The following is a 72089-nucleotide window of genomic DNA, read 5'->3' as shown; positions in this document are numbered from 1 at the left end:
CGAAACCCGGTGTTATATTTTATAATTAGACAAATTTGATTTCCGTCCAAAAGCGATATATTCTTCTTGATGCATCTGCAACAACTCGTGGAAAAAAAAAAACACAACGCTTTAATCTCCCGCAAATCGGCGATAACAGAGGCAAACGTCATTGTAACCGTCGATGGATCACGGGTGAACAAGCTTATATTCTAATCGTTCCAACACGGAGTCGCGCACATTCGCAAACGAACTGCACACTGTCCAGTATAGCAACGGCGACTCATTAGCAACAGCAGCAGCAACAGCAGTAGCAGCAGCAACACGCGAGTTAGCGATGAATAATGAATGGACAGGAAAGTGCAGTATTGCGCAACGGGGCCCCGTGCGTTGCAGTGTGTCCAATACGTGCATAAGTGTGTAGTCATGGGTATGCAGGCGCATACATGTGTGTGTGTGTGTGTATATATATATGTATATTGGAGAACAGTGGGCGCCTATATAGTCGAACCTGCGCTATACTCGAACACCACCACCGTCAAGTACGTATATAAGGCGCAACAAAACTCTACACAATGGTGCTCACATGGCGAGTCCTGCTTTTGGATATGGGCTTATGAGGGATGCGTGTGCTGCGCACGGTGCACGGCATCGGCGAAGCCGCCTCGCAACACGGTCAGATGATTCGTAATAAAGCTGTGTATTATGTACGACGTGGGTGTATACGTGGGATGTAGTTTAGTTGTCGTGGTGTGGTGACCCTGCGCCCAGCGAATAAGTTCGTATATGGAGCATTCCATGCCAACCCTCACCGTCTCCGATTATGCTGAAACTTGATATGGTATTCCGGGGGTCGAAGAAGTAAGCGTTGAATTGTTTCACTTTTTTTTTTACCACTGGTTAAAAAGATATCTCATTTTCGCAATAATTTATATTCCAACATCCGCCAGTTGTGCGAAATTTTTTTCGCCATTACGTGAAATGTAAGGAAATATTTTTTGCCGATTTTGTGCAATTTTTTTTCACCCTAAGAACAGGTCAAAATCGAGATTCTCATGGTGTTGGTCAACTTCGATTTTACATGAAATTTTCACCATAAATTCTTTGTGAAAATACGAAGCTTTTGCGTCAAAGCGTCGAAAAATATTTTCTTCCTTTTTACATCAACGATTTTTTCGTACGACTGACGTATGTCGGGATATAAATTAGTGTGAAAAGAAAACAACTTTTTAACCAATGGCAAAATAGATCTGAAATAATTCAAGGGTTGCCTTTTCGACCCCCGAAATACTACAGTAAAGTTCAAGCAAAATCGGAGACGGTGAGGGTTGGCATGGAATGCCCCATATGTATATATAATACGCGAATTCGCCACGTGTGTGATGTGGCAGTGGATTTTTAGCCCTGGTGCATATGGCGCCGCGATGGCTGCGTTATTTTTACCGTATCCACGACATGTTCTCGCATCCTCGCGCTCTCTGCCAGCATCGTACTGATCAAAGTATTCTCAAGATTGAATTTAACCCTTTTCACTTTGGATAATTGTACCTGCTCACTGGGATTGACGAAGTTAGATAGAGTCACGTTCATTAATGGCACTTGAAATTTTTCTACCCTCATAAAAATTATTCGCTGTATTAGCATTTTTTTCTATTACTATTCTTTTCAAATCCAGTCGAGATATCGTTTCGATCGTTGGTTGTTTCGACTGTCATACACAACTAATCGCACAAAAACAATTTAGGCAGAACACGTCAATTATCAGATATGAAGAATTAAATTGTTGCGATATCGTTAATTTTATCGGAAATTATACATCGTTACACAAAGTCATTATCTTGCCAAATTTCGAAGGTCTTCGACGAACCTGTTACGATATTCCACTTTTACTTTTAACTGCGGGTAATCAAAGACCAAAGGCCACGTTTCGCGGACTCTGACTTTTACCTGATTATACTTCAAACGACTGACTAACTACCGCAATGAAACTGCGTGATGAAAAAACTCTCCTTAAAGATTTATGTCTACACACAAATTCTTTGAAAGTTCCTCGACCCTTCTATAAAGATGTGCAATAAATATGTAATTTTTGAGGCTTGAGGCTACGCACTGTTTTCACTTCTTTCTGTTTCCTCTACATCTTGAATTCAGAGTACACGAATAAGTTCGATTGTAAATGACTTTCCTAATTCATTAGTATCACTGATTTTATTCGCACATAATTCTGTGAAATGCGAATTATGTTTATCCACAAAAAAAAAAAAAATACATTGTCATCTTTGCTAGATCGAAATTTTCACAGTTTTAATTCCAGCTATGTATTATTATATATACATATCTAATGTACGTAAGATATTATAAGTGTGAAATTCTCACCTTTCGTTTATACAGTTAAAAACGAAAGCTTGTCAAGTATTTACGGAATATAATAAAAAAATTTAAACCTTAAGCAAAGTGAGGCGGTGCTTCTACTGGTTTTGAATTTCTTCACAAAGCAAGCGAATCTAATTTCAAAGAATAACTGATAGCACAAGAGAATCAAGGCCAAAAAGTAGCCGGTAAATATATCATCGTGTTCGCCGCAAGTAAAGGCAGTGCCTAATTGCGTTCTTACTTTTACCCGATAATAAAAGTCATAATGAGAATTGTTAGGCGAATTGACGTCGGTCATTCCTGGATCCCGGAATACCTAAGTGTTTTCTTTTAGTATAACGGGCCCAAAGGTTGCCCGCAGAAATGGCTCAAAGTGATTAACTAATTACATACGGAATAGCCGATCATCATATCGAATAACCGAACTGTCAAACTAAGCCGTTATAAGCACACCTTGGAGTAGAAGAAAACACGAAGAACGGAAGAAATATTTTCCCTTGAATGAAAATATGAATATTAAAACCGTTGATCGATAGACTGAGAAAACAAATTATTTGTAAATAATTAGTGCTGTAATAGAGACAAGTTTTATGGTTTTCTTTATCATTCTGAAGACTTGGAGAGATTAGTTGGTACGAAAAATTCTTTCCTTTTTTTCTTACTTTCTAAAATTATTATATTCGTAAGCTACGAAGATCTACAGAAAATTTCAACACAATACAAAATACGCTTCAACATGGTCAAACAATCTATTAGATCGAAGAAAAAAAAGTTATCTTTTTCAGTAGTCAATTTAATATTGCAATTTTTTGATCATAATCAACATCGGTTGATGGCAACACGATTAAAATCAAAGAAAAACCGTTTCACTGAATGTGTATAATACATAATATTCGTTTGAAAAAAATCTGTCGCCGTAGAATAAAGTCTAACGAATCCACTAAATGTTCATAATTTCTTAAGCGAATCGAAATGAAGCAGCATCGATAATTCTAACAACAAGAACTTCTGTTCAAAATTCCAGTATTCTGTATTTTTGTATATCTGAAGAGATCTTCGCAGTTTAAAAATCTATCCTCAACATTCAAAAAATATTCAACGCACGACCATGTCGTAACAAATTTCTCCAATAATTAACAAGTTTCGTCAAATCAACCTCCTCAATTACGATTATAACGATCGAAAGAGTCTGTTTTCCGCCGATGCAGACGGAGAAAAAATTAAGAGTCTGGTGGTAGTGGTAATTTTAGGATTTGATACACAGCTGAGCCGCACATGGCCGGCTCTCTGAAACGCGTCAGATACAGCCTGCGATGGAGATAGGCGGCTGTCCCCCCCCCCTCCTCCCCCACCCCCAGCCCCTTCCTCCGCCTTCTCACCCTGCTTTACCCTGCACGCACACTAATTCTCCATCCCCCGCCGCCCTGCATCAGCTCTCGTATTGCATCCTATATGCACTCGTTCATTACGCGTTCGTGTGTGTCTGTGTACATACATATACATATACATATATAGATGTGTATATAATAAGAGTACTCCTCGACGCGTAGGCTAGAGATACGTACGTGCATTTCAGCAGCGGTGCAGACGTGCGTTGCGCCGCATGGCAGGGGGTGTAGGACCCCCGGGGCGATGCCCCCAGCTTGGCTCTCCCCCTCCGCCCTTTGAAAAACCCCGGGGGAGAGTATTAATAATTTAATACCACGGGCAGCTTTAATTCTTTAAAGTACGAAGCACCGCGCGCGCATGTTTTATTATACATATACACCACACCTACACCGATCGCTACGGCGAGGGTGGTTCTCTGTGTGCGAAAACAGGGCACCACCCCCACCTCCACCCCCACCCCGGTCGCCACTCATCAACGACCGGCTGGGGCCATTGCCAAATCCAGATTTCATTATATATCCGCACGATCGGTCCGAAAGGGGTTTCAGCTTGAGTTGTATTCTCCACTAATTTGGGGCATTGGTCTGTGTGTAGGTATGTATATATATGTTTATATATATGTAGGATGAATATCCGAATTATCTCTTTCAGGACGTCAATAAACAACTGGGAATTCAGAATTTCCATTCCCAGAAAATTCTTTTCGCAAAGCTAATGTATCGAATGGTTGAAACAAAATTTACTATTTTACACTTTTAGCTGAAGGAGCTGAATAGGTTGAATTTACAAACTCCGTTTATTAAATTCCAAGTAATCCTAAAGTTTCAAAATAACGATATTTTCGAAAGATGTATCGTTACATTAACGTTACAAACATCAGCCTGATAAAATTCTCCAGGTTTTTTAGAGCCTGTCTGGAATATTTTTACAAGTTAAGAAAATCAGTATTATGTAAATTCATTAACTGCAGAAGAAAATCTAACATATAGATCGTATGATTGAAAAAAGGAATTGAAATTGTCACGAGAGATATTCGAACCTTCCGCACCGGTTGAATCAGACAACAAATTCGTGTACGATGCTGGAAAACATATTTCCAACGTACCGTAGCAAGACCGAAATTCAAGTCAATAATACAGATATCTGTAAGAAATGGAGAGAAAAATCTGGGAATTTTAGAAATCACACTGCAGCATCCCCAGAATTTTACAGAGAAATGAAATTCCTGTAAATTCCTCGAGTTCTCTGGACAACCTGCTCACCGCAGATTCGAAGCGTTCTGTGTACTCCGGCTTTTTGATGCTCGTATTTAGGGTTGTTGCAAACTTTTTAGTTACCAAATTTTCTGGTTCATGGTTTTTGCGGCTTCTGGCAGCCGCTGGTGTTGTCCAAATTCACGAAGGGTCATGGCGTATAAAATATGTTACAACCAATCGGGGTTGTTGTAAAAAAATTAAAATACATGTACAAGTTGATTCTACCCTTCTTCGAAACGTCAGACAAGAGAAATATTTTGAAAATAATTCCGCTAAGTTTCTTTACATTTAACTATCTAAAATTATCGACGTTGTACCCGAATGGATTTGAAGCGTCAAGCCTGAACACTTACTAGTCATTAGCGCTGAATTTAAAAAAAATACAGGATTTTGCAATAATTTTCAGATATATTCCAGACAGTGCAAAAAAAATTCAATAATAATTGCACAAAACTCTCCAAAATCCTTCACAATAAATACAAGTGTAATATGCTTCTCTGTAATATTCGGTAAGATTTTTTTTCAATTTCAACATTTTTTCTTCACTAAACCCAAAACGCGAGCGAGGCATTGCCGACGGTTCGTCAAACCAGGTCGATAAGTTTCGACCAAAGCACGGTCATGTCAATCCACCGTTCCAAGAGAAAATCGTCGTGTTCAGGACGCACAGCGCCACCTAGGGGTGGGCTTCGGAGTCGCCTTGAATTCGTCGGTGCTCGGTCGGTAAGATAGAACTAGGTCAAAAACCCGGAACAGTTAAGGAAGTCGAGGAACCGTCGACTCTGAGAGGATGTGGAAGGCAATCGAGCCTGGCTGGCCGGTGAATGTGACTGCAAGACCACCTACTCGCAAAATGCGTTCACGTTGCCTTATGTAATGTAATTTGAATTTTACAAGAGCATTGTGCAAATTTTTTCTCACTCACGGCGTTACTGCACGCAATGCCGTTTAGATATATAATTAATAATAAAAATAATATCAAAAATAAATTTTGCGTGGAATGAAAAGGTGTCTTGCAATTTTTCATGATTTGTTTCTTTTTTTTAATTACATTTACTTTGGAATCAAAACGAGCAAATAGCAGACTTGCGAAAACGATTACTGATCGAAATACGCGAAAAGAAAAAAAATTCCTCTTCATTATGTGGATACTTATGGTGAGTCAACATTGCGGATAAATACATCAACACCGCTTGGGAATATGGGGATGCGGCCTAACTAAACATCGGGTGGATACGAGGGTGCCGATTTATTACGTGGCATTATTTGATTGCTAGAATGAATCCATGCCCCGTATAAGTGGACAATAATGTAACAAATACCACGGATTATGCGAATACAGTGTTTTTCGCAGGGAGATACCGAGTGAAAAAGAATTATTGTAATTTTCCGAAAAACTTGGAGAACTTTGATACGTGCATAAAACGATTTTGGTTATTCAGGGTTCAAAACGGTCTCCCAATGGCTCGTCGTTTCAACGAATGGATCGATACAACAGACGGATATTTCACAGTGAAAATATGAACTCGCAAAATTGAAATAAAACTGACGGGATGGAAATGCTTTTCACTAATTTTCATCAAAACACCATCCATGGTTGTAACAAATTTCTCGACACAAAATTTGCTTTGATTGATACGTTGAAGTGCAATGCGAAGTTAAGAATAAAATGAAACGTTGCATTTTGTAACTGTAACCGCTTTGCGCTCCGAGGAAATACATAACTTGACAAGTGACACTCGACGAAGACGATTTTCTCCGTTACCTATGACGTCCGAACAAATTTACAAATCCAATAAGAACGCGTCCAGACATTTCCAGGATACTGTGGCTTCCCCCGGGCGCGTATGTACAGTAATCCTGCAGTAATAGACGACGCAGTTGTGCAATAAACCGCAAACTTATTCAGTATACTACATACAGTATATATAAATACCCACGTACAATACGAACACTTATCATTCTCGTGTCGCAAGACGCTTTTCAACGTTTTTCAAGACACCTAATAAACAATGACGCCGACTGTTCATATGCAATTGAATCGTGTATTTTGATTACTTCCCGAGCGTCCGATTAACACGAGTCGTTAAGTATACCTGGCAATAATGAGTTCAAACGGTTCGAGTCGAAGCTCCAAGAAACAGCAGCGTCGTTTCGTTCAGCTCTGAGTTGGTAAAAGATAATCACATATTCATCCGCCTTCTTGAAGTTGTCGTTACAGCGATGTTTCGAACTTACCTGTAACAATGGAAAACCGTAATTAGTAAGTGCATGCGCAGCATAAAATTAGTACAAGGGGTAAACGTGAGGGGCAGTGGATTCGAGGTACGCAGAAACGTGGTCCTTCGATGAACGGAGACAATTATCGAATTGGGGATGAACCGAATGACTGCACAGCAGGGTTAACCTGCACGTGATATTGTTGCCAGGTTACGGTGAGCAGGTATAAATTGAAAACGGATTCGACGATCCATTAAACCGGGTGATATACCCCCACTGTAACTAGGTAACGTTGAAACCCGAAACGAAACATGAAACGTGCAGAAATAATACCGTTGACTGTACGACTCTTAGGTTATAACATAAGGCGTGTACCTATAATTCGGAAACGTAGTCGAGAGCTTTTATAATTGCACAGTTGCAACGCGTTCGTTGAGAACCATTGTCACGTGACATAGGTGGGTATATATATGCAGAAGTATGTGTAACAATTAATCAGCCAAATTGACTTCTTGATTTTCTTTCGGTTCTTGAGAGTTCTCGGAAAAGGTCGTTTGTTTGGTATGACGAGAAGTCGATTAATACGTAATCGAGTCATTACAACGATTGATAACTCTGAACTGTGAGAGATAATACTTAGAAATTTGGACTGCGTGTGCCAATGTATGGTGAAAATTTTCCAAAGCGGTATCGATCAGTCTAGTTTGTAATGGAATCGGCCGAACCACGAAAAGGCGATCAGGAGCCATCGATCGACTAACGGGCAGTACTTTTAATTTCTGAAAGTCAATAATCCTCAACGATTTTCTCACAATAAATGGCGAGTTTTACTTCCGTTTCCCGAAGTTACAGCCGAGCGTAAACGCGGGGCAAACTTTCAGCCTCGAGAGTCTATCTCATCAGCCGCGATTCTGCAGCGTTATTCGTCGTCCTCGAGGGTCCCTTACATAATAAGGGACGAAGAAACAACGGAGATGCGACGGTGAAACCAGGAGAGATAAGGGAATAAAGAACAGGTCCAACAGCCCGAGGGAAGGGTATAGCTATACAGTGAATGTGGTGGAATGAAGTTAGCTTCTTAAGATGAAGCGATAGTCTTGATATTATGACGCTCCGCGCTATTTCTCTTTATGGCTTATGCATATACATATATACATGAATATATGTATATACCTGTTCCTTATCTTATCCTCAGCGCTATTTTTATAATCGCACGGAGGTAGCGTTTGTCTCTTGTCCTATTCGTAAGAAGCTCTGGCTCTTTAATATTTTCCACATGACATACATGGAAGACCTCGATTATTATTGTTATTGTTATTATTATTATTATGGCAAAATCCGTGACCGTAGTCAGCCGGAGAGTTAAGCCGCCTTTACGAAAGAGTTGACTTTGCACTCAATTAACTTTGAGTTAAAGTATGTATGCATACACATTACTGACGATCATGGTATACCTACGTATTTTAAATGACGCTATAAAATTAATCAAAGCTAAGTGTTCTTAGTTATAACGGAAAATAGAGACTACCTTACATACCTACAATGTAAAGTGAACCTGTATCAATATGGAAAGATTTTTAACCGCATTGTCAGTTTATCTGTTAAAATTTTTACCAAATATAATAACATATTTAATCGAATTCAAAAGAATAAAATAAAATGAGGACGAGTCATTCATTCTTCCGGCTACGTTATACATATATATATACATATCCTATACGTCATCTGATGAGTATACGTCGATTGTAAAAATACAATGAGACAATTGTATACCGACAGCGTAATTTGTATGTACAATTAAAAATGACGAAAGAAAGAAAAAAAAATCGATAAGTCTCCTGTCGCAGTTTTCTTTTCTCAAAAATTTGTAGCTGAAAAACAAAACGCGATTAGTTTTCATTTAATTCTCAGGAAAAAATAATCAGTGCTCATACTATACAACGAGCGAATATCGATAGAAGTAAATATATCTAACAACTAAGAATCAGAGTAAGAGATTTGAAGTTCGGAACATAATACGCCACAAGTCTACGTTCATCTTGTACTATTTGGTACGTATATAATACATATACATTATAAAACTTCTAGGTGTACGTATATGTGTATAATAAAAATAATCTTTGGAATCAAGCCATCGAACTTTTATGTCTAACAGATCTTCCGAAACGGGATTGTATAAGAAATTCCAGCACCTGTGGAATACTGTCTTGCACATAGTATACACACACACGTGCTTCCCAAAGCACAAACATCTGATTTTTATTTATTATCTTTGAATTTGTTTGGAATCTTGTAGACTGAAGAAGCGTGGAGAAGGATTGGACGAGATCGCGAGATATAGTTATAGGGAAGAATTTGTAGCCCGGTGTTTAAATCATGCATGGGTTTACACAAAATGACAGAAGGTGATCATTGCAAAACATCATTTAAAAATGGTCTGCCGTATATGTGTAACAAAGATCGATTTGTATACCAGGTCGGGTTACACAACGATTTATTCACTTCCACTCGTTGAACTCGATTTGTAACGTAACTCAACGAAATACAACTAACGAAGGTGTATTTCACAATCAGAGCTCTAAAAGATTTTCGAAAAGACATGAAGATGCAGGGTGCAGCAGAAATGATTTTCTTTTCGAGCTTCTCTAATGGAATATACATGGACAAAGAGGCAAGCAACGTCAATTTGAGACAGCATTTGTCGTAGATACCGTATAAACAAATTGACTCATTCGATAATAAACAATAGATTAGTCTGCCATGCAGGATAAACTCGAGTTGATTTCATCAGCTGACTTGACTAAAGCCGTGAATAAGTTTCAGAAATGAAAAACTACCCAATATGCGGCGTTTTTTAGTGACAACAGAATTACCTGTTTATTTGTTAACAAGTAAGAATGTGAAGTACTGACATTTGGTTTTGTTCGATAAAGATTAAATGACGAGCGAAGTAGACACTTTTACAGCTTGACATGTTTTTCTCCTCTTTCTTAACACGTAGCGTTATTCATGACGATACGAGAACGTATATGGCGGAATGTAACCAGTAGCTGGCTCCATGCACTCGTTAATTCACGGTAACAAGGCTGAAGCAGTGATTCCGACATCGTTATAAAAACTTCAATTACTCACACGCGTTATGGAAACGTGATGGTTATACCTTGCACGTGGCGTATTGAAGCACAATGTGCCCCACATTTCGTACAACAAACAATTCCTGTACAACCGACTGAACTGCGAACGTCATTTCGATTGTACCCTTAACTCCTCTAAAGCTAATAGAATTCAGAGCCTCGCAAATCCAGGTATTTTATCTGAATCATTGACGCGTTTCCGACGTCATCGTCAGAACAATTAGTGCCGATTTCGACGTACAACCAGCAGCAGTAATTATCTCAACACCGGACAACGTTTCGTAATGAGCGAAACGACAAAGAACCAAGACGCATCTGCAGACTGTAAACTCTTGCTGTAACTCAATGGTTCTGATACGTATGAAAGCATAAGTCGTACGTTGTGGAAACCTATGTACAGAAATTTTCAACAGCTTTTCCTTATATCGTGCGATTTTTCTGAACGTTGAATGACCGGAAGTTGGAAAAAAGGTTTCTTTTTTTTTACAAAGAAGACGAACACCCCGTGGAATAAAGCTCTCTCATCTACTACCTCACTTTTCCCTCCCCTTTTCGGCATCATCGTTTCACGTTTGGCGCCAGCGTCGCGGTCGTCGTCGTCGACGACGCGGGAAAAGATCCATATCCACACTAGCTACGTGGGTAGGTATGCGTTGTTCGTGTGTCAGGGCCCGAGGCGCCAAAACCCTCAGACAAAACGTCGCGACGGTAAAGTACCGTGTCACAGTATATACGTATATACGGGGGTGTAAGACGTCCGCCAAGGTACCGTTCACCGGGAGGCTAAAGGAGACCTACTTTTAAACCTGACACAATTTTCCTCGAACCCCTACCACCGACGCTTAAGGGGGTTGAACACAAGAAGAAGAAGGAGGGTAGGTGACTCTGTACATCCGTGAAGTGTTCGAGTCCTTTTCCCTCTTCAGCGTCCTCTTCACGTTTTCTATCGGGGGTTTTTCTTTTCTTTTCTTTTTTTTTTGCCGTACATTAGTTTTCCTCGTCTTGTTCAGCTTCATTTGCGCTCCCTTTTCGTCTTACCTTCTGCGACAAGGAGGAGGAGAAGGAGGAGGAGGAGGAGGAGGAGGAGGTGGAGAGTATTAGCGACGGAAGGAGGTGCGGTACCTGCAAAGCACTTTGAGCTGGTAATGTACTTGTGTTTCTTCAGTTGGCGACTGCCGCCCGTGTCAGCGTTTTATAGGCACGTTTCCCCCCCTAGTTGCAAGAGCCAACCTACTTTGCGGTGTGTATAAACGCGGAAGCGTATGACACACCGGGAATGATATTCCCTATACTTCATCCCCTGAATTATTTTTTTCTTTTTTTTTTGTTTATTTTTTTTTTTTTTTTTCTTCCTTGGGTAAACGAAAAATTATGCCGAAACCGAGGCTGCCATCGCCGTCGTCTTCGTCGTTACGTCAAAGGGCGATGTGAAAAATATTCGGTTCACGTCACCCGGGGAATTGGCATGCCGGTCATGAGGTGCGAAGGTAACAGGCGAGGAACTTTCTTATTCTTGTATTATATACAGCTATATATATATATATATATATACAACAGCCACACTGCTTTCTTCGGTTTAGGCCGGAGAAAAAAGGAATCAAACAATTTTCCGTTTTTATGAGACGCGGTATAATTGCACAAGGTAACGTACTATTAGAAATTAAATGTCAAAACACACACGTTTATAGCTAAGGGCACAATTTTTTCCAGTTTGTAATTGCCATGTATTTTACCATTAAATAATTCTACGAGTTGACTGCAGAATCTTGTCTATGTATACATAGGTATAATACAGTGAAGTTAGAATTCGGTAATTTCTGCCAGTATAGATCCCCGGGAACGTCATGCAGGTTCCTCCCTAACTTCTCTGTGACAAAGTTGACAAGTTTTCGTATATGGTAGTCAACAAGCGGAGACAGGATGCCGACAACGTGCTCCAACTAATGATATCACGCGAACAATACCCGCGCCTTAAGACAGCTCTATTAGGTTGAATAATACAACGCGGGAACGACGGAATTAAATCGGAAATATGACGTGCGGAAATTTCACGGATACAGTTTCGAGCCATCTCGCGTGTTCCTTTGAATAAAAAGTTTCGCGATGTTTGTATAGTCAGCAGAAAAAGATTTCCAAACTTTGAATTGAACGAGGAATCTTTTTCGCATGCAGAAACCGAACTTTTCAATAGGCATTGAAATTCTATTTGTTAGTTTGAGTATGTATAAGTCGACACAAACGAGTGTATTTTTACAGTTCAATAACGTGCTTTGAATGTCTGGCGGTTCAAACAACAAGGCATGACGTGACGACACTTGTTCCCTAAACTCGTGTTGCTAGACCAGAACAATGTATCACGAAGTAACAGCTGTACGGGAATATATCTTTGTCCATATGATAAGTCGAAGATTCGAGGCACGTAGATACCGCGGCGTGAAACGATGTCAATGAAATTTACTTTCAAGTACGCGAGCGAAGAATATATGCCAAAAGTACAAAAACGTGAACGACGTTTGCACAACGCTTCTCTGACCAAACGTTTTTACCCGCAACTATCTATCCGCATAGCCGTATTTTACATGTTTCCCAATAACACACTTTGTACTTCTACTTCTGATAGAGCAGGCACGGACGTTTCTTCAATTTACCACGACCATTAGGCGGATGTTTCACTGAAAATTTAAACGATAACTGCTTCAGCCGTAACTGCAATTTACAGTTGTTATTCCAGATTCGAAACTACACGATGGCACGGTTCTGCTCAATCCGTGTTACAATTGATAAAATGAGACTGTGGTTAGAAAAGTAGATATTACACAGGTGGTTTCGCACGTTGCTTAAAAACTGCTTTATTGTGTTTAGAAAAAAAAAAAGTGTCCGAAGCCACGTGCAACACAAAGTTGATAAGCATTGTCTATACATTCACGGAACATCCGTTCGGTTAGACGAGCACGAATCGAGTAAAGCAGCGAGTGTAGGTAGGAGGTCAATACACGCAATTTACTACTAAGAACACTGACAAAATATATACGACAGGTTGTCACCTCTGTCCACCGCATATTAAAGACCGCTTCCGTTGAACAATGCTGACCTTACTCGACCATAGTTGATAGTATGATTTAAACGATCCAACGACTCCCCTTGGTGGCATAGACATAGAGTGACGATGGTTTGATAAAACACTTGGAAAGCATGATGATTGTTTATAAATATTTCGCCGCAAAAATATGGGCCAAAGTGTAAAACTAGAACAAGTGCAGCACGTTAAATTGTGCCAGTATATAAGAAGCGTTGGACTGACAACAAGTGAGGACACAAAGTCGTTGCGAATGACGGTATGTCAAAAGAGAAGAAAGAGTGTGGTTAAGAGCATTTGGTATTCCCGGCAAGCGACGGTACAACATACGACATAGGCAATAGCTCAACGTATATATATACATATATCCTTCGACAGCAACGAGATCCCCCCTCTGAAGTCCCCATCTTACAATTGTGTTGGTCTGCATATCGCGGCATTGCGCAATTATGAAAGCAAGGCCTCCTCGTCGAGTGACTCAATGAAACTCCCTGCAATACCACCGGCGGCTCTCCTCGTCGTCAATGGCTTTTATGCGCCACCAGGTATTCCGAAGTCCGAGCCTCTCTTTTGAAACACGGGTTGCATTCGCGCGGGGAATATATACACTGTGTAATACGTATACGTATACGTATACGTATATAAACATGCAGTACCTACCATAAGCTAGACTAGTCAATACCGGCAGGAAAGTCTTGTTCGTATGTTTGCCTCCGGAGGAATAATTACACCGGAGGCATCTATTCAGCTGTACACGATGCACGTGTGGTGAAGGTACCGAGTCCACAAACGAACATACCCGGGCGAAGCTATTTAACCGGCAGAATCCCCTCTGCGGGATGATGAATGCATGCACCAGTGCATGGCGGAGGAAATTTCGGTGGAACGAGCTAGTGAGCTGCATGAGGATCAGAGGATCGGCTTATAACCATTTCGGGCGTATACTTCTGTGCAACCTTTTCTTCTCTTTTCTTCTCTTTCCGCGTAATGTCGATAGTCCCAAAGCATCTGCAGGGTAGCTTTAATTCAACTCCACCCCCCCGCCCCCGCCCCCGCCCCTCAAAAAACAGAAATTCATCAGTGTTTTTTGAATGGGAGAAATGACATTTCCAAATTACCTGCACTTTAAAGGAGCGTGAACATGTCTTGATACCCGTAAAATCGATAAAGTGGACTCGTTTCCTGCAGCAGATTTTGAACCAATCATATTTTAATACATACATACTTTGAAAGCGAAGAAGTTTGACGACCACTCGATAGTGAAAACCTGTACTTTTTCAGGGAACCTGAACGGTTTCGGTTTTCCGCCACCTTGAAGGAACAAGTAATTGTTCCTTTTCGAGGGAATGGCTTGCCGACTGTTATTTCTCCGAGCTACAACGGGGGGTAAACGACGATTCGAAGGTTGCGGAAGGTCGGGATGAGAAATCGCAATGTTCGCAGGTGTGTTCAAAAAAACCTTCAAGTTGCACTTGTGATAAAGTAAAGAGGCTAATTCTGAAACCGTGCATTAGATTTTGCATAACGTATCGCAAGTTACATCGCGTTCACACTGTTTAGCAAACCTGGATTGATCAGCGCAGCGGCAGGTGAGTAATACATGTGAATAAATTATACGAGTAAGTACAATCGCTGGCTGTGCGGTGTGAGACAGGATAAACCGCGATTGCAATTCTGCAATCACATATACGGATGATGTATAAACGGAAGAATTTCGAGTGGCAAAACCTGTTACTTGACATTAGCAAAACCCGCAGATCAGCCAACAAAGAAGATTGGAAGGTATAGCTGTTAACGAAGACGTGGATCAGCGATGTAATTTTTCGCGATTTGGCGACTCGCATGCAATTATATTGCGTATGTGATTATTGCCGTTGCTGCTGGATGTGTACGGAGCTCACTCACGGCCAGAAAGAGCAATTGGAACACCTTTCGCCAGCCGGTTAGTTTCGAAATGGATTTCGTGATTACAGTTTACGCAACGACCGCGTGCGTTTCGCGTCACGTTAGATTCATTCGAAACATTTATAATATCACGAGATTTTAAAGACAGACTCTATTTCACTCGTCCCGTTATGTTTATCCCGGGGGAATTTAATATCCAGTCGAAGAGTTCGATTCAACCGATATGAAAAATGTACAAGCAGTCTCACGCAAAAACTTTGACGAAACGAATTCATAAATATATTAACCTACCGCTTTTTTCTGCAGGGGTAGTTCGACGTGCAATTTGACAGAGATCTACAACACCACTGAGGTATAACCTTAAACCGATGATACTCGGGGTGGCGAGCAAGTGGAATTAATTAACAACAAATCTACGGACCATATCGTGACGATCGTTATGGAGACGTTGGATTTTGAGGAATTTCATTTCATCGTATTTCCCCTTCAACGATAAGCATTAATTCCTTTTTCGTGCGTTATTTGTTCGACTTTGAGGTTTCAAATTTTTTCAAAATTACAACATTTCTAAAATTAAACGATGTATGTCAAGTGTAGACACTCGTCATCGTGCGACAATTAGAGATGAGGATTACCCGCACCGGGAAGCAAAGTTTCGATAACGAAGCTGTGAGTTCAGCCCCCTTGACACACTTTTCCTATCTCTCAACACTACCGGCTTTTGACCTGCGAGATTTTTAATTCGTCGTTACATCTTGACTCCTGAATAATTTCTTAGTAGTTTTCTCGTTTTCTCGTACCTCCTCCTGACAATGAGTAGAAACTATTAACCATAATCCATACCGTAAACGCGCAAGAATAGATTCGATTCATTTAACAAGCAAGAAGCCTTTTTCCCCATAAATTTGTCAAATATTATGCAAGTATATAGCCCCATTCATACCCGATCAGTGCAAAACAAATAAATTACACTAACATTTACCAAGTCATTCATATAATTTTGACGATACATATTTTAATTTTTTTACCTACTGCCATTTTTATCTCGGACTAAAGTACCAAGAAAATATGGGACCGGTGTTTGAAAATCTCTTTTATAGAAATGATCATTTCCGATATGAAAGAAGGGATTTGGGTGCGGGTGGAGGGAGGGGGAGGGGGGCTTCCCGGTGTCCTCCTCAATACAAGTTTGTATAACGACATCGATTGTCGGCCGATTGACACGATTTCTGGGTCATTAAAGTCCTGCTCTATTACGTCAAAGTGAAACCGACAATATTGTATAATATCAGCAAGGCCGCTTCACCCTATCTCCTCGCTATTCAGCGAGCTTTCACCGTCCTCGGCTCGGCGCGGCGATCTGGCAGTATGCACGGGTGTCGTAGGCTAGCCTTGATCGTACGGACCTTGAACGCAGATCGTTGACTATTTATTTATGACGTTTTTTCTAGTTTCTTTTTCCTATTCTTTTTTTTTTTTTAAGCTAGCTTATTTTTTTATTTTCGTAACAACTGCTGTTCTTGTGATTTTTCGCAATATTGTGATTGTACACATTCTCTTGCCAAATGAGTATCATTTATTTATTTATTTATTTGTTTGTTTATTCATTTATTGTTATTATATTTTTTTGTCTACTCTTTTTCTTCATTTCCACGCGATTTACATAATCAAGAGATACGAGTTCGGGTCACGGACGTCGCTGTATATGAAACTGAGGATGATAGTGTGTCGTGTCAATCTGACAAATGTCATTACACGCGTCGCAGCTGATGTACGCAATAGGTTAATAATATAATAGTAAGAATTTGATAGCGTGTGTGAAATAAGTGCAATTTGTTTTAACGATCGATTGAAAATACCGGGTAAATTTGTCATTACGGACAATGTAAAAAACTAAGAAACAAAATTTTCACACGTTTCAAGGAGAATTGTAACCGGGTACTTCGAACACAGATTCACCAGTGCAGATAAACTTAAATTTTAAAAAGGCAAAGAAAACAAAAAATAATTATAATTCGGAAGATCACGGGTTTAATTTTGTTTTCGGTAAAAGTCCAAGTTCGTCCGTCTTCACGCCGTTACACGTTTTGTTTCACAAATATATATATTATAACATAAAATAGTAAAAATGATGCATAAAAATTCGAATCAGACATTTTATTGATCGCAATTTTTTACAATTTTAATCACGTACGTTAAAGTGCAGAAACAGTACTTCCTCTTAATTTGCATATCCTTCATATATATATACGTCACCTTAATTCAACGACTACATTCACATTATGGTCGAATCAAGGCTTCTCTCGGTCAATCGGAAATGATTTTTTTTTTCTTTTTATCATTTTATTTCATTTCATTTTGGCACTGTCGCGACTTTTATAGCTCTGGGGATTAAAGCGAGACTCAAATTCAATGCTATTGATTTTGCTATGCTCAAGTATCAGTCAGAGGGACTTGACCTATCCATAAAGCGTGAAACTATTGCACTGTACAAACTATCCGGCGCCTGAATAATAGAACCAATTCCGTTCAGTCTGGCGTGTGAGGCGCTCTGCTCGATTATTAATAGGTTGTTGGAACTCTTTTTTTAAACTTAATTCTCACATTATTTTCAGTGTTATTTTTATTGCTATGTTAAAAGAAAATGCGCAAACGTTTAATGACGATATTGAACGAATAGAGGAAGCTTTTTTTTCGATTAAACTAAAATTTTTGTTTCCTCGTTAAAGAATCAGAAAAACCCTGTATAAGTAACTCGAAAAATCCGATCCAAACGACTAAGCCACGGTTTGAAAAATATCAATTTATTCGCTAGCACCGTTCATTATTAGGTCTAATGAAAGATAATTCTAACTCTGCCACCACGCAATGAGGAGCTGCCCTATAATACGATAGACATATTCATTACCTAGTCACGCTATAAAGTAACACGAGTTTTTTCTCCATCCCTGCGGTCAGCACGTTTTCACCGTTACAAATTTCAATTAGCGAAGGAACAAGCCCACCTTTCACGTCGATGAAAAAATATAGGAATCGGTGGGTAGGTACTTCCATTCATTTCGTACGTAGGTATACGTAAATTGTACCGCAGGCTATTCAGTTTATGGGGAAAAATATTCGGCGCTGCAGAACCGCGCGTTTTGTGAGAGGAATCGTATAAGATCGATCGAAGCACAGGGTTGACAGGTTCGACAGGGCGGGTGAAGTATCGTCCCATGTTAAGAAATTGTTCGCCACCAGACAGCCCTTGTGACAAATTAACAAATAACGGTCAGAAGCGGCGAGGGTGCGGTCAACAGATGAAATCCATTTTCGGTTTCATCAGAAGTCCTGATGAGACCTCCAAAATGATGTTTATCGTTTCATCTGTTCTTCGATTCCACGATATTAAATAAATTACAGATTCGTCGTGTGCTGTTATAAATCTGATCACGGAACTTTAGGGAAAACAAATCTTTAAAAGGAGTCATACGTAAATTGTGCAACGAATGAGAAGAGGTGAATCTTGAAAATTGTGTGAAACAAACGAACCGAATCGAACGTAGACATAGTCTTATAGTTAGTTAATTCGTATCTTTAACTGCCTATAAGGGTGATTAAGAAAAAAAAAGACGTCTGCAGCCACGAGTGAAAATACTAGGTAATAATTAAATACCGTCAGCCTTCGAAGAAACAGGTTTGTCTCTGGTATTACCTCGAGAAAACAGGGATGATTCGAAATGTGACGCAAGAAAAAAAATGGAGGAAAATACTCCAGAGAGAAGAAAGATGAATAAAATTCATATATATATTAAGTATAAAATTGCGAGAAGTGTGACGACGAATCGACCTGCAGAGAGAGACGCGCTAAACCCACGCGTTTATATTTTTACCAATGAGAGTGACGACGGTGCTTTACTGTTTCTTTTATTGAGCGAGAGTGACGCTTTATCAGTCTGAAGGTAACGCCTCGTTATGTCACTGAAGATTTTGACATTTATCGGCCAGATTCAATTATAATAATGGCATAAGAACGACTTTCAAACTCCCTGCCAATGAAAACAAACGGAAAAACCTACAATACAGTAGTCCTTTTCCCTAGTCAAAAAACACGACGGATAGGAAAAAATTTCAGAGTGTAGAAAAATCGTTACCGCAAAACAGTCGGATTCGAGAACACAAGCCTGAAAATGAAAAGACGTTGACACGGAAATTTCATAAGTGAAAAGCCGCGGGGTTAAAACCGCGCTGATACATGCATATTCAGGACTTTGCAGGGGCGAGGGTAACGAGTGTCGAATAACGGCTCGGAAATTAACCCGAGGCTGTTAAATTGGCACAGGGTGGGAGGGAGGGAGGTGTTGCCGGTGCGGGGGCGGAATGGTCAATCCACCTGGGCTTGAAAACACAGACGGCGAGTAGGTACTTCTGCGAATCGATCGTAGGTTCAACACTCTCGACATTAGCGCGGTTGTCATTCTGTACAGTTATAATACCTACCAGGGTTAGTAAGTTTATTGGAACCTGAAATTCCCTGACTATTCCAGGTATTCTAGCCTGAAAGTAGCATTTTTCCAGTAAACTTTCAAGGATTATATACCGTTGAATAATGACAATTTTTTTACACATTAATACTAACACATTTAGTATTACCCAGCGAATATCTAGCTACATACTTGAATTACATAAACTAAGCAACAGAAACGAAGAAAGGACGAAATATTATGATTTTCCTGAATCAATGGACATTGTATGCCCGATTCGCGTTTCGGAGTTGTTGAAACTTTTTTTTTTATTTTTGTGATCGCGAAAAAGGAATCATTCCGATATTATTTTCATATCCTACATTCCAGTCCAAGCCCAAGATTTTGTGCTTCATTGGTAGGTATCTTCGTTTTTCAATGACACAATGCAATGAGTATGAAGTTAGTAACGTTACTGCAACGCTGCATAATGTTGAGGAAGAATCGTTACTTCGAATCTTTGGTAATGTTTAAAATTTAATAAACCATGATAAATAAAATACAACTACTCATATTTTGCAAAGTCAATTCCTTGAAAGTAATTCTAAGATTGTGCATGAATGATTTTTTGTTCCGTTAATGTTTACTAACTTCAGCCTCATACAATACCTACTAATTTTCGGAGTCTATGCAGCGGCAGATTGAACATCGTTACGTGCCTCGGACCAGTTTCAACGGTTCAAGATTTACGCCCATCTATATGCAGGCTCCATTGAAGCTACTTCTGACGAGAGAAAAAAAAGCAAAGAAGAGATTAAAGGAGCAGGAAAATCTCTCAAGGTGGGCGTGAAAGAGCCACCGTTGTACACAATCACGTTAATGGAGGAATCGGTAGGTAATCGAACGCGTTGAGGGACTGCTTTCATTCTCACCAGCCCCGTATTTTCCAAGTTTTTCCATTTTATACGATGGGTACGACCTGGACTTTTCATGTGCTCGAAGAAAAATTCAGATCAGATATTACTCGCCAAGCGAAGAAAGAAGAGGTTCAGAACCAATATAAACGAGGTTGATGAGTCAGAATTCGATACCACTGCGTGAATTTGATCCCAAAATAATCGTTTCTTAAAAAAATTGAAGACAAAATAAAGTGCTCAAATCACGACTTAAATTGCAACCAAGACCTTGGATATCAATTTTTCATTTGAATTAGTTTAAAATAGAGAATAAAATAAAAAATGAAATTCAATATTGCTGTTTTTTAATCAAAATCAACATCACTGTAGTTTTGAAAAGTTGAATAATTACCGATACCACATTCGTTAAAATAATAATAATAATAATAATGAGAGAATAGTTTTTTCAATAAAACGAACCATCGTCGAATGAAATCGAACGAAACTATAAAATTTTTAACCAGTTTCAAGACGAATCCTCAATTTCGTGTGCGTATATCCGTATATCTCATCATAAAATGAGAAAAAAAAGTATTAATTCTTGACTCACCAACTTCTCTTCAAAACTGCGTCCACTAATGACTCATGTGCAAATTTATAACTTATTTTTTTCACGTACTGCTTTGCAGCAAATTCTGGACACGATTCAGGAAAGTTGCAAAGAAGAGTAAGTGCTATTATTATCCGCAAGGATCGAGGCTGTGGCTTCAGCCAAGAAACTTAGGACTTGCAGAATTTCTCCACGACTTAAAGCCGAGTTGAGCAGAATTTGAAAAAATCGTTCTTGGCTGTCAGACGTCAAGACAGCTCTTTGACAACGTCGACTAGCTTATGAATTCGAGCCTGATCAGCTCAAAATTCTTAAGCTGCATATACATACATATATATATATATATATACACATATTATTTATATATCAACCTCGTGACGCACGGAGGACGCATTCTTAGCCAATTTAAAATTGTCTATTTTCAAGATATAGGCCAAGTTTCCTGCGACGCCGTACGAAAGTCGTCGTCTCCTCGCTATCAAAGAACTAGCGAAACAAGAAATTTTCTCTCGTTGCAGGGCGAGCTTCCAAAATTCAATTTAGGTAACGGGAGTTCCTTGATTATACCAATAAATTTGATAGGCAACGGAAGAATATGTCTGAGAAAAAAGTCGACACTTATGAAGAGAACTAGGTGAATGTGAGGAGAAGTTTTCAAGACAAGTAGCATGAGACGCAAGAGATGCGTAATGTCCATGGATGTGCAAGACCGAAGCATCAAGCCATGAGTCGAATCGACAAAAATAGGAGCACAAAGTGCTTCCATTTACTCGACAATAGCTCTCGCCGTTTGCGATCCAACCTCCTCCTCGCCTGACGTGAATCAGATTTCATCGCCTCTGCCTTTTCGCGCGCGAAATGTATCAGCTGTCAGCTTCTTCCTTATATTCTTATTCTTGTTCGATACAACCATGAAATCTGACGACGACGAGGCGTTGCAGGAAATCATTTTTACGGATATTTACTAAATTACAGCAGCATTATAAGCACGACGCGTCGACCTTCACCTCCGATTAATGGCGACTGTAAATTAGCTGACAATCAGATATGTTTATAAGGTCGTCGGGCAGGATACGTCCACGATTTCTGCTAGCCGCTAATTACCATATCGTTCATAACATAGGACAGCAAAAATTATATTTTTTTGTTAAATTTTTTTTAGTTTATATATAAATGACTAAATTTTGATTCTATACATCGAATAATAAGCAAAATCTTTATTTATTACTTACAAAGGTTGCTTTTGTTATTTTCACGATGATAAATTAAGAAGTCTTCAAGTTGTTTTAGCAGCACGTTACAATAAAAAGGAAACTTTGTGTCATAAAATTATTTTTCCTTTAATTAGTTACGTGGAAGAAATCAAAATTGGACATCTAGAACTCAGACTCGATATTCGTGTTGACCGGTGTAATCGATTAATGCAGATACAACACACAATACTGTATCTAGATTGTGTCTAGCGTATATACCTATATCTATAGATACCTTCATTTATCGCAGATATTGTATCAGACAAAGGAAAAATGATAAAAATTAACGGATAATTATCAGCCAGGGGCAAACAGCTGATACGCGAATTTTCTGATAAGCGTGACAAACAAACTCGCCTTGTCAAATCCACAACCGCGTATCTTTGCAACACGTGCCAAATAACTCGCGAGTCGATCGGGCTAATTATTTATTGCGAGACGACACGTAAGATTTGTGATTGCAGGGCAGTTATTACACGCAAACAGCTGACCGGGTTATTCCGTCAGCTGCAAAAAGACAGTTTGTAGAACAGCGCGGGTAGAGGAATTCTTCCTTCGCCTTTTCGATGCTCGAAATACGCACGTAATTGACAGTTTCGACGGATTTTCCAATATTTTAAAATCAAATTTGAATCACACCGCTTCATCTTCTTACAATGTCTATGACTTACTTTTTTCGAGTGCTTTCCACCGCTCTCCAGAGGCGTTTTATAGTCCGCAGCGTTGAAAGCTTGGCGACATTTTCAATTCAAGTCACTTTCTAGACTAATTATATCGAAAGAAAATTTCGCGCACCACTTTGAGATGAGGGGTAATAATATTATATTATATACCCTTTTATCGGCGATGGAATTCTCCTCGTGGTTGAGTCGATATTTTAACGCGATTAGTATAGATCTGTATACAGGCATATAATAGATATATGTATATTTACATATACATGTCACTTGGAATTGTAGGAAGCATAAAAAGTTTAACAAGGGTTAAAATAACAGTGACGATTTGTTCGATATTCACAATATTTAATTGCAACGACGTGTTCAGAACGTGTAATGTCAGGTTAATTTCACCAGCGACACAGTTTCGATCACCACCGCACAACCGCTAGAATTATACTGTCACGAGCCTACACTTGAAACGCAGTTTCACACAACGCAGCAAGGACGATAGGATTGAATATGGGATGGAAAAAAATTGCGGATACAAGATTGAGAGACAGAGAGAGAGAGAAAGAGGGAGAGAGAGAGAGGAAAGCCCACTAATCGCAATGGATAAGAAGTCGGTAGAAGAGGAAATACCAGATTGTAAATGAATGGTCCTTGAGATTCCAATCTTCCTCATGAGTTTTGCAGTGTTTTTGTTTGTGAATCTCCGGAGTGTGTGAAAATCACAACGATGCAATGATATATATATATATTATATATCTAACTAATTCTAATCCGTTGAAATAAAATTGCACAAGTTTCGTGATTTGTCTAAATTCACATGGTTTCGCAATTGGTTAGGCAACACGTGATGCTCGCGCATCCGTCACTCTCGCACTCTCTCTTCGTCGCGGAAAAGAAACGACCGTCTCGATGTCCAAGACAAGACTGTCAGGTTTGCCGCTTGCCAGGAGGTTCGAACTTCTGACGCCTACGCCACACGCCACCCGCCACAATGTCGTCTGCTTCTAACCACCGGCATGCTTGTTTCGCGGTCAGAGAGCTTCCACTTAACGAATTTAACGAATTAGAGCTTACGGTTTTAATTAAACCGTTTTGATTTTACACTTCGCGTAAACAGTCGTATTTATTCCAATAATACGGAAATCCCAAGCAAAGATGACCGCCGATACAAACAATTACAGTGGAACGAATTTCTGACATTGAAAAAAGATTCGATACTCATCGGGTCTTTCACCTCGAGATATTGTTGAATAATTAATTCACGGACGTGGAAGTAAAACATTATATATTGGAGCTTTACACACGTCACGCTGCTTCCGTTGTTTTTATTTTTTAATTTCTGTTTGTTTGTAGCAGTGTGCATGTCAAAAATTGTGAAACACGACGAGGTTGTTTTCCGAAAGTAAAATTGCCGATTTTTACAGAACGGAAGAAGAATAAACTAAAAATTGGATTATAGGTTATTTCGTTGAAGAAGCGAAAATGAAAAAACAAAAATATTTTTATCGATCGTTGAGTAGATTCTAGGTTGTATTATTTTTTACATAAGGTAAGTGACCCAATTTCAGAGATCCTTGACAGCTCGTGTCGGAAGATTATAAAATAATTCTAATCTTATCAATCAAAGAGAATCTAAGTGAAAAAAATTATACACTCATAGGCAGCAGCTCGTTACAACGGTGATGTACATAAGATTATACGCATATAATAATGTGCTTGCAGTAAATCTTCTAATCATAAAGCCGAGCGATACGGTATGAATTCATTAGTAGATTATACGCGCGGTATGAATACATATAGATATTGTACATATAGAATATCTAGCTTATACGAAATGCTATACCTCCTACCCGCTTCAGGCGAATACGGATAAAATGAGAGAGAAATATGAAACCTTGAAATTTTCGATTAGCAACTTATCGGAATAACAAAGTTTTTACGAAACACATATATCCATTAAATTTTCAACATATTCGGCAACACTGCAAGTACGTGGCGACCCCGATTTGTCATCTCTGCAAACACTTGCGCGTCCCCGAATCCTTTATACATACATACATTATAAATACGTTTTTACGTACATCGATAAAGAAAAAGTCGTGAAAAAAAAGAAATTTGCAATTTTTGGCAATTTTTTTTCTCTCTCGTTTTTTTTTCTAATCTTTCTTCCACGTTTTATCGGGTAATCGATACGTCGAGCCGTGGCAAAATATACATGTATAATATACACATATTCCTTCCTCAGGTAAACATCCATTCGTGACGTCTGCTATCTCGCAGGATTTTTATTATCAGCTGTTAAGATTCGTTTACGTGTTATTATTATACACCTGTCTACATACTAAAATGTTGTAATTAAGCTTGCGACGAAAGGTTAATGCTCGTATATGTGAGTAAATCTTTCATACGCAGATAATATGCCCCATTTTGAGAAAGTTAACAGCATATCGATTGATGGGCGATAAGCGGTTACCAAATTTAACGTCCTATATTTAAACAACGTTATGTCATCGATCTACCGGTATATAAAGTCAATTTATGTTTTATCAGGTCGCGATTCACCTCAAAACAGCGGATCACCGGTAGATGCTTTGATCAATCGATTTGAAGTTACTTTCAATATATATATATATATATATATATATATATATCAATTGATCGAGCGGTACGCAACGATACGTGATGAGAAACACGGGAGAAATGATAAAATGCGATATTTACATGTAAATTAATCTGCATTAGACTAATCAGTTCGTAATAAATTATCTGCAACCACCCGCACAACTTGTTATTTAGGTTAGATAAATTAAAATATTTTTGGCGAAAACATGTGTTAATTTAAAGTTGATATCGTGACCGAATTGTCTGCATATATTTAGAATAGCAGGAAAAAAATAGTATGGAGAGAAAAAAGAAGACCTACTTGAATAGAAGAGTAATATAAGAAAGAAGTAAGATTTTATTGCTGGAGGAATATTGATACAGAAATTAGTACATCGAGTTTATTCTCCACGCTTTGACTTTGATTCTGAGTTTTCTGGTTGAGCTGCAATCTTACATAACGAGCAACAGATTCTGGATGTAAAAAACCCGATGTTGTACAAACATTTCTTCGCGGACAGATTCGGTCTTCGTCGCGTGTAATTTGTGCTACCCAAAGACCTCAGATAAGTCTTGGCATAACAGATTAGCATGTTAATTGTCAGGCCAGCGTCGACGTTGAGCGATACGACAAAAATTGTTTTTCTTTCTCGAGAGTTCCGAAAGCGGGAATATTAAGATAAGCCGCGTGTGCTCTAGTTGATTAAAAAACGAATTTTTGGAAACAAAGAATCGGTCGTGTAATTTATGATACGTCCAATTTACATTCTGAGATGCAATGAATGTGAAAAACTGAAAAGAAAATCAATACTCGCATACAGGTGAATTTACAACCTGTATCATCATCGTCAGTAGCGATAATCAATTATGCAACTTTGTGTATATTTTATCGGTGAATCAACAATATTGACGCAATCCGTCAAAATTGTGTCGATTGAATATGCATCTTTTGGCCTCTAAACAGCCAACAGCAATCGATCCGGTTCAGTGACTGCTGTGTACGTATATACATATGAATTATATAATAATTATAAAAAAATATACATCTGTATAGCTCATTTGATAGCCAAATTACCAAAACCGTATAAACGCGAATATGAAAACGAAAGGTAGAACCCTGTGCGTGAAGAGACTGAGAAAATAAGTCAACAAGCAAGATTAAAAGTCAAAGTTTACGCCATTAGGAATAGCTAGTTTATTTCCCACCTCCAAAAGTAAAAAACGAAACAACGATCTATCTATCTATCTATCTCTCTCTCTCGTTCTCTCTATAGTCTATAGTCATCGTTTATTAATAATACACTAGTCTTAGATGTTTAACGATCGTTTGAAGTTTAAGCCTTGCCCTATCTGATAAAAGATGCTAGTCATTGATTCCAGATCGAGAAGCATATGAGTTAAAAATAAATTATATGGCAACGCGTTTTTCGCTTCCGAGTCTAAAGTCGAAATTCGAAATAAGCATTTTAGAGGATCGATCTCATCCATGTTGAAAAGTCTCCAAGTCACTGAAGCAAGTTGTTACCAACAACTAGAATAACAAGAGGGTATCAATCGATTTCCGTGGCGTTAGACAGCCGAATGATAGATGTCACATATAGGTGTTTGATCCTAGAATTGCTCGGCAACAGTCACAATCACATCATCAATACCCGAATGTCGCAAGTCCGAAAGTATCACCTAAACGAACCCGAGTCGCCTTTCGATTCAATCCTAAAGGTGGATACCCAGGCCAAAGTTGCAAGTAACGAACGATCGACGGGACCATGTGACCGGACCTTGACGAGTTCTACGCCATTGTAATACCGTTACCTGGTCAGCTGACCGACCAGTTTGAAAACCTGAAATGCTCTGAATGGTGGCGACGGTGTTCCTACAATTGTACACGTGTAATGGTGCATGGATGAGGAAAAGCCATCCGACGATGAAGAGAGGAGACTGTGCATCGTTACAAGGAACGTGCATGTAACATATTCAGTGTCAGAGTCGATGGTATTGTAGAAACGCCGACCATGAAGCGTAAGGTAATTGGGTCTTCTTGACATGACTCTGCTGGAATTGCTTATACATTATCATTCACAGTGTGAGAAAAAACAAAACGATGCTTTCTTTCTACGAGGTGTTGAAGATTGCAGGTTCGGAAGAGTGAAAATTGGTTTGCCTTTCTCTATTAGACGTAATTAGAACGACTCGTACGCAATGTTGATGACCGTTTTCGAACCCGGTATTACGGTATCCCATAATACGTTAACATCTGCGTACAGGGACCATATAATACTCGATATAATATATATAATGGTATACCTTGTATAACGCCAGTTGCACGCGGTGTCACTTATCCGTTACCTCGGCTCCGTTTCCGTACACTATAGACGACTGATATGGAATTTAGTTGCGGCGCATGAACAGAACCCTTTTCATTCGTCCAAGTACCTAGTACGGTCAGAAACGAAGGGAAACGAAATGAAACGATGGAGGGAAAAGTACCTATACAGGCATCGATCGGCTCTCGCAACAGCAGCAGCAGCAGCAGCAGCAGCCACAATTGCGGAAGTATCTCTGACAACCTCGCAATTGAGAAGAGAAAAACAGAAGTTGACCACCTGGAACACGAGAAGTAGGTATACGACAGTGGGAAATGGCGTTCGTCGCGATGCACCGGAGCAAGCGTATCATGTAGCAAGTAGAGCAGTTCAGAGTTGAAAATTGCGCAACTCTAGAGGCGTTATGGAATACCGGAAAACGATTGTCAAAGCGCTATTTTCTCGCACCAAAGATCCAAAGCCCGGGTTGAGGGGATATTTTTTACATGTTTTTTCGCAGCCTTGATCGTTTGCGTCAGGCATTCGTTAAAATTTTGATTATTCCTTTTCCGGAAAGACGCAAAAAATAAAAAAATGATAGAAATATTTTCGGTAAAACTCTTTATTCGTGAGATTTTCGCAGTGAATAGGGGAACGAAGAGCGCTTGGCTTGAAGGAGGCCGGATCGATCAATCGGTGAACCGTCACGAACGACGACTGGGCAAATGATAATTGGAATATTCGATGAAGAGGAGGAGGAGGATGCCGCTAGGTATATTCGAGTGACAGAATGATATGGATTAAATATGGCTTCAAGGTCCCGGCAAGTAACCATTGAACCGCAGTATCTTCACCGGCAGCAAGCTGATGACCAGAACCAGCGAAACAATTACTCACGAGGTGGGAAACGTGATGGACGATTACGGGAGAGATATTTTTGAAATATTCTACCCAGCCGAACTGAAAATACTTTGACAATAGAAAGAGATACAGTCTTAAGGGGATGCTCAAACAAGGAGAAGGGCTTGAAAGTTTTATTCTGTATACAATTTTGAAGAAAAAGACTCGAAGGCATTTTCATTTGACGCAGAAATGCAATAGCGATTTGAATGCAAATGTATTGGAGCGTTTTTGTGCTGTCAAGCCCTTTTTTGCGTTTGAGATACGTAGATATCGATATTTTGAGATGGATGCGACAACGTCGAAAAATTACTGGAGGAAATATTTCTCGAGTTATTTTCATGGGATTCGAATGGCGCCGCAGGCATGCAGCCGTTCGGTAAACGTTTTTGAAAAGTTCTATACCGTCTTTCAGTTACACACCGTCGATCCTAAGAAAATAAGCGTGACGGCTCGAAACCCAGAGTCTGAAGTACAGACAAATGGATATGCAGGCATCCTGAAAGCACGCGCCTCCGCTCATCGAAGAGGATAAGCTATGACCTGACAAGACAAGCTGGATGAACAAAGAGCGATGGGCTCAGGTTCGAGCTTGCTGAACTGAGTGGGTTTTCGAGTCGAGAAATTGCTGCCGCGATAGCACGGATTCTTTGGTTTCCTTTTTCCACCGGAAAATATGGCGAAAAATTTGAGATTCAGGAAGAAATGAGGAAAAGCGAGTCTCGAGTGTAGGGAGAAAAGAATCTCGACAGTACGATGGCGCGTATTACGTACGTGGCAGTGTTCTTCGAACTGACAAAAATTATTACGAAATTGTTAATACGTAATCGGAGTGTACAGCGCGTATAGTCGCGATATACACCGATCAGTCGGTTACATAAGGTACAGGACCTAAGTAATCTCAGTCTCATATATTTTGAAGTCGGTGAGTTTGTATATTGAAATAAAGAAGAAACAAATGAAATGACAAGATTCTGCAGCAGCCAATTGTGAAAGTATGCGCCCACTTGAATCGGGCAAAACACTTGTACGTAAATTACAAATTTAATGCGTGGATGTGCTCAAAAAAATTTTGGAAACTTAACATTTCAATTCTTGCAAGTGGTAGTTGCGAAAACATATATATGAAGGATCACCGAAGAAGTGACGCAAATTCCCTTGCAGCACACGATCGAACGCTATATTATCCGCTGCGCAATAGTCGAAAAAGAAAAAAAGGATGAAAAGAAAACGAAAAATTTCTTCGCTTGTTTCATCAAGCTTGAAGTGTTGGTTGGTGTGATGCAATCAACGGTAAGAAAACAAAATTAAAAAAATTCCTCCAAAAAGTGGACGTCGCTGGTTGACTCTCGGTTTCATAATTTTGTCCAAAGTTCGGACTCGTTGACGGGCGAATGCGCACGGTGTGAATTAGCCACGAAATTAGAAGCGTTATAAACTTTTCATTCGAGTAGTTACGGAGTCTTTCTTGATACCTAGAACACCAGAGTATGGTTTATACTCATCGTCGAACCTTGAGTTACATATCGCCGATAGTTTCAAGAGTTGAGAAGTTTACAAAGGTTTAGTGCTAAAAGTCACGCACTGCGTCGGATTTCGATTAGAGAAAGGGATTTGTCGGACTCGTGCCGTTGTGTGTACATCGGTGCACGAATAAATTGCGCAACGTTTATTATATGCCCACTTTATAGAAGGGAACTTTCTCGCGAGTGTCACTTGAGGAAGGTGTTTTCTGACGGGGAAAAAACCTGCGACCCTGGGCCCCTCAGGCGAGTCTATACAGCCCTGTATTTGATCGTACTGTCGTTTGATACGGTACTTCAACTGTAAAATGCTCGCTTCGCGATATCACTTTGACCTGTGAAACAAGCTCGCTTGATCCAAACGTTGTTGCCAACTTCACGGAATCACGGAAAGGAATGAAATGAGCTTCTATCCTTGATCATTCCCTCGTAAATTCCGGAACCGATATAAAAGATGTTATCTTTTGGTTTTAATGGCAGGTTGAGGTCAATAACACTATAAAAATATATTTGAATTTGAAATTAGAACGTCAGATTTCAGCCTCGCGACTCTGAACTATGCATTTTGATCTCACTTTTGGCTTGAAAATGAATTCATTTGCCTCGTGTGCAACGTGACCATGCATAAAAACATTGTAACTCTCCCTACGGAAAATATTTTAATTAAGCGTAATGAAGAATGACACACTTCCTCGACTTGTTCAGCTTCCGGTTTAAGCACTGCAGTGTAGGAGAAAACGGGGATTAAGGGGTAATTTTATTCGCTAACTCAACATCAGACATTTGCTTTTATCGGTGTAGGAAAATGTATACCATGGATTGTGCACGTGTCTCGGAATAGAACTCGTCGGATAATAAGTAAAGCAATACAAGTATAAGAATATAAAAATAGCGAAACACGCATGCCGGACTAATTTATAGCGGTTACAACGAGCAAAAATTGCGGAATTGAAATACACTCAAGACGGCCGGGTAATTCCTGTGTCTTGACCCACGCCCCATGAAAAATGTTTATGTGGAAATTTGATGAATATTTGTAAAGCGAGTAAGAGATAGTAGTCGAACGTGTGGAAAAACGCAGGAAGTTTTATTAACGGTTGCAAGAAAAAACCTTCGACGAACTGCAATCTATTTTGCAGGCAATCTTCTTTGAAACCTGACGTCAAAGTATCAATACGTCCTTCAGAAGAGCTATAAACACGAAGATGACTCCAATGCGAAGTGAAGAGAGTGTTTATGAAAAGCGACATTGAACTTTTTTATCAGGGTACGTTATTCGAACTCATGTAGCATAGTGGCGCTTAGCCGTATAAAGTGCGGAGATATATATGTATATATATATAGAGAAAGAGAGAGAGGGAGTTGGATGAGGAGAAGGAGACTGAGAGAGAAAGAGAGAGAAACGCACGCCTTGAACAGACGCGGAAGCGTTATAGAGCGGTTGGGAGTGCTTCCAGAGAAGTAAAGGAGCTACTAGTGCGGACAAGGTAAATGAACCATAAAGTGTCATCGACGCCTTAGCCTAGACTAAGGCCGGCGTGTTCTGCCAGTCCAAGACGCCTATAGTCGACTATAGATATGAGTATAAGCTTCATTTCCACCAGACACAAGTAACTATAACCTTCGCTATTTCCATTTCGTTGATTTGATATTTATTCACATTTGCGTTGGCTCGCTCGCCAGCTCAAAACTGGACTACCAACTTTACGTACGCTTGACTCGACAAAATTTAAATAGTAGGTAGGTAGGTACACCAAGAGAGAGAAAAGACCGTTCCGTTAACGACAGCAAAAACGTTGTTGACGGTTATGGATACCTACCTAAAGTAAAATAATCAGCAAATTGGCGCAACGCAAGAGTGACACACATAATGGCGTTTAAAAGTATTTCTAAATTATTACCAATCCTTTTGCAAAGAGGATGTGGCTATTTGCAATACGTTTGTCGTAGTATTTGTTACTAAATACTGCCGAGGAAAGGTTATTTCAGTCTCTCGTATGTCTCTGCTGTACAAGCGACGCAGTGTAATACTGTGTTTCGCGGGGAATCAATACCGTCATAACGCGTGATATACGACTCTGATAAATGTATCAGAAACGAAAGTAAATGTTGTTCACTACTTGCCCACTTTCGCAAATATTAGATTACGTACAGTGGATATTGCCGTCTACGTCGGAGCTAAAATATTAACTCGAGTAAAACTTCTCTCGATAATTTATACTACAATTACACATACGTGCAACTACATGTCGGAGATTCCACATCATTGAATTTTTGAAAAAGAAAAAACATAGCGCAGGTGTCTCTCCAAAATTCATTTCGACCCTTGTGAATCCCCTGAATGAAGGAACTATGCTTCACCGTCAATAAAACCGGAGTAAAAACTAACTATAACGTCGCGTCATGACAGCTGGAAGTGATACTCGGCGAGTGTTTTAAATAGCACAAGTCTACCTGACGAGATTAATTAAGCGAGTTTAACTGAAATCCTCGCCATTTCACCTGCAGTTCTCCAATTTTCATGATACGAAAATATCGATTACGACAGACGTTTCCGGCTTAATCACGCGTTTTGCTCATTTTTTGTGAGCAGTTCAGAAGATTCGATATGACTACAGACGGAGCGAACGGACGTCCTTGGGCGACGTTCTCTCGCACACTCGGCAGTAAAACTCGAATCACCTGCCAGCTACCTGGTGGAAATTTGGGAACGAAACGATGGTCCGCAGAGGTGCCAACGTCCCCAACGGGCCGAATTATTCTTCTCTTTCTTCTTCCTCTTTTTCCGTATGACTATTCACCAAGCGAGGATGTGCAAAAATGCCGCGTTCTTTATTCGGCTTACTGCGACCCCGTAGGATTGCGAGAATAAGAGACCAGGTACCTATGGAGAAGAGGGTTTCGATCATTTCGTAGAAACACCCTGTTGTTCGGTCAGCTGATTTGGAGGAAGAGCGCTGGTCGGCTAACTGATCCTCGGATCGGATTAGACCCAAGTTCCTCGTTCATCAATGTCGGACACGGGCTGACCGAACCAGCCACGACACGTAGAAACGTGAGTTAAGCAAGTGAGTGTACGAGGGTCGGTCGTCACTGTGTGCAGGGGAGCAGAGCTCGAGTATCGCGACACATTATCGTGATAGCAAAATACCGGAAGAAGCTTAGTAGCATGGATTGATGGGTGAGTTGCGAGAGTTGGTTGAAATTCAATGAGATTCGGTGTTGTTATTAGGCGATCAATTCATGTTATTTGAATTTTTCTTTGCTTGGATTTTTATCTTTCCACTGAACCGCCTTTTGACCGTTTGATTACCGCGCTCACGATTCAGACGCCAATAGATTCAATGTCGTCGGTAGGTGGGTAGATGTGTTTGATTATATATTTCAAGCGGGCGTGTGGTGTTTCGCGGATCATAAAATATAGACTTGGCATTTAGGATTTACAATTAATAGTCGAAGTCATTATACTTCAGCATTGATTCAATGCCGTATCCTTGATAGAACCAAGGTTCAATCAACTTTGAAACTCCGCGAACAGGACACGTACGCACTTGATTAATTGAACGGATTTAATGTTTCCCAGCAAAATTGGCTTGTTCGATCCGAAAATCGACGGAAAAAAACTTGTTGTGAACATTTGATTGTGGATTTGATTCTCCTTTTATGCCAAGCTGCGAATAAATGAAATTTACAAAGTTGCTTCGGTAGGCACGTGTCACGTTAGAATATTATATAATAAAAATAACAGAAAACAAATAAAATCCTCGATGAAATTATTTCTCTAATACGACGCCTATAATTTCAGATAGTATCACCCATAAAATTATTGAATTCTCTCCCAACTCACTTTGTCATCAGTCCATAATATCAACTAGTCGTAAGTTGAGGAGTTGAACGAAAACTCGACGACTAAATAGCTTTCTGGAAATCCTTGGAAAATCTATCGATTTCTAATTTTTCTCCAAATTTATCCGTCCTGCAGTTGAAATTTTCGCTTTAATATTCAAACCCTAATTTCATGCGAAACTGTATGAAACTGATAGTATACTCAAACGGGTTGGAAGATTCTCCGTAACTTGGTATAAGATACCGTGATATTCTTGTTCAAAGACTGTTATGGAACGCCTTAGGAACCCGTAGGATTCGCTGCTATTTCGCAGGGGGGTGAACAAGTGCGCAAACCGTGAAACCGCTGCTTCCGCAAACTTCGTTCTTCAGCTCCGTTACTTCCGCTCACTAAAACTATATCGAAGGTGCCAAATTACCAGTAGAAGGTTAAGACACGGTGGCAATTGATGGCAAAACCTATCCTGAGATCAGTTTACGGAGCGCACTTGCTAATTAACATTACATTAACCGATATTCGTGCAGGCTCAAATCTGTGAGGGAAGTTAACGCATCTGCGAGTAGAAACAATCATTTTAAGAATTAATTTCTTATTTACGGCTGTTAATTCCATTTTTTTACATTGTTTCTTTCGTCGTCATCGTTGGTCAGTAAAACATAACGAGGCTGTAAGCGGAATTACATTCGAAATGTCATGGAAATAGAAAGACAGAGAAAACACAGACCGAAACTACCGCGTAATAAAGGATGAAGCACGCGAATTAAACTGCCTTTTGTAAGTTTACGAGGTTTAAGTTACTGACGATATCGTAACGAAACATCGAGAAAAAAATTACTATTTTCCTTTTTTCGTAATTACGTCTTTTGATGAAAAACGATTAAAAAATTGCGAAATAACGGATTTCCTCAGCATAAATTGTTACGATAACGTTACTAACGTCAACTTGGTTTTAGTTCCACAGGGATTTTGACATGACCTACTAATTACGAACATGGCGCGGATGCGATCTGGATAATCAATGGAGGTTAATAACGAACAAACTAGTTTGTCCTGTAACAGTTTCGCAATCATACACAATTCATCATCATTTATCATTCATTGAGTCTGCAGTGTTTGCTAATTTCGTCTCTGCTCTGGCATTAATTTTATTCTGTCAATTTGCTTCGTTATGTCGCTTATATATATATATAACAACGGAGTTAATAATTTTACTACATATTTGCTGAGTGTGAGTGAGTGAGTCTAAGTACGAAGTGTTGTAACAACACTATGGACTTATAGTGTATCACTAATAATTATTACGATTTGTATGTTAACGTGGCCCGTAAAATTCGCTCCTGGAAATGAAAAGAAGACCACATATAGATTAAAAAGAAAAACTATTCAAAAGACACTTTGTCTATGAGCGTTACACATCGAATTTCAATTTCGTTATAACACAACGATAATTCCATTTTTTGAAAACTTGCTGCAGAGAGCGTCGTTCGATATTATATATACTAAACTGAAATTGTTAAAGGCTGGAGGCACTGCAGGAGATGGTAAAATATCAGTTGAATACATCACGCACCTGCAAACCGTAAAATAATCATCGGGACAGCCTTCGATCAATTATAACACTTTGCGACACGGCGAGTTTACTGCACCTACTTCACAATTAGCATGCTTAGTTGTTAAACAGTATATATATAACGCATTGCTTGGGCAATAACTGTTTATTCACTCTGGGTGTAAAGTTGCATGCACGTATATATAATATATAAAGTATTTGCTCGAGTTAAGTAATACTATGTTGGTCAAGGCAACTGGGTTATGGAGTGAACCATATACTATAGGTAGACGGTGCACGCTCCGCTACTTGATCGCACTGCAATTTGCTATCGACGGATTTCAAACGAAGAATTATCTGCAGAGATTTACTCGTCCGTCGACTTGAAGCTGACACAATTTGCTACTGGAATTCAAACTTTTATTTCATGTTGGACGTTCTCTCGATGAAGTATGTACCTGTGTTAAATAACTACTTAATTAAGGATGAGAGTTTATTGAAACTAAGTATGCGATCGAAAAAAACGGCGCCACGAAGTTCATGAATATTTAACGACGCTTGATTCGACTTTGTTGCAATAATTTGGAGACCGCACTGCGAAAAGAGCACAAATTACTAGCCATACATACGTTCGAAGATGTAGTAGAAGCGGCTCTACAGACTAGAGGCTCGTCGTGAATATGTCCGTGCTTAGGTACAAATTTATTCATTAATACAGGAAGAGAGTCCCCCCATAAAATTTACGAATGAATAAATTAACTAATTGTACAACAGGCATTAGCCAGGTAGGTTGGAATGGCCTGGTCACATCACATAAAATTATGTTAAGTACCTGCGTAATATCAACTATACGTGGCTATTTGTACAAATTGAAAACTTGCGAATAGCTAAGTAATCACTTTCTACGTCATTATGTGTGCAGGAATTGCGTACACGTATTTTATTTGTGTTATGACCTAGAGCTGGCTGGGCGGAGACAATTGCGATAAGTCCGACGACGCCTAGAAAAAATTTGCAGAACTGCAGTGTCAATTTTTTATTCATTCAAGAAATCAGTGATGCAATCGAAGATTGCACTCGGTGTTCCATTGCACAAAAATTAGTTACCAACAGTATGTGAGAACAAAGGTACAGCCAATGGTTTGAAGTTTGATCTTGCATGACTTTTTCGATGAGATTATCAGTTACTGTCTAGTATATGAGAATTGATCATCGCAAGTTTTTCGGTTGGTGAAAATTATAATCTCTATCAATTTAAATTTAAAACGATTCAACTGTTCAGGAGTGGAAATAAATTGAAAAGGAGCATATATCGATTAAAAGAAAGGTGATAAAAAAGAAATAATTGATTCTGCAACGATGTGGAGGAGAACGAAGCGGGGAAAAAATTCTCTTCCATGATGATGCGGGCGCAAAGAGTGGAGAATTAAAAGAGAGGCTGAAAAATTGATTAAAAAAAATAAAAAAAAAAAAAAATAAAAAAATAAAAACATCGCAAAGCGCTTAATACCGGCGGCGCTTGCGTGAGCTCTGGCCAGATGGCCTCATGGATTAAGACCTGACAAATTTGAATAAAATCTCTTGCGGACTGCCGTCGCGTTTCCTCCTCCTCCATTTTGCACGCAGGACGTGGGTTCTATGACTCGAGGTGAAAAAAGTCGTCCCTCTCTTTTGTTTCTCTTTTGTAGTATTATTACGCGCGTATTCTCTTAACCCGGGTGATAATTTCTCGCGGAGTGGTTATCCTCGCTCTTCTTTGCCACGAAATTCATGGTGAATTTTCTTTTACATTTCAACTGAAATTCGACGCATAAAAATATGTTTTGTCCTCGATCTTAGGATAATTTTTAGAAAGAAACTCGTAAAAAAATACACCCTCGAAAGTTTTTTTTATGGTGGTAGAGCAAGGGTCTCGGGTTTTTGGAAACGCTCGCGTAGGTTTTGCAGCACGACAAGGCAGGCAACATGGTGGGTCACGTTGCATGGGAGCGCGGGTATAAACGACCGACCGAACTCAACGTCGACGGGCGTATAACACGTTCATACCCAAACCCAAAATAAACTTGACGTGGCTCTATGGTGTTTAAAAACGACTACCGAAAACGAGGCGACCGACCAGCAACAGCGGCTTCAGCTCTTCTACGGACCAGATGGCAGGGCTTATACTTATCGGGCTTGCAGCTCTGAACCCTGCAGGGAAAAATAGATGCTGACGGACTTTCGAGATAAACTGCGATACTATTTTGCGCTTCGCCTCTTTCACCTGCAGGCTTTGCGTTGCCTGTGAATCTCGGCGAGTAGCGGTTGAGAAATTGACATGTAATTAACCCTAATCGGTCACTCTGGATGAATTTCACTTCAAACATTTTTCAAACTCCTCGTAAAGTCCCGTAGAGACCAAAATGAAGCTCTTTTTTCCTTCGACATGTTCGGCACTTTCTTCAAATTTGTCGATATTTTACAATAATTAAACAATAAATTTTAGTTAGGAAAACTGAGGAAGCTGTTTCTGCGATCAAGTAAACAATACCTTGATTTCTTTTTGGATTTTTAGCACTCGTTTTTGAGTGTGACCGTTATGCGAACGATTAGAGTTACGGGAGGTAGAGGCGCTTGGATTTTTCTTTTTTTTTTCTTTTTTTGCAATACCCGCGAAAGTCCGTTTGCACAATTTGCACTGCAGTATAGATATCAACAACACTTCACAGCGAATCGCCGGTCGAGTTTATAAACTTTATACACGTGACTGCGATTGTCCTGACCTTTTACCCCCTGCATAGTAGGTATCATTATACGTTCATTCGGATGGTCAACAATTTTTATCGGTCCGTTCGTCCGCTACGCTGCTAAAGGGACTTGAGTCAACGACCCGTTCCGCCGCTGCATCGATGCTGCTGCACTTGTACTGCTGCATTTGTGGGCGTACGCATGATTTTATACCCAACCAAGGACACGTCATTTCGTATCTGTACTTAGGCTATATCTACACATAAACGACGCATACAGGCGTGATTGATTTTTAAACGAGTATATGCGTGTCTACTGAATTTCATTCTCAACTGGTGCTGAATTAATCATTGCACAGAAAGAGATATCGGGAACTTTATCCTCTCTTCGGAAAAGCTTCGTTAATTTATATTATTTCACATGCCTTCGTAGACTTCGCGTGTATCGCGTGAAACTTGACGCGATTTTTCATGTCGTAAAGAATCTTGCAAGTTTTCACGGAGTTGCATCGAATTTTGTAGAGCGACTAATAGCCGCTCGATTCGATGTAACTACCTTTTTCCCATTTCTCATAACTTTATTGCTCTTTGTTGTTCTCTGATTTCCTGCAATGTTATAATATATCTTATAAGGTATCAGGATATGTTTATTTGCATCAAGGTGCCAATTGTACAAAGCTCCGTGTAAGTATTGTTCACAGCTGATCGAGTAACTGCCGCATGCTTGCTGCAAGGTTGCGAAATAAAACCCGTCTTTTCAATGTGATACCTATTCTATCTTCGAGTATGATACACGCGGTTTTTCAAGTGGATAAATGACTTGGAATCAACCAAACGGATGGCAAAATTATTCTTTTTACGTTGTGAATAAGAGTGACTAATTAATTACACAAGTTTGTATGAAATATCGAAAAATCGATCGGGGACAAATTTTATAGATTTGCGGAAGCATTACACGAGACAAGGAGGGTTACTGAAAATGTAAATAAAATTTATCCCTGCCCATAAAAATTTGAAACAGTTAATTTATTGATGCGAAGTAAAACCGGTCAGCAATTTTGATGCGAGAGCTCGTTTATGCAGTGGCGTCAAGTTTGAACGAGTCTAGCAGTCACGAAGTCGTCACGCCTACTTCAACGTCTAGACATCTACACAAAGTGGTACAGGATTGCAAAAAACGAGTTCCTGTTACTCGGAAGAGCTTATTGCCGCGAAGACGCTGCTCCTGCTGCTGCCTGCCATGTCAACGGAAAAAATTCAACCAATCAATGCAAACGATATCCAGTCAAATGTTGTAAATAAATATTTAAGACGTGTATTCAGCCCAGTTGATTATAATATATCCATAAAAATTCAAAGTCTTCGATGTTGGTTTGGCGAAAATTAAGCGGAATCATCGAGTCTCCTTCTCACATTTGCCACATCAAAATATTACACCAATTTACATAGATATTTTTCCTGCATAAATCGCGCTTTTTTCGTGACAAGACAGGCGAGTTTCATTAAATCTTTGACCGTTATTTTGTACTGTTCGTTTTAATTACTCGACAAATTTTTCGTACATATACCTACTCTTATATTTCAAGTTTCTGACGCGAGCTTAAGGTAAATTAATAAGGGAATAATGCATGAGGCGGTTGAAAGATTTAACAGACGGTGCAAGTTTAAATAACAATCGACGCGGCGACTGTCTGGGATACGTAACAAGCAATTGAAGGCTAATTATTAGAGGCTATAACACGTTTCTAAACGGTCACCTCGTTACCATTACATGTTTGTTTATCTACTCGCGACCAGTGCCACCCTGCAGAAGACAGGTAGAAGATTTGGCCCGTTATTCTATTGGCACTCGCGCAGAAGGGAACGTATCACGAGTTTTGAGGAAGGAAGGGAGAGAGAGAGAGAGATAGAGGACCTCTAAAAATATTTAAACTTGCACTTGACGGTTGGGGGGCGGATTGTTTCGCGATCTGCCATGCCAGTGAGTGTCACGTGTCTGTACAGCGAATAATACAGATGCACACAACAATAACGCACGTATACAGGCGTCGGGCATTATTCGTAATGCTGCACGGTTTCAACATCGTCAAAACGACGAGCAACTAACAGCAGCAGAGACACGCAGAAATACGAAGCGGCACGGTTCGTAAGAGATTAAGAAATACGCGAGGCGCACGACGATGGTGAAATTATGCAAAACTAGTGCATTACTTTATGGTTTATATTTACAACGAATCGAGGGCTCTCGTAATATAAAAACAACCTCGTGGCGCAAGTGGGGAAAACTGTCGACGAGGAGCTAGAAATAAAATAAAAAATGAAACGTTGATTGGCAAAGGTATTAGCTGGTTGCAATACGAATCCGAAGAGGAATGAAATTCAAGTCAACGTGTGTTTGTATGAATGTACAATATAGTTCAACAAGTTTTTTGGATCCAAAACTGAAAAAAGCTTTCTTTCTAAGAAAATTTTATTGTTTGTTTCTCCTGTCACTTGCGTCGCTAGTCATTAAAGCACGTAAGTTAATTCGCCGATAAAGAAAACTCGTTCCACTTTTAATTCGAAAAAATAATGAAACACCGTAAACTTATTAACGAACATTACTGTACATACCCAAGCAATAGGCACTAACGTACCCGATAAACAAACCCAACACGATACGCGCGAGTTTCAATAATATTATCATCCGATGTGTAATCAGCTGTGCAAAGATTCGGCGGATGATCGAGTTTGATAAAAGCGATCTCTACGATCCTCGACAGATCGAAGAAGCTTTTTCTCGCACTTGGATTGACGGATGAGGCAAAGGGACTCGTCAGTCGGTCCCACGCGACAACAAAACGCGATGCCGTAAATAGCGAGTGTGCGTGTCTGTGTGCATGTCTGGTGTCAGGGTGTGTGAGAGATAAATCCAAACAATCTAACCTTGGTCCGGGTTCCAGTTTCGACAGAGCGGTCGCGGAGCGGCCGACCCGTGTTGCTCAAATCGGGGACTCGTCCCGGTCCAGTCCTCGTGTAATCCCCAGGGATCCAAGGAGCGACGCGCCTCGCCTCGCCTCGCCTCTTCGTCGTCGCGTCGTCGTCGTCGTCGTCGTCGGGTGCTGCTGCTGCTTTTCCTACACAGGCGAACGGCGGCCCGAGGGAAGCGAAGCGAAACGAAACGGAGCGAAACCAAACGAAAGGACGGAGCGAGCTGTCGCCGCTCGGAAAATGGCAGCCCTACTGCAACACTCGCGGCAACGCTGCCAACCAAAGCGACGCATACGAATTAAACTGATCGACTCCGCAAATACTTGGGGAAAATCGAGCGGGGCTGAATTGGCGATTGTTTTTGTTCATCGACGCCGACGTGCCGCTGACTTTACTTGTTATTATATCCCGAAACCGCGCGTTGTCTCACTTTCTCACTCTCTCTCTCTCTCTCTCTCTCTCTCTCTCTCTCTCTCTCTCTGTCTCTCTTTCTTTCTTCTATCGTCTCTCGTTTCTTTCCCTCTGCGAAGTTCACGTCGTCGTTCAGAAAATCGCGCTCCGTATTTACGCCTCTTCACGATCGCACAAAACCTTCTTCCGCACTCTAACTTCCGATCTTCGATGACCCGAAGCGACTTCGCCGCAGGTATAAACACGAATATTGTTTACGGACGCGAAACATCCGCAGGAGACGAACTCAAGTATCAACTCCACGCAGTACGGACTGGTTGGCAGTACTGATTATACCAGGACCGACGACTATCTGCTTCATAGTTGATACAAACGTCGGCAGAAGGGAGTACCGAACACGAGTATCTACTCGGGTCGCGACCTCAGCGCTTGCTCTCGCGCACACCTCGCAGTTCTGCCTCTCGAATTGCTCCGTCGGTAAGACTTTTTTCTGATCTATGTCGGGCGATGGATCCGAGCTGAGATATTTTGTCGATTCTTCGCCGAGGATTCGATCAGTTCAATCCAAGGTATTCGGCTGGAACAGTGTAGACAAATTGTGTCGGAGCTAGTCAAATTTTTCTTATTACGTTATCGACCGAACAGCGTCAAATATTGTAACATACCTTTTGTACGGGGAAAAAACTAAGCATTGTGTTTATTGGTAAATACCGATTAATTCAAATAAATTTAATGATATATTGCGTTTGCTTCAAATTTAATGACTTTTATGTCCAGGTTGGCTGTCGGCTCTTTATCCACCGCTGCAGTTGGAGATTCTTGCTGTGGTAACACTGCTATCGACTGCCAGCAGGTTGTGCACTGAAACGACTCACCGACGAAGTTGATTGACTACAGAAGTTTCAACTTATCTACAAATGTTAATCTTTTCAAGGTTAGTATTTACCTACATTTTTAATTTGTTAGAAAAATTGGTTATCTGTGAGGATACAAATCCTCATGTTTTTGTCGTACGGGCAATAACTATAGTCGCAAATTGCGAATTTTTATAACAGATGCTCGGTATTTTACGAATGTTTACATCTTGTACGAAAAAATGTGCTATTGATCACACGAATTAAGAAGGTCGATTTCGACGCCATGTATATATCGTCAAATATCGACGTCCACGTATCTGAAACTCAAAAAAGAGCTTAACAGACCTGATCTATACGCAATTAGGAACAAAAAAAATCCGAAACATTTTTATTCGACGCAGAAATTATTACGAAATGGTATGGTTTCTAGGAAATCACAATTGTAAATTCGTAGAATTTATGCTATTTCTTTATATCTACGTCGAATGCGAATATATCGGAGTGTTGTTGTTCATGAGTTACACGAACTTCAATATTTGGAGACAAAAATGTCAACGATGAAATCGACCCGCTTAATATTTACAAACACAATATTGTTTGTGTGCGACGAGACGGTTGCGAAATTATTTTCCCAAATTCCGATCAGCGATCCGAGTTGAAAAGCAGATAATCTAGTTCGCTAAGCTTACTGCACACAACGGTAACAACATTATCATGGAATGCAAATAAATAATATTAAAATTCACAACAAAATTTCATTTACGCGTTGAGTTTTCAGTTACATGCATAAATTTATTTGTTTATAAGAATCTTTAAACTTGTGGGATGAAAAAAAAAAAAATATTATCATAATCCAGGATGAAATTCGGAATTTGTTGTGACCTGCACTACAGCAGAAAAACAAAACACATTGAAAAGAACTGATATTGATCGTAAGAATTGAATATTTTCAATTCTAATTTACAAACAATGTCCGATTCAATTCCGAAACAACTCACCTGTTACAATCAAATAACCGCGCGTCATTCGAATCAGTTTGGACAAAAAATTCTTTCGCGATAGAAACCCGCGATTAATAGATTTCGATGCAAACGTACAACGATAAGGCTACTCAACATTCGCGTGAAAATGGAAAAACTAGTATCGAACGCACGATCATCTCGAAGCGTGAAGGTGTCAGGTAAACATCGATGTTTTGGCCGAACCCCGGAGCTTTGAGTGGTTCGAAGCTTGCACGGGTCGAGGTAATATCAAAAGATCGCTTCCACGCGACGTCTGGCATCCGTAACTCAGTTGGCCGATCACGGTGAGTGAGCAAGACGATCGTACGTGGCTTGGTGTTCGGGTTCGTTGTTTAGGCATCGAGGCATAATCGAACCGGAGACCCGGGCGCCTCAGACATAACAATTACAACTCCTTGCTGGGTCCTTCGACGAGGCCTCGGCCGTTCCCCTGCGTCCATCACGTTCCAGGCAGTGAGTCAAACGGAATGCTACAAGAAGACGGCGCGAATGAATTGACGCAAAGTTTTGAGCACTTCACGATATATACTCGGTGATCCAAGTTAAGTCGCAAAGATCCAAATGTCAGCGTATACCCGGTATTTACGCCGTTGAATGAACACGTGGATGAGATAAGAACATTGTAATTAATTTAATACTCTTTTAAAAGAGGTTGCGGTTACGGTTTGAGATTTGGACGTACATGAAAAACAACAGCTGCAGTGCAGGGTCGACTCAACTCCTGAGATTGGTAAGGGAACCTTTTCACTCGTAATCAAAAGGAAGCATAATTTTTTTTTTTTATTTAGATTGTGGTTTGAAATTATGAACGTTTTCCTGGCGGATCGGGACATCGAGGTCGGATAACAGGCCCTCGACGCGATGATATACGAAGTAATGGAAACTAATTCGAGTTGGAAGTGGGTAGCGTGTGAGGGGAGATACCCGGTAGGCGTTGGAAGCGACGCCGCGGCGCTACCAGGAACTAAAACGCGGCGAGTCCTACGTTCAATTAGCAATTAGATACGAAAGTCTTAAAAGCTAGCTAGAAGCAGTGGGCCAATCGCGAAATCGATACATGGCAGGACCCGGTCAGCCGCCTGTTCCACCTGGCCCGGCCATTTCGTGGCAGAAACTCCAATAAATTCGGCTATCTTTTAATCTAAGCGATTGTCGTCCGCTCGGAACCAGGCCGAAGATATGAAGTCGCGGTGCTATCGGCCCTGGTGGCCGTTGGTCATTTGCGGGATCGCGGCCCTCCAACTTCCAAGTCGCCCTTCAACCCTCCGACCGGTTCTCCTCGTCGACTCCTGGGGGACGAAATGTCTCCTGCGATCCCACCCCGAGATACCGGACACGCTACTTCGAGCGCTCTTGGCGGTGATGTCCACCGTGACACGCCAACGCCACCGGAGACATTCAGATTCTCCCAGGGGTTGTACAAAACCACCCTTCACCGTTTCTTTCGAAGCAAGTATTACGCACGTTTGCCAAGACTGAGGAAAAGGACTCGACCGATCAGTCAGTAAGATTTTCAATCAGACCCACTTTCTTCGTCCTACATACATAGGTCATTTCAGATCAATCCTTTAACTTTAATCTAATCCTGTATGACCTTTAACTAAGTTGGAACAAATTTTTGTATCACGTGTATCTAGGCAGTACTTTTTCTCGAGAACTAGAAAAAAAAGAAGTGTAACTTTGACGTTTATTACGTGTCAGTGATTTAATTCGGATCAGTTGTTCTTCGATCACTCGGAATTTGACACGATATCGAAAGATATCGACGAACGGAATTTTAGTATATCTACGGTAAAGAAACTTCTACGCGAATGCCTTTCCCCACGTAGTTATAAACTGTCTCCGAGACAAGTAATTTCTGAAACTGTTAATAAAGTCTTGGATTAATGAATTCAGATAAGGTCTAACGACCTCCCAAGGTTTTCGGGGCGGTAAAAAGAGAAAACATCATATCAAACGTAGTAAAATCAAATAGAAAAGAGAGGAAAAAAAAATACCTCGGCGAAATTAAGTGAGGTAGTTGTTTCCTCGGTGAAAAATTTTTTCCACCCCTGGACAGACGCGTGACGACTTATCGCCGTTAAGACGGCCTCTTTTGTGCGGACGTAAGTAGTGCGCGTGCGGCTCTGCGTGAGACTTTCTTGGACGTCGACAAGTTAGATGGGAACGGCACGCGAAAGTCCTTCCTGCATGAGCGTTTGTGTCGTGTCTTTTACTGTCTCCTTCGTGCTCGTGACTATCTCCCCAAGACTGACCAACGCGTCAGTCCATCCACCCCCCGTCAACGGAGGTTTGAGGCATCGAGATTTGCTTATTAGCCACTCCGTGAGGCGGTAACGACATCACGTCGATCGATTGCTGTTCAGATAATGAATCCGAAGAAAAGTGTCTGACGTGACGGGCGTCTTTCCAAATAGCGTAACGGCATGTGTTTTGACAATTTTTCAAAACATTCGGCGATTTAATTATCAATATTTTTCACCCCCTGATCATTTGTTCACTTCACAATGCCCTGGCCGCGTACACACGATCCGGAATGACCGGGTTCGGGGCGGCATGCGCGTTTTAACCTTCGTAAAAAGATGCAAAGTAGAAGCAATAAGCAGCGCGGTTGAGGCGGAACGACAACGAGTGTTGTGCATGTAAGACGGGGGCGGCCAGGGGGTTGGAACGGCTGTATGTAGGTCTAGCTTTGTGGCCCAACTCCGACCCCGACTCCTCCCGTCACGACCCCTTCAAATAATTACGAAGCTAATGATTTTCTCGGTAGTCCAGCCACGGTTAGAGTTCACGTAACGAGCGCTACATGTGTACACAGGTTACAGGCGGGTGTATTATATAGCCAGTGAGGTACCCACTCGCACGGTTTCCTCTGGCCCAACGTTCGTCGTTCGCTTAATTAATATTGTATGTATTTTTCATGCGTTCGTGATCTCCTCTGCACGTGGCGCCTCGGAACGACCCGCTGCAAAGCACAACGTCACTTCCTTGTGCCCGGCGGTATCTGCACCTATGCGATATACGTACCATCAAGATATATCTGTAACTCTGGGCGGGTGGGTGGCACATGACCTGGAACAATGAAAAGTCGGAAGGTGCGACAGAATCTTTGTTCCAACCGTAGGTGAGTTGTACGCGACTTATCAACGTCAGACTCCGTTAAAATCAAGTGGTATACTTTTTTTATACTAGCTACCCTACAGATCTACTTCGAGATATCTTTGATGTGACTAACGAATACACTGCGGGGAAAAACTGCCGAAAGCGTGTGTACCTACACGTTTTGCAATTTGAAAAAGATCTCGCACATATGGGTTTCTCAAAATAAAGTATCTTCAACTTTATAATTAAGTCGAACCACGAGGTCGGTGTTTCTCCGAGTTCCGCAGTGAAGATGCGAAATTTACGGACGTACCGTTATGAAAATAAGGATATAATGGTCATTCCTGTAGCTGCCAAGAAGAAATACGAAACGAATGTTTCGTATCCTGAACATCCTGATCGCGTCTGATAATCGACGTGATATGGAAAGTTGAAAAAGCGCGGAAAATCGGAGAACCGTCTCGTGTGCGTGGAGAGAGATCGCGTTCGCCGGAAGTAGGAATCGATATTACGGCGACCGCACCAACACGCATAACCGGAGACACGGTGGAAAAGTTGGAAAGGCGCGGATAACGTTGCCGTTTTTTTTTCACCGGTGTAAGAAAATTGTCGCGAGTTTTATGCCCGTTTCATGTACGCACACACGAGTAGGTCCTCGCATGCAAACACACATGCGAAGTCCGCTGGGCGGGTCGTCGGCTAATGGTGGCCGTGGTGTGCAAGAGGTGTAGGAGTGTGTTTAAACCCAAGGCACACGGCGTGCGAACCGGCGGTGGACATGCGGACGAACGGACGGGTCGCCGCACACGGACTTGGAAACGAGCGGTCGATGTGTGGCATGATAAACGTGTCCTGCAAGGAGGCAGTTTCAGCCTCAAGCTCTCGCGCGGCCAGCTTTCGAGCTTGCGGTATCAGACGAGACACGGCAGTCTTTGCGCCATGCCACCAGATCCCAGAGCCGCGATATCGTCGCCGGGCATATTTACGGTCACCGAGATTTCTCCGCGTTATTAGAGTCATTAAGTACTTTTGCTTGTAACCTTATACCCGACCACCGACTCCTCGATCAGCGGCAATCCTACTCTTTCCCTCTTCTACCCCCCTTTTTTTAGCGCTCTCGTCGTTTCGACGGGGTGTTTTTCCGTCCTCTTATCATCCCGAACTGCCTCCTCGGAGTTAGTTTTGTGAAGAGATGCTCGCCCTTGTTTGACTTGCTGGTTTATAGCCCCCGAGCAGTTTGATTACCGAGGAGCAAGCGAGCCAGGTAATATGTTTGGACAGGTTTGGACATCGATGTGACCGGAAATAGACGTTTTATTCCGGCCTCATCCATATTCATTGATTGGCCGGGACTCGCGAGAACAAACAGAGAGCGACAGGCGTGTGGCCGCAGAGACAACACACCAAATTACGTGCATTCGATGCAGCTACGCAGTGTTGCAGCAACGTCGATTTAAACGTGAACACAAAGCGGAGAGTGGATGCGATTTCCAATCAAAACTTGCACTGCAACTCGGTATTATTAATGGTCTATTCTACGTCCGGGTTCTGCAGTAACAACGACCTCTCTGTCATTCGTAAAACTTGGAATAGCTTTTCCAGGTCCGGTGCGCAGGAGCGGTAAATGAAAGCGTGCATTATCGCAGATGAATGTCGACTTGCGAATTTCACGCAAACGCAAACGCAAATACATACACCGTACACCCTTTACGTCGGAGCGTAGCTGGCTGATCGAATGCAGACAATTAAAAAGACTCGTTAGCCGTTTGCTTACCGCTTGTACGCTCTGGACTGAGTGCCACAGTCGATCAGACGTCTACGTGGCTCGGTCCAAGTAATACTCTGTCATTACAACGAGGTCGCGCCTCGAGCCATATAAGTACATTATAATGCCTGGGCCCCGTGTTTGCTCAAACTCACGATCAGTTTGAACAACGATCCGGACTTATTGCTTAATTGTCAGTTACCCTGGATTATATGTGTATTCGTATTCCCGTATCCACGCCATTTTTATAATACAACGTCATTAAGTTGGTCTAGTAAGTACGAGGACACGTGTACTTTTCGAGTCTTTTTGCCCCGGCTCTTGATCTATTCACACAGTAAACCTTCTAAGTACAGCAATCCGATAATCAATTATTAACCATAACAAGTTCGGGGTTGATTATGGTTGAAGCTTCACCGAGGTCAGTTGAAAAGCACATGGTAGGAAGTCTACATGTTGAAACTTAATGTGAAACCAAGATGAGTTGTGACCTGAAAATTACAGGATTTTCTGGAATCACAAAATTACCGCTGAAATAGCAAATCCCTTTTTCCTTGTTCAGCGAAACAACTCGTTGGCACGATGCGCGAAATGGGAGGAAGTCTCGGAATTCTAACCGTCAAACCATCCGATTGAAACGGTTCGCTGCGGTCGATTCCTGCAGAACTTTCATCAAGGAGTGACACTCGACACTTTCTATATCGCAAAACCAACCATTGTTCCTGAATTGAGACTCTCAGTTTTCTCACTTGGTACTTTGCGGTCGCAAGGTCCTCGGGCAATCTCAGCGGCAGGTTTATCGATTCCTCGCAGACACCGTCTTCGGAGTGGTTGAAACTCTAGCGAACCATTTTTATCCCACAACGAAACAACGATCTCTTAGAATTGCTGAATACCTGTATGGTAAGGCTAGATCAACTGTTACATCATCTGTCAGAATTTGTTTTCAAACTTCCAACAGTTATTTTCGGAGGAAATAAGCGTTAAAAATCAACAAACAACATTGACGTTAAATTTCTATCCGTAACAACGTTTTGCCAATTCAAGTTCGATTCTAGAAAGTGATTCACAATTACGGCTGTTGCCAGTTTGATGTCAGCAGATCGATTCATTCGTCGATTCGTTAATTTCGATTCTTCACAAGGCTCATGAGAGCATTTGACAGTATCGAAGATGACTACAGTTGAACTGAACCTCTAACTTAGCTTGATCATGTGTACATTGCCGACGACGAAAATCAAATCCAAATGTGATTCAAATCAGAATGTAATTTTTCCATCATCTCGCAGTCAGTCCATCTTATATATTAGCTTTGATCCTTTAACTCGAAAGCCTGAAACCAATTGATCGATCAAACTTAGAAATTCCTCTTAGTATGTTATGTTAACGATCGTCAACCTTGGCTCGTTTATAGTACAACAACTTTGTTTAATACGCACGTGGAAAATTATGACGTCTCAACTTTGAAACAGCATGTAATCCCGAAGTAAATATATCACTTCGCAGGTATAAGAAATCTATGGAACGATTACGTGATCGTACTTGTATCACGTGACATCGTATTTTCTGCAATGTTGTATAAAATGAAAAGTTTTTATGCAGAATAAAAGTGCGGCAAGAAAATAAGGTGGAACAAAAATGGAGATGATAAATCTTCTAAAGAAACTAATTCCGATGGATGCAAAATTATAATTTTTTCTTCAGCTTTAGACGTTCAACTCGTTATTGCTTATTGTTAGCTAGTCCTACGAATTTCTTGACTCGGCGTATATATCATATATCACAATAGCTCTTGTAAATGTTTTATTTTTATCCTGCCTACACCGAACACAATATCTAATCTGTGACGGTGGGCCTACTCTCGCTTCTGGTGCGTTCACATGTTTGACGAACGGCTCCGATAATTTCACTGGCCTTTTAGATATACTGTATCGTGCATGGGGTAAACGAAACTCGCTTAAGTCCTTCGCTTAAAATTTTTGAAGTAAAAAAATCGTATCGCCGAGATTAGAACAGAGATCCCCTGGAACAAAAATTCGATCAAGAAATTTGAAACCCTCTTAGATTCATACGTCTTCCGAAATACACCACAGCTGAATCAAGACTGAGGTAAGAATAGGAGACAGAATAACTGATAAAAGACTGATTACTTGCGGTATGCGTACAAATATACAGGGAAATGGAGACAGTTTTTATTTTATTGTTAGTCGCTTTTCTACACAGGAACGAGGCGATATAAATACTCGCAAAACAAGCACGCATGTTACAACAATTTTCTTGACCATTTCGAGTGGTGTAAATCATCAATCGAGAGTTTAGATCTTTCTACATAACTCAATTGACTGGCAGCTGTAATTTTCACGTCTCATAGATTCAGCAAATGAGGTGACACAACCGTAAACATACAGAAAAACCCATCGATTGTAAATAAATAAGAGACAAAAAGTTGAACGAACATAATCTATTTCCACGCTGCGAGAGTGGGTCGTACCTACTTAGTTTATCGGCCCGACTTCCTACCACCTCCTGACGTCTGTGCGTTATCGCTACACCTACACACCTGTTAGAAAAAATAAGAGGCTAGAATCGTGTGAGCATGCATGTGCAGGTGCAGCCTACACGGCTATCCAATTGATTCGAATCGAATTCACACACTTTGATTCCATTTTTACTCGCAGTGCCCCGACGATGGCAGCTTGCACGATATGGGATTATTTTTTTTTCTAGGACTGCCGAAGCACAGTCTATTCGCCTGCATTTGCGGAATACAATTTTGCATAACCGCGTGCTGTGTACCTACTATAATGCGTGCGCGATGGAGAAAAGTGGGAAATTGATATACTTCAGATAAATGGTGAACATGCATCACAGACGCGTGATAAGAAAGAACGGCCTCCGCAGGGTACACAAGACGAATTTTCACCGACGCTGGTTCCGCGGGACGGGGGTGGGGGTGGGGGTGAGGGTCGGCTGCCAGAAGCCGCAATACGCTGGGCAATAAATCCATCACCCGGTGATCAGAATCGCTCTGGACGCAGAGCACGTAGGTCCGGAGTCGGGTCGCGGTGAGAAGCTAGCCGAGAAACGGACGGTCACGATACCCTGCACCAGCTATAAGGGTGTAACTGGTACGCGTGGCGTTTGCACCGTTCTGCAGGGTGGCGAGGGGGCGCAGGAGTTCTTTATTGTTTCAATAAGCGGCACGGTCCAGTCTTATTAGCGAAATAAACCTCTTTAACGGTGCCGCCGTGTGACAATTTTGTCCTGATTCGGGAACGGTTTTGCGGAGTGACTCCGGGACGCCCGGGGGGAACGTCAAGGAGACGGTCCCGGGGATGGGGATGGGGATGGGGATGGGAGGGTCTTGAAAGAGTTCTTTCAGAGAAGGCAAAAGGGAGAATCGATAGGATTTTTCCGAGGGTTTCCATGGAGACCGCGAGGCGAATCGGACTACACGCGATAAGTGGAGATAGAGGAGGAGGAGGAAAAGGAGGAGGACGAGGAGAACTTGGGAGACGGGACGCCTCGAACCACCGTGGATTCTTCTTCTCAAACTTCTCTCTCGACTGCCACCGCTTATCCCTATACCTTATCGAACCCTGCCACTGTGGATACTGAATGTGAGAAAATTTTTCGACATTTCTCACCTTTCAGGGGAGACCACGATTCTTCGGGACATTTCAACCCCCCGAAACGCCGCATCTGCATTTCCAAAAGGCCAAAAAGACCTCACTCACTCGATGTCTACAGTAGTAGTATGGATCATCTTGCATCCTTTGAACTACTGTTTGAAGTCTCTTTCGTAAGCTTAAGATCAAAAAATTACCATCCCTTTCTGATTCCAAGTATAAATTCTCGCCTATGATCGTATAATCTTTAAGAATAGACCGTCGACCAAAAGACAAATATTTTCGACATTTCATCCTAATGGAAGCTTAAACATGCAAAAATCGCGAAACCTGCACCCGAGGCGACAACATCGCGTGTGCAGCGATTAGGATGTCCCAAGGTACGCCAACACGAACGCTCTCGATTAGTGCAACGCGCTGTTAATAATCGACAGAATGACTTCCAATGAAGGGAACCAGTTTAGCTCCGAATTGAACCGCATTAGAGCGTACACGTGTACATGTACAAGAAATTCGCTAGACGTTTGCGTGATCAAATTCACCCCGGTTGCTTGGGTATGGCTTAGCTACATAACGTAGTTTGCAGGTACACGTGGTCTGTATTTCATACAGACGCAGGCACATCAAGCTCCGAACCAATGAAGGGTAAAGGTGGCCGAGCAGAAGGGACCAATGGCCAACGGAATCACTTGTCTGCGAAACACCTGGCCTCGAGTAGGTAGAAGCACCGCACGACGATCAATATGACATCCATTCTCTTCGTCTCGTTCGAGGAGCAAAACGATAACGAGGAGGGTTCTCCTCTCCAGGAGGCACGGAGGCGAGGTGGGCATGTGTACCTGGCTGGTCCCGGACGGCTGTCTTCCGTCCCTTTCCCTCCCCCCCCCCCCCCCGCTTGCCGCCGCCTCCGGCTCCCTTCCTCTCCTTTCCCTTCTCGAACCCGAGGGTCGGAGGACGGGGCTGCGGAGGAGTAGCCGGAGGGATTGCGAGCATCGGCGGCCATCTTGCGGATCGCCTCTCATCTTTTACGAGGCTCTCCCGCCGCCGCCTCCGTCGCAGCTTCGTCGCTGCTACCACCGCCACCATCGCCGTTGGCGACGCCGACGCCGAGTTACCAGCTACCTCTGCACGATGTCGTCGTTTTGCCTCTCGCAAACAATTGAATGTCGCCGGTTTATTTTTGGAAGCCTTAATTTAATTCTTGTCGCGTCTGCGGAGGGGCAAGGACAGAGGTATGGGTACACGGGTGGAACCGAGGAACCGAGGAACCGAGAAACGGTGGAACGGAGAAACGCGGAGAGTGCTCTCTCTCCCCCCGCTTACAACCAGCGCGGATCTTTTGTTTCCTGCCGTTCAAACTTCTTCTCCTCCTGCTGCTGCTGCTGCTGCTGCTGGTGCTGTTGCTGCTGCCTGTGCTTCGACGTCTTTTTCAGTCTTTTTCAGTCACGAGCTTATGCTCCGTCCCTCTTCCTCTCTACGTTCCTTCGTATAATACCGTCACGTTTCATAATCCTTGGATGAGTCGTAAAATATCTCTTCTAAGATCTGGGAGGTCTGAGATCTAGGAATTACGATACGCAATTAGGTACTGGTACAAGTTGAAACTTCGGACTGCAAGTGTATAGTATAAATGGTACTAGGATCGAAACACGAGCATGGTGCCCAACCCTTTTTATTGTGAAATTCAACTCACCATACCATATTCTTGATGTCTCAACCAGAGTGGGTACAAAATAGTGTACCACCATGATCATCTCACTTACACAGACAATTCTGTGCTAAAACCCTTGTAAAAAGAGTGAATACATGATAGATGGGATCAGCAATTAACGTCACACATTTCATCTAATTCCTTCCATGTAATCTGAAACCTTGTCTGCAGCCCTCTTTCCAAATCAAAAGTCTAGAAAGCAAAACAGGGTGATCATCATCTAGATTCTTCGATGTGCTGGAATCATTGCGCCGCAGGCATTTTCACCAGGAATCGAAGGTAGAGCCTCGGCTACGCTATTTCAGCGACGAGACCGCGGCTGTCGGCCCGCATGCCAAGCTATTTTATGTAATCCAGACTGCGGTAGGCCACGGGACAGAGTCCTGTCCGCGAGGTAGACCGCGGCGGTGACGGCGACGTTACCCAGGAGTCAGTGACACCTCGAATCGTCGTACGCGTCGGCGGTGACTGCGGTCTCCGGTAGCCATGGCAACGATCTCCTTCCCCTCCTCCCCCCTCCGTCGGAGGGGGTCGCCAATTATCGTACCATCTCGCTCTCGGTCTCACCCTCTCGCGGTAGGTACGTGGCTGTCACTCCCTTGGCCTGTGCACTCTTCGAGAGAAGAGAGAAAGGAGAGAGAGTGAGAGCAAAGAGCGGGAGGGAGGGAGGGAGGTTGCGAGAAGTGGCCACTGTTGCCAAGCCGCCCGCTGCTTCGCCGGAGGGAACGTCGTGTCTCTCCCGCCCCCGCCTCCACGGCTCTCCTTTCTTTTCTCGCTCCTCCGCACTCTGCGCCCTCCGCTTCTCCTCCTCTTCTCTACTCCTCGTAATTTTCTCGTCTCACGACTCGAGGATATTCCGCCGGTGTATGAATAGATCCACGCGGCTCGCCGCTCCATGTCTGCCGTAATGGAGTCCGGTCGTTACGGAGGCCGGTTATAGACCGATGCAGTATGACAGGATGTATGACTAACTCTACTCTGCACTCTACCTACTTCACTGCCACGAACACGCAGATGCATTTGACACAGCTATTCTGGGAGACAGCCGAACACCCGACGGCGAACGCCTCTCGACTCGCGCTCCGTGATCGCGGATCGTTTCTACCGAATTGCTCTAACCTGTGACGAATATAGCTATATGCATGTGCTTGCACATGTGCAGGTACAACTGCAGACGCATTTTCGGGAAGAGCTTGGAGATTCTCGAAGGGTTTGGAGGATCTTAAGATTGGTACCTATGATTGCGGGTTAGGTGGTTCAATCTCACGCATGTATCGCGCGTACTTGAGTACCACGTTATATTAAGATTTTGAATACGAAGCGGTTCGTGATTAGATTATACGCGAGTCTATTTTCACCTCATTTGAAGGTTAATCAGTTTTCCTGGATTGATTGCAATTGTTTCTTTTTCTCCAACTTTAGTGATAATGCGTTTTACTAATTGCAAACACTCTTTGCTTTAACCGTTCTAATTATATTCCCGAAATATCAACTTCAACATTCTAGATTATTTGGTAGCTGATTAGGTTTTAGGAAGGAAAGCTTTTATCAGGTATACTGCAGGACTGCGCATGCAACGACTATGTTTCCCAAATGATTATACTTGAGGAAATTGATAACACTTTTCTCTACATCATCAAATTACCAACAATTACGAGACGAAAATTTCCCGAAAGAAGAAAAAGGAAAAATGGAACAACAGAAAATAAGGAAACACTGTTCACCGCTACCTCCGGCGTAAACCGGTCCTCGTCGCTACAGGTTTCCACGGATCATGGTATAGGTCCATACATTGTCTATCCGTGATGCCACCATTTTGGAGAAGCGAGTTCGCCGTGACCGAGCAGAGCGCGCAGTCGCGAAGATGAGTCGAGATGCTCATCGAGCAGCCAATCGTGGCGCGAGGATGATCCCCTCGACTCTGCAGCGGAGACTAAGGGGATGCGCGAGTCCCCGAGGGAGAGATACCCGCTACCCGTGGTAAATGCGAGCGAATGCGAGCGAGGGTTGTGCGTGGGCAGAACTCGATCTCGCGCTCTCTCCTCTCCTCGCACTCTATCTCGCTCTCTCTTTTTGTGCGCGCCAATGGGCGCGGCTGAGATAAGATGCCTCTCGCAGGGGAGATAGCGCCGCGCTTGTTACTGCAATGGCGGACCCGCCGACGGCCGCGTAACACGGAACGCGAAAACGTCGGCCGCCTGCCGAACCGCGCAATCGATTGGCCTTCAATCTTGGATGTGGAGAGGAAAGAGAAAAAAGATATTTGAATTGGAACCGTAGCCAGGAACTTGTATGACGAATAGTTCGAACCGCGACGCGTGATTATAAATACTCGACAAGCCTGGCGCGGATTCGATTCGGAATCGATGTTATCACTTTTTACGCCAATCAGGAAGTATTCTTTGATATTATTGTCTGTTTTGTTCATTTTAAACTTCATTTATATCCTAGATATATAAGAATAAGGGATGTGTTAGGCTGTACATCAGCTGATGAGAAATATTGCGTCGAGGCGTGTGCAGGGAAAGGAGATGGAATCGTTGTGCGGAAGATAAAGTTGCCATAAAGTAAAACTCGGAGCGCAATAAACCGCTAAACTAACGAGGCTAATTCATCAAAAGTGTCCAACCGATATCCGGCTGATATATGATTACGGTCCCTCCATGGCATCGATCAACCCATACCTTATTATACTTACGCTATGCCTCGGGATCGCTTAAACGAATAAACGTTCGGTCTAAATGGCAGGCGTCATAATCCTGCAATACGCAGTAGACTCATCGTGGCAAAAATTTTCTCTCCGTTTGAATGGTCATTAATATAATATGCAAGAGAGGATAGAGCATTCGAAATGAGAATAGAATGACCGAGTGCTTGTTGAAGAGCTTGACATAAACTAAAGTAGAAAATGAAAATCGTGAAAGTTACAGATATTCACATTTTGAGTGATTATAATTGTGTCGCTGGTATATTTTTCCTTTGGACCAGAGACACGGGGATGCGGACTAATTGCGTTCATTATCCGAGTTTAAATTGCGCGAAGGAAAGACCCGCTTTTGCGGTACAAAGTCAAGGACGTACCGGACCCTCGTTAAGGTTCTCCAGAAGTCTCTCCGCGTCTCGTAAATATAATAATTGTGTTCGAGGTATTGAAAGGTCTGTATCAAAGAGCCCGTGGTCCAATGGGTGGAAGGTTAGCGATGGTATGCGAGGTGCACGAGGTGCGCGGTGTGAGCGCGAGAGATCATCGATTGAATCGATACTCAGTCAGGCGTCGAGATGCGGAACAGGCGCAGTCATGTATTCATTGGAAAGATTCCCGGTTAGCAACGAAACAGTGGTGAGTGGGAGAAGAGCTGCGTGGAGAGGAGAGGAGCGGAGAGGAGAGGAGAGGAGAGGAGAGAACGAAAGGAGAGAGATCCTTCATTGCTGGTGGCAGGGAGGTATCGAGGATGAGGAGCCGAGGACGGCGGGGTGGCAAAAGACGAACCTGCGCGCGTCTCTTCCTCGGAGGATCAATAGAGACACGGAGACGAGCCCTCCCAGCCTCCGGTCCCCGGTCGGCGCCTCTCCTCTCCACTTCTCTCCTCTCGTCTCTTCTCCTCTCTCAGCATGTCGGCGGTGAACGCGGGTAAGCCAACCGAGATCGCGAAATCCGTGCCCACCTATATACCGCTGCACGGGAATTTTCACTGCAGCTTGCGAAGAGAGAGAGAGAGAGAGAGAGAAAGAAAGAAAAAGAGAGATGAGGAGAGCCAGTCTCGAGGAATGGGCTTAATGTTGCGTGGATGGGAATATACGGGATGCGGGGTCGGGGGTAATGTTGCGTGATGAGACGCCTCGCGGACTCCTCGAGAAGAGAAGCGGCAGTCGCTGCAGGTTGCTCAGATTCTAAAGAGCTCTCTCTCTCGTCTTTCTTTTTCCCTCTCTTCTCTCTCCTTCCTACATTCGCTGGCCACCCCCTGCGGGACTCCCTTTCTCCCTCCCCCAGAACCCCCTGCCTCTTGCCTTCCCCAGTCCGCATGCCCCTCGGCTGCTCGTGAAAAGCGCATCGTTCTTTTTCGCGAATTGCATTACGTGGTTTAGCATTGTTTGAGGAAGGAGAAAAAAAGTAACGTAATTAGACGCGTTAGCGGCTGCAGTAGGTAGAAGGAGATTTCCTCCTAGTAAGAGATAGATAGAAGTACTCAAAATTACCGTGAAATTAACGAACCGAAAACGAATTTCTACCAAATTACAATTGAAGTAGAAAATTCGTACGGATCGAGAATCAGATCCTCGTCAACTTCTTCAAGTATCTGATATATCAGATATAGTATAGTATGTATAGATGAATGAGAGAAAGAAGTATAGATGAATGAGATTGCAAAATCACTGATGTACCGTGCATGGGTTAAATTTTTTTACCGCACAGACAAGATCTAAAATTCTAATCCAATATACACATCGATAATAAGCGCGATACAAACAAAGCGTCGATATTATAGCTAGAGATGGAGAAAAGCTGCAATGACTGTCGGAATGACAGAGATAGAGGGGGAGAGACGCATGGATTACGTGAATAGAATAAACCTTGTGGGCATATCCCATCAGAGGAAGGTGTTTGCTCTTGGTTTTGGAGCGTGCCCGTCTCTGTGCTCGTCTACTGTGCCGTGCCGGGGTTGGCCGTGATTAATTTGAATCAGTGAATAGCTGCAGGGGTTTGCTGACTGAAGGCACAGCGGCTGCGGCATTAATATGCTTCGGATGAGGAGCTCCCGCCAGAGTGGCGTAACGGCGGGCGATGTGCTCGGCACGAGGGAAGGCAGCATCGCCACCCCCGCCCCCACCCCCAGCGTATCCAGCATTCCCAGCATCCCCAGCATCCCCAGCCCGACGCTAACCGCACCGAAAGCCAACGGGCCGACCGAGCGTCGGGGGTTGAGGGGGACGCCCGCCGTCCCGTCTTAAATCACTTCTCGCGCGACGCGGGAGGGGCGACGCCATGATTCCGGTTTACAAATTTGATTACGCCGAGGTGAAAAGACTCGGCTCCCCGAGACAATCGCCCCGTTTGATTAATAATTACCACGCCGTGTTTGTTCCTTAAGTAATCGCCCTCTCAGTTTACTCCTGCAAACTCCCCGCTTGACAGCCTCAAACTTTTTGCTATTGGCTGTACCGAGAGAAAATTTCATTTCATTTTACTGCGGTTACCGAAAATATTCCGGTGGAGTAAAAAATTTTTATTTGAATTAGTCGCTGTTTAGTGTAATTACGAAGCAGTTTTTTACTTTTTGCAACGTTTAATCGGTGGTAAATAATGCCTTCGAATCACTTTATTGTTGCACTAACGTCAAATTCTTGCAGCAGTTACAAGAAAATATTACATTACTAGTGACTGTGGTGAAAAAAAGTAGGAACGCGATGCTAGATCTTCTTGTTACAACTACATTTTTATCCTGAATTTTATAATTAGGTTACGATAAATATTTCACGGTAACCGTAACTCGGAATTTCTTATGGTGTAATTACTTTTCCGCTTGTAATTTGAAGCAATGCGTCTGACCTTTGTTCAACAATCGATATTCCTAACCGACTTACGTCAATTCACACTCACCTGATTCTCGCGTTCTCCATGCAACTTGATTCTGATATTACACTTATTTCACCCTGATATTTCCGACTGCAACAAACAGCCAAGAAAATTGTACGCCAGAGAATCAGCCGCCTGGAATGAGGATCAGGACATAACGTTTCATAATTTCAACTAGCTTTTACGAGTGTATTTCGTTTGGCTTTACTGCTCTCTAGTCCCCTTAATGACAATGTCTAGTTGTAAAAATTAATTTTTGTTTTGAAAACAGTCGTCTACCTTTTTCCTCCTTCCTTCATTTTTTTTGTCATGCAACCGCACCGTGGTAAGGCGAGCCTTTATTTCTATTCCAGACGACGTTAAATGCGGCCTCTAAAAAAATAAAGACTTTCTTTGTCGCGACGCATACCACTGTGCCATGGCTCTACTCAATATACCATCGACTTTCCTACAAACCCGCGAGGTTTCGTCGGATTTTGGTTGCCATTATTTTCTCCGCGTTTCAGTCGGCGTGCAGCACCGATTCCGAGCTATAACTCGCGTCTGTCAGAAGCCTGGAGCGATTCTTTAATACGTTTTGGAGCATCGTAAAGCCAGATGAAACAGGATCAACTTCTGTTTTCTTCGGTGAAATATGCTCCCGTTTTTTTTTTGTTTGTTTTTTCTTTTTCTTCTTGAGTTATACATATAACTTATACCGTAAAATTTACATTCATATTCAGGGAGAAAAATACAGAATAAGAAAAAGAAGTATATTGTACGAAGGATAGAACTGATTATATGATTCTTGTGTTTTCTTCTTCGTTCGATATGGGGTTAAATCAGTTAAGCTGATTGTATGACACGAAAAAAAAATGTCGATAAAATTGAAAGAAGCTTTTTATCACAGTGAGCGTGGAGTGAGATGGAAATAATGAAGCGACGGAATGTAAAAATCCCTGGAACGGGGGTGCGGAATTAGTGCAACCGCGGCGCCCATCCTCCCCCAGGAACCCAGAGGACCGCGGCTCTGGCAACCTAGCAATTACTCGCTTTCAGTTGCGTTTTTCCGCCCGAATACTCTCTCTATGATACACTCGTGCACTCGACCTGCGCTTTGGCTGATACTCGTTACCCACGCGTGTTCTTTCGCGTGTGTCGGTACCCAGGCACAAGCGGAAATCGAGAATTATACGGGGGAGAGAAAGAGAGAGGAATCAGAGAGAGGGAGAAGGAGAGAGGGAACATCGCGAGCTGGGGTAGCGATTGAAGCGTGGTGCCGCGCCAAGGATTGCCAATCAAATTCTCCACTCGAGGCTCGTTTCCTACCGCCAATAAAATCACATCTACTCAGCACAAATGTTATATTTAGTCGTTCGTTACTGGAGAATTTAATCTGCAAAATTTCACCGCAAAACGGCGCTGGTTTAGCTGTCTAAAAACTTGCGAACGGTGTGGAAGTTTTAATTGCAGTTCAAATGAACGACGCGCCACTTACGTGGCTAGAGAAACGAGGTCGTGCAAATTGGTAAAGCCGACACTTGTGCTTTGACACACCTACAACGCATTTTCAGAGAAATTGACCTGATATGAAAATTTCATCTTTGGAGTGCAACGAATACTTTTATCGGTTGTAATGTGATTTTTGTTGACAGTTTTCATTTATTTTCACAAAGTATTTATTGCGTTTTCACGAAAACACATCAACTTTTACGCAGGAAAAATTCTTGCGTCGTTTTATGTCCAGTTCGTATATGGACATAGTTTTCCTTAATATAGTCATTGCTGCATTCTGGGAAAACTATATAAGACAGGTTTTTACCAGGCTGATAAGAAGAATTTTTTCAACAAGAGTTCGATGTAGGTACCTATCTATATACATATGAACGTCGGCACCTAATTTGATTATTTCTAATCTCCTTGTTTCCTATTTATCTTAAACGGTTCACGTCTTCCTGCCCTTTTATTTCCGCCTAATGCTGCCCAGCATCCGTTTACGACAGATGCGTGTTTGAATTGCGTAAAATCGACGCGGCAGAGACGCATATGTCAATCTACCTATCTACAGGCATCGAGGCTAGAGGGGGACTGCCAGAGCCAAAACGGAACGCGGCCAAACGTTAATAGTTTTTCATCAATCTCTCGAATTTTCATCATTCTCATAAGACCTGAGGATTACAGATATCGGAACTGCACGTGCTCCCGATTTATACGCATCGAAAAATGCAGTCTAGAAGAAAAGGTGTGATTTCATCTCAACGACGACTGTGAGGTTCAATTTTGTACTGTACTAACAGTTCGAATCAAGGTGCAACAATTTGCAACAAGTAATCCGCGCTTTTGCTCCCAGCATCGAAGCATCTTCCCAGATTAAGCGATTACAGTGGAATTAATCGGTTTTACAACGAAGCGAGCACATCGATCGAGCGAAGACAACGAATCGCAGGGCTCGACAATTATGGTCAGACGGTATAGTTTTCAAGAAATAAATAATCTCGCCCCGCCCATTTCGTACTTAATAATACGGGTAATAACAAAATATATTATTGTCACGAGGCGCAGCTGAGCTGCCGGCTCGAGTGGAAAGTCACGCTACCTTTTGTCCACATTATTAGACATGCATATCTTATATTACGTGGCAAATGCGCGAGTGTCTGTTACACACGTACAGCAGCACCGGGCACTTAGAGAACAACGCTCACCACCCTGCGTTCACGTACGAATATACGAGTGTTATGGTGACGAAGAGAAACCTCGGGGCCAACCCGACCAGGTCCCAGTAGCCTCTTGATGATGATAAGCCGTTATCACGAGATCCGCCCTAATTACGTATGCCCCGTGCCAGATTCGTATAAATACAAGGGAGCTCCGGAGAGAAGGATTTAACGACTTTTCCTTACTTTTTGTCTCCTCTTTTATACCCTCGATACTTCGCATTCGCACTTACCACGATATCTTTCCTCCTGCACTTGCCCACCAAGTTCCAGTTTCGTATAATATGATGTACTTGTTGCTGACAACTTCATTTTGTCTTTGAATGTAGAACAACGTTCATACACGTGACGTAAGCTCGAGATTGCAGTGTGGTTTTACAATTAGACTAGCCCAATTGGTGAAAACGCGGTATTGAGAAAACTGAACTTGAAGTTTCATTGTCAGTATGTAATTGGAACATTTTAAGCAATGTATGATTGTTTTTTCTTACCGACTGATTACAATTTCAAATGACTTCAACTCGTGAAGCGTAAGTACGTCATCACGATTTCAGACGATTTCAAATTCAAATTCACCATAAACACATCGATGTTATCCGAAAAAATTTATTATTGATTATTTCTCGTACGTTGCGATTTTACTCCTGCGGATTGAACCTGATGCGATCTTTAAACACAAAAAAAAAACAGTTAAAAAAACGCCAGTAACTAGTGACCTGGCGTTTTTTTTCGACTCCTCTCGGCTCCTTTTCTTCTCCATATTTCGCCGGCGGGATAATAAGTCCGTGATTTTTCATTTTCGCTCTTCGAGAGTCCGCGATAGCGGTCGCGGTCGGTGCGAGGGAGGTCGCATGTCTCACCGAGGCGGTCTCCGCGGTCACATCAGTCTCCGAGCATGCGAACGACGTCCTCCAGGTTTCCCCCCTCCTTTTTAATGTACACCTATACGCATCTGTGGGGCATGCCACCCGAGGCAACCATCGGAATACACAACCGCAGATGTAGAATCCCGCGTAGCCTCGTCGGTGTAAGATTGTGTCGGTGCTGTTTCTACACGTTACTGTAGGACGCGTAGCTTACACGAGAGGAGTTGCTCGGTATACGCCTATATTCGGCCTGATGATTGCTGATATGACATGCGACCGTCTTGGATACAACCCGCCACGACACGCGGCGCTCAGCCTGCTCTCACTCGACCAAGTTACTGTGCCATGCCGCAGAGCCTAGAGGGAAAACATTTTGCACTCTTATACTTTTATGTATTCCACTCCACTCCACTCCGCATTGCGATGCCCTCGATGTTTTCCAAGTTCTAATTAGGTTCTCGTATTTCTTAATGTCCTCCTTGTCATATCTCGATGTCTCACAGTAATGTCAATTTATTCACTGAAGAATATTGGCGGAATTGTGGACGTGGTGATCGAAACTCTGAGATGGATTGTGACAATGGAAAGAAAAAGGTAACTCTATGTGGCAAAAAGGGTAAAAGAAGATCGTAAGGAAGGCGACCATCGTAATCTATGTGGTATGAGGTAAGCTCTTCGGTCTCTGGACAATGGCACGGCAGGGTTGGAGGAAAATTACTGGCTCAGGTCACACACGCTACTCCGCAACGAAGGTACGAACTACTTTCCGCGAGAAAGCGAGCGCGAGCGAACGTCATTATTTGCCGAGCTCTATTTCAGGGTTTTTTCTTTTTTCCGCGAAGTGTCACAAAACTCGTTTTTGTTCCTTCATATTTCTTCTAGGTTGTGGAGAAAAATTACATGACCTTGAAAGACGGTTTTCATAGCAAAGGCTATCAAAAATTTGCAAATGATATGGCTTGTGGTAATTTTCAGAAATTACTGACGCTTAATTTTCAATTACATGGATTATGAACTCCAGAAATTTATGCGATTTTTTTCATGATACGTACGGGTTAAGAATTTGGAACGATTTGACTTGCATGTATTAATTACTGAAATATTTCTAACAGCAATCGTCTTACGAAACGCTTTTTTAGTAATAGCCTCCCCGTTCTTCCCTGGTAGATCCCTTCTCATGGTTCGGAAAATACACGCGGATAAAGCCACGTTGTCGAAGGCTTCCTAGTCTAGGGGCGCGGGGATAAAAGTAAAGTACGATTTAAGTTGCGACACCCCAAAAAATCCGAAAAGCATCGAAGTGGTGGGCTGACTGCGATCATATTTTCTAGTCGAAGCGTATATAACAGGTTTGAAATCGTCCTCCTCCTTTCGCGGGTCGATATATGCGATGGTCGGGGAGCTGGCCGGGCTGGGGAGGCCGGAATTGGCCTTTTAGTTCAGGGGAGGAAGAAGGCGAGTGGTTTTTATAGTCGGTAAGGGTCAGGGAGGGCCAGAGAGGGACTTCGCTCCTCTCCTTCGCCGGAGTGTCCCTAATATACGTCGTTCGTCAACGGCACTCCCTTACGCACTTCCTTCGGTCCTCCGCCACTCACCCCTGCCATACACGGAGGTAACAACCTTATCTTGGCCTGCTATTCATGCAGAGACCCTCTGCTTTCCTGCCCGCATTTCGATGTCTACTTCACTCGTGGTCGTACTAGCTGCACCGGAAGTAAGCTACTCAGGATGCCCTTTTCTTGGATCCTCTGACCATTGGTCTGCTGGGAGTTATATTTTTGAGCTTCAATTCTACTCAATGTATGCTATTTTGATAAGAAACTATTGGCGAAGATCAGTTGCTGACGATCTTAGTACTAGATGAGATTAGAATCACTTTATGGTTTTGCGGAATTGCTCTATACACCAGCTTCCCAGCACGAATCCATGTTTCGTACGAATCGATGACGATGACAAGAAAGAAAGCGGTCTCGTTTACACGGAAAGCCTCTTATACCACAACATCTGGGAGTGTATGAGAACGAAAGATCGATTCATAAATCAGCGCAGATATCTATAAACGGGGTGCACTTGCACTGTGATATTTAGTACTTTGGTTATACACGACACGTGATTCGAGATTGCGTTTCGTCTGTAAGCGTGGTTTGTAGGAGGGTGAAAAGTAGGATGGCGTCGAGGGTGAAGGGGATCGTAAACATCGCTCACTTCCCTAGCTTTACCGGGGAAGTTCCTGCGAGGCACAGTTTTTCTTCCATACACCGAGGACGTAACAGGGATCGGAAGTTTGCCAATATATCTGATGCGGGGTGGCTGCATCCAGCAGGCAGTGTGATAAAAGTGGGTCAAAAAACCAATCATGGCCGTTTCAAGGATCAGGACAAAAAGCGAGAAATGTATCAGGTATTTTGCGTAACCAGCAGCAGCAGCGGAGCGGGCTTTGCCAAGCTGACGAAGAACCAAGGGAACTTGGGACTTCGATTTAATTGCACTCGCTACTGGGAGGTGGTCTTGGGCCGAGTTGAAATCGAGCAAAGCGAAGCGGAAAAGAAGTGACGCGAAGCAAAGGTAACGTATGGAAGTAAGTTTGAAACCGCGGTGGTGGAGTGCAGAGGCGTGTAAAGAGTATACGAGTTCCTTGGAAATGAGTCCAAGCTTGAGCTACGGAGTCGGCGATGGTCCTTTCGCTTCCAAGTAAAGAGGACACGCGGCCGCAAGCTCACCGCCTTCAACCGTCATCGTCTCTGGGGCACCGCTATCAAGTTTTGCCTTTACGTGCACTGTGCCTTGGCTCATACTTTGCACGTGCTGCACTGCAACCAGTGCGAAAGCTCTCTGAACGGTGCTGCGCTTCTCTGGCATTGTGGTCATAAATTCTCGGGCTCGTCAGGAGGGAGATTAATTGAATATCGAGTACACAGACCCCAGGGCTGCATCCTGGACATGCAATTTCTTTATAATTTATTCCTCTTCGTGACATTGATTATTATCAACGACACGGCTTTCCAAGATTGCTGTACCGGAGAAATTTTGGGTGTTTTTAATTAGACTTGATTTGAGAACAGGACCGATTATTTGCCTGAGAAACGCGAAGCTCATTTTTTCTATTGGACATGGATGCAGATCTTAACACCTCTCTCGTATTCAAGGTTAGATTTCGATAATAGTCCTCGAAGTAATGGGGGTTGAAAAAACTTGTCCACCGATAAACGGCGATGAAGATATATAGTGTTTGTGAAAGGTAGTCGCCTCGTGAAATGGCAAAATCAACATTTTCATATTTGACTCTATTTCTGCAAGCTCATGCTCGAGATACCGTCAAGGACGTGTTTTGTATAATCAAATTCAACTAGGTGAACACCGAAAGGTCCCTGAGTTAAATTCTACATTTGATTTAATCATATCCCTGCTTCAGATAAATATCTAGTACAACTCTGAATTTCTCATTAACAAGTGTCTCGATTAGTTGTACAGTCTTTGTTCCTAAAAAACTTTCAAAAAAATAAGGTCAATCCTCGAGGCTTGAGTTTGTCTGGAAATGACAGCGGATTTAATTTGCGCCGTAGACCGAGCATGCACCGAGAAGTTTTCGTTGCGCCCACACCGTCTAAAGCACCTGCCCTTACGCCTCGGACTCGGAAGGTATGTAAAACATTACAAACGTAGTCCTGCGTCCATTTGAATACCGTGGATGCCTGCCTACCTACACGACTGACCGCTGGTCGAAGCACTTCGGCCACCGTGGACCGCACGTGCACCGCAAAACAAAGAAACTTTACGGTACGACGAAAAAGAAGTCGAGGGTTCGCGAGATGGCCGCGACTCGTATCCCTTCTCCATGGGCATGGTGTCGTCTTACAACGATCCCAAAACCGCGACACGGACGTCTTAAGACGCCTCGGACGGCCGCTCGGCCAGTCATTAGCTTCGAGCACCGTGAGGAATTCCTGTAAGGATTCTGGAGCAGGTTCAGGTAGCAGCTGTAAAGGGTGACTCGAGGCAGCACCCTCCTCCGGGATTCATGACCAACACTCTTCGTGTGACGAAAAACAGCGGAGCGCTCACCCTCGGGAAAAACTGAAGGATAGAATTCTGACGAGACTTTGAAGTCAGGAAGCCTCGTCGCGACAACATCGAAGAGCTTGCGAGGATCGTCCGCGTGATTTGTCACAAACAATGAGAGCTACATGACAGGTGAAGCTGTGCGGAAGCCGGGCCTTCTCCATTCGTCGTTTAATCAACTCGACGCCCCCCCCCCCAGCAATCAATGCCACTGCGAGATTTCCGCGGTCTGCTATAATAGGGAGAGAACCTGTTGTACCTGTCCGCTAATTGGCGCATTTTACGGCTTCCTATGGTGCAGAGGACCACTTTTCGGCTTCCCAAGTGCTTCTCTCTCCTGTGGCCTGACACGGTTTATTTCTAGCACGTAATTCCGTGTCTCCGAAAGTATAGAACGAAATTTAATTACGTCTCTCCCTCCGCTTTCTTTCACCTAGCAATCCGTGCAATGTGAAAAAGTAAAGTTTCCATTACTTTTTCGTTGAGATCCTTCGGATTTCAGACTAAAGGTTTGTTGGTATCTTCAACCAAATCGTCCATATATAGATTAAACACCGAAATCGATTTTGACGAATGTTGTGGATTGCATGAAGCGCACGAAGCATTGCAAATCCTTGATCGAAGATCCAAGACTGTTGTACTCAGGGGTGATAAATATCATTGGTTTCGTTTACGTCGCGGATAGGCCTGCGACGCGCGTATTAACGTGCAGAAAAATTGCGTCCTACATTCATCGCAGTGCGAACTGCAGTCACCTCACGATATTACGGTGCACAACGGCAGCGCTTGCAGAGGCAAGTCCCACTGCAATGAGCAGTACGAACGCCAATGGCTGCCCTTTGTAGATTAGAGCGCGACTTCGTCCGCATTTGACGGATTTTATCACGTCTCAGGTTACGAGAGGCTGGAGGCTGGACCTGTCTCAAAAAGTCCACGTCTTGAGAGGCTGGACTCTCACTCCTTCAGCCTCGGCCAGTTGGATGTTGCTGCGGTTCCGGTTTGCCGCACGAATGAAGTAAAGAATGTATTCTATATAGGATTCATATTTACCGTACAGTTTTTTGTCTAGTATTATTTTCTATTTTTGTTTTTGAACGATTTGCCGTTTTTAAATTCAATATCCTCTAAAGAATTGAATTATAATTGGCAAAATGGTTTTTCAGATAACGAGAATAACAATTTAGCCGTTTAAAATGCGAGAATGTGTTTCAAAAGCATAGCTGGAATTATTTACGAAAAATGATGTAATTTCCATATTAGTTAGTGTTGTTCTTAAATTCTGCCGATACATTGTTCGTTGATAAATTTTTTTACCAATTCTTTTTTTCTTTTCGGTTCAGTCCATTGCATAATTACGTTAATGAAAATTACAAAATATTTCTGAGTGTATAAGTTTCAAGTCCAGATGAAGTTGTGTGATTTGTAACTGAAACAGACAAAATTTACCTGAATCTTGCTAAAATTAGAGTAACTCTTAACAGGAAGGGGGATTGTAAAAAGAGTAAAATCTCTTCGGAGAAATTGTTTAAATTTCAACAATCCAAAATTGATGCACAATTTACGCGAAGAACACTTGGGTCGAAGATGCCGTTGAAAAAGCCATAAAAGTCATAATCCTGGAATTCGTAGGACTTTGCAACGGAATAACGGCCATGAAAAGAGTTTCGCTAATTTGGCTGGCCGGGTTTCCTAGACGCAGTTGATATGATAATTGAATTAAATCGAAATCGAACCACCTGTCGCCATGTTCCGTTCCCCATCCACTCGTGCAAGCAAGCAAGTGCGGCGTGTTCGAAAGACGCACGCCGAAGAACCGCACGCGTCAGGCACTTATATAAGCGGTAGAAAACGAGCCAAGGAGGGAGAAAGTGAAAGAGTGAGAGGGAGGGAATAAACAAACACTTACGATTTCTCAAGATGAAAATAAACATGAGTACCGGGTAGCCGTGCGACCAGGAAAACCGCAAAACTATGGCGGCGTGCGTTATTCGCTGCTCTTACGATATATTTCCGCCCTGGTCTGCAGCCGCTTGAGGAACCTCGATCCATCGCACATTAGCAAACTCGAGCAGTTCTCGTTAAAATAACGGCTACTCATGATTTTAGAAGCTCGTACAGCCGCGCTGTACCCAAATTATCAGCCAACAATAGAATCGAGACGAGGTAAATGTAGGCGGGTGGGGGTGGAAACGATATGCCACGGATCTCTATTCTCTTTCTTTTCTCACATTCTGTAATCTGCAACGGCAATTCTCTTCCCCTCGATTCTTCATATAAACGCTACTGTTCCCGAAGAACCGATTTCGCATTCAAATCTAAGAAATATCTCGGTGTAATTACAGCTACGACGGCAGTCAATTTTCGTACAGCTGATTGGAAAAGCTATTTATTAATCTGACCATCATGACACTGTGAGAAAATGGTGGTCTTAAGACTAACCACGATTGACCGACGTGGACTGCTAAAGAACAATGTTTGCGGTCAATTCGGAGATTCAACATCCGACAGCTGTGTCAGATTGGCACCATATTATACAGCTTTCGTAATTGTCAACACTGCAATTTCTTTTACCTTAAAAGTTTTGTCATGCGACACGTATATTAATCAGGTGATCACAAGTATGAATCAATAAAGTGACTGTTATACATATATAATATTCTTATAGAACTCAGGTGAAAGTAATCTGCTGCACTGTTACATTTAAATCATACTTGATGAAAATTGCAACCGTTGAACACGCCGCAAATGCATGTACATAACGGGGCGAAAATGGAATCCGAAATAGGGTAGACAATGCTTCTATGCATATACATACCACGCGGCAATGAAAAGCGTAACGAGAGTTTAGCACATGCACTATGGGCACGACTCTGTAACGACGCGCGATGCAGCGAGCGCTGCAGCTTTGTACCCTTGCAAGCGATATATTTTTAGCAGTTCTCCTCGTCCCTCTCCTCGGACGCGACACCTGCACGTCTTGTGTCGGCAGCGCAGCGCGTATTTTGCCCTGCGTTTATTCGCGCTCTCCGAGTCGAGCCCGTAATATTTGCCCCGACGTTAACGATCAAAATGACTTGAAATATATCGCCAGGTTTCCACCCGCAATTCCCGACCCATCACGAGAGCGTCTGACCCTCCGCAGGCCTTTCTCTTAAGTGTCCGAACTGGAACCAAAGGGCTTGTAAAAAAAATGGGTATGAAATAGACTGAGTTTCATGAAGCCTGAGCTTTTACCAAACATCGGTTTTGTGACAATTTTTGGTCCCTTTGTATCAAATTCTACTCGTACCAGTTCTTTTTATGGATACCAAGTTAAAGGTTTATATCGACAGATACTTCGTAAGCTTTCTTAACAAAAATCAACCCCTGAACTTGCGCGAGAAGTTTTGAAAACCGCAAGTCATTGCGGAGTTAAACGTAATACGTATAATAAGTTGGCTTGAATCGAACTCTTGAAGGACATCTGATGCTCGTTATCTATTTCCCAGTGATGATCGGGCGCTTATTCGGTGGTCAAAGTCGCACCCCGTCGCCGGGGGCGGTCGAGGAAACAAAGTGCAGGTGTATCGGAGAGCCGCGGAACAAACGCGGACGAAATGCTTCTCCGAGTTGGTGCGACGCGGTGCGTCGTCGGTGGGGCGGAGCTGCGCGCGGGGGTGCGCGACCCGGTCAAACCGCGGGTGAAAGGAGGACAGAGGATGTTATTTTGCGAGGGTGACGAGGAGGCCAACATCGGCAGGAGAAGCGACGAGCCGAGCACCGGTGAGGCGAGGAGCCGACGGAGTTGGTGGTCGATGCGCGTTGGCGACGGCTCACGCGGAGCGCCACGAGGAGCTTTGAGGACGAAAAGCTCGAGGAGCCGGAGAGGCGTGGGTCCGTAACAAGTGTCGAGAGAAGCGCTCCTCAGGATCGGTGATAAATAATAATAATAAAAAAAAAAAAAAGGTCTCGAAGAAATCAGGCACCCCTTCCCAATTCCACCGGAAGACCAGAAAAACGGAAGAAAGCTCGCGGACCCGAAAGGCAGAAAAAGCTCGGAGCTTCGCGGCGGTGGCGGCGGCGGTGGCGACGGAGGGAGAGAAAAGGGAAGACCGCCGAGGACCGTGAGACAGCCGGCCATCATTGGCGGACAGGCCGAGCGGTGGGGGGGTGAGCGAACCGTCGTGAGGGGGTGGGGTGGGGGCGCGAAGAAGACGACGCGTCGCGTTCGGAGGATGGCGAGAGAGCTCGGCGAGCGGAGAGGGTCGCGGGAGCGGAGGAGGCGACGGGGAGGACAGAGGCTGCAGAAGGACAGATCCGCGCCGCGTCAGGACGGTCAGGACTGAGGGCGAGAGGACCGAACGACGGAGGTGCCGAGGTGCCGGGGTACGAGGCTCGATCGCTCCGCTCGATCCGCTCCGATCCGCTCCGTCGCTGCTCCCTAAGAAGCTTACACGTTAGTCAGGAGGCACCGAGACGCCGAGACGCCGAGAGGGGGGTTCCAGGGGCAGCAGCCGAGCGCGAATCCACATCGAGCTAGACAACTTGAGGTGTCGCTAACGGATCGCGGCCACGACGCCGCGAGTACTTTCACGGACAACGTGCGGGGAAGATTTTACCGTATACGTCACTCGCGGTGCGCTTTCGTTCAGTTTTTCATTCGGCTGAATATCCGGTTTTATCGACTTGTACGGTTGAACTGTTGAAAAAACGATTTCAAAAAAAGGACAAGGTGAATAGACAGTGCGGCCGAAATCACGTTTTGACTCATTTTTTCGTATTCTAAAGCGGGACGGTCGG

The 72089-nt window shown here is 42.6% G+C and overlaps 1 protein-coding gene across 1 annotated transcript; it reads left to right on the top strand.

Moving 5' to 3' along the window:
- The first annotated feature begins 20431 nt into the window (after nucleotides 1–20431).
- On the top strand, nucleotides 20432–42278 carry LOC124416527. Its single transcript, XM_046897683.1, has 3 exons — nucleotides 20432–20562; nucleotides 41576–41706; nucleotides 41740–42278. The coding sequence occupies exons 1-3, from the start codon at nucleotides 20463–20465 to the stop codon at nucleotides 41920–41922; spliced, it is 414 nt and encodes a 137-aa protein (XP_046753639.1). The 5' UTR covers nucleotides 20432–20462; the 3' UTR covers nucleotides 41923–42278.
- The last annotated feature ends 29811 nt before the right edge of the window (nucleotides 42279–72089 follow it).

This window comes from Diprion similis, chromosome 2 (assembly GCF_021155765.1).
Source record: "Diprion similis isolate iyDipSimi1 chromosome 2, iyDipSimi1.1, whole genome shotgun sequence".
In the NCBI taxonomy this organism is placed as follows: Eukaryota; Metazoa; Arthropoda; class Insecta; order Hymenoptera; family Diprionidae; genus Diprion; species Diprion similis.
Note: the sequence above shows the minus strand (reverse complement) of the source record. Positions and strands in the feature narration are given on the sequence as shown.

Coding starts and splice junctions, on each gene's coding strand:
- LOC124416527 (XM_046897683.1), top strand. CDS start 20,463: ATGCAGCGGCAGATTGAACATCGTTACGTGCCTCGGACCAGTTTCAAC. Junction 20,563..41,575: donor TCCATTGAAGCTACTTCTGA/CGAGAGAAAAAA, acceptor AAACAATCTAAC/CTTGGTCCGGGTTCCAGTTT. Junction 41,707..41,739: donor AGCGACGCGCCTCGCCTCGC/CTCGCCTCTTCG, acceptor CGTCGTCGTCGT/CGTCGTCGGGTGCTGCTGCT.